The following is a 72089-nucleotide window of genomic DNA, read 5'->3' on the forward strand; positions in this document are numbered from 1 at the left end:
CATCATGTAGCTATGGCCTCTAAAAAATAACGTTATGCTATACAAAGTTGTCAGTTGATAGCAAAAGAAGACAATTTTAAGTCTTTAAAGACATGTTCCTAAACAGAAGGAATAAGCAAAACTGTGGTGTGGAAACCCTAAGCCGACCCAAAGGGGAGCAGGGGGCTCTCAGAGCTGCCGTACCGTGTTCTGGTGGGCACTGATCTTTTAGAAGAACAAAAATTCCCATGTTAATTGCTAAGCTGCTTTTAAGGGCTGCCTGCTTTCTCCAGAACATGCTTTTCTCTCCTGCAAGCACTGTTCAACCTGACCAAATCAGGGAGCTGTGTGTAGACCACATATACCAAAAAAAAAAAAAGAAAGACAGTCCATGCCTTCAGTGTAATTATATGGTACAAATAATGGAGTTTTTGTTAACTCCCAGCTCTTTTTAAAAGCCTATCAAATATCAGAGAGGGTATAATTCTGTAATTGCATCTATGAACCTGCGTAACATTTAGACAATGAGTTCCAAAGGTCAAGGTACATAATACATATCCAATATATTTCTCTGATGAGGCTAGAAGTTTAATATGATGTAAAAAGAAACTAAGAACAACATATGTTTTTCTTTAAGAGATATTATCTTTTTTAGCTATTACCAAATGCCAAAATATTATTTATTTTGAAACAATCTTGTATTAATTGCTTGTTTATAGTTTTACTTATTGCAACTACAGAAGGATTTGATTCAACATATGCTTGGTTTAACTTTTAGTCAATAAATAGGTGGTTCAAAAATCTCATTGATGTTTTGTTATTGATACCAAGATCAAACCTCAGTTGATACTATCAAACACAGGTTGCTTGGTCATATCAAGAAACAACTTCTTTAATGTTGGAGATCCCAGGGCTCAATCCTTAGTTCTCTATCAATGATTTTTCTAGTCTCTTGGCTTTAAATCCCATCTCCAATGACTCTCAAATTTACATCTTCAACGCAGCCCTTACACCTGGACTTAGGACTGGTATATCCAATTGCCTACTTGAAATCTCCACTTGGAAGTCTAATAGCCATCTCAAGGGCAACAGCTCCCAAAACTTAGCTCCTGATTTTATCCCACCAAACCTGCATTGCCCACAACCTTCCCCATCCACTTGATGGCAACTCCATCCTTCCAGTGGCCCGAACAAAAAATTTGTCAGTCATATTTTACTCCTTTCTTTCATTCACCACGTCCAGTATGCCAGGAAATCATATCAGTTCTACCTTCAAAAGATATCCAGAATCCAACCTTTTCTTACCTTCTCTGCTATTACCACCATGGTCCAAGCCACTAAAATCTCTTTCCTGGATTATTTCAGTAGGCTTTCAACTGGTTTCCCTGTTTCCACTTTTGAACCCCCTTCCTAAGTCTATTTTCACCACCACCGTCAAAGGGATCCTTTCAAATATGTCAGATCATGTCACTCATCTGCTCTTCTCACTCTAAATAAAATACAAAGTTCTGACATGGGTTGCAAGTCTCTAAGTGATGAGGCCTCTAACCTCCTCTCTGACTAACTCTGTCTCTTTGATGGTCTTCAAACAGGCCTGGCAAACTCTCTCATTCAGGCTTTGGTACTGCTCTGTCTTCTGCCAAAAATGCTCTTGCCCAGCACCCCTAGATGGCTGACTCCCTCAACTCCTTCAAGCCTCTGCTTAAATGTTGCCTTCTCAGTGAAGCCTACCCTAACCAACCTGTTTAAGATTGCAACCCACAACACCTCTCCTCACACCCCTGTTGCCCTTTACTCTGCTCCATTTTCTCTTTTATCACCTCCTATACTAATACTTTACACTTTGATTATTTATTATGTTTATTATTATTTTCCATCTTACTCAGACAGACTGTAAGGCCCATGAGGACAGAGAGCTTGCTCTGTTTTGTTCACTGCTGGATCCAAAAACCTAGAACAGTGCTCAGCATATTAAATATTTGTTGAATGAATGCCCTGTCATTCTTTTTGTTTTTCAGTGAGGAAGATTGGCTCTGAGCTAATATATGTTGCCAATCTTCCTCTTTTTTTCCTCCTCAAAGCCCGAGTACACAGTTGTATATCCTAGTTGTATGTCCTCCTAGTTCCTCTATGTGGGATGCTGCCATAGCATAGCTTGATGAACAGTGTATAGGTCTCTGCCCAAGGTCCAAGCCAACAAACCCTGGGCCGCCAAAGCGGAGCACACAAACTTAACCGCTACACCACCAGGCCAGCACCTGCAATGTCATTCTTAATTCCTTTGTCCACGAAGTATCAGTAGGGTTTCATCATAAGAGAAATGAATCATCAAAGAGACCACCTATGCTGACTGCAAAACAATGACGATATGCGATAATAATACATAATTAATAATGAGATATAGTAATAATAAAGTCAACCAAATGAATTTTGAATTTTAAAACTCCAACGATTTTATTTAATGAATGTTTGTCAGAAAAAATTTGTCTTAAACTCAGAAAAGGGCTGAAGAGGTGAGTGTTCTTTCAGTGCAAACCTTGGCTTGGCTTTATACTGCCTGGGTTATCTTCCAACACTATAAGGGCAGAGGTTAACATGAAGGTGTTTTGTTTGGTAAGTATGCAAATAACTTCTGTCCAGTGGAACAGATGACCATAAAATTTATGATCCTATTGGACATTAACTAATCTTGTGTCTAACCCAGCAATCTATTAAATTTCCTGTAGGTAGCTAACTTCTGAAAGCTCTGTGGACGGATGTAACATCTTACTAGTTCCCTCATCAACTTATGTGATGAACACTCTTTGACGTGTTTTTATTCTGCACATCCACACTAGTCATGATGTAGCCTTTTTAAATTATATTTTAAAGTATTCAATGATCAGTTGTCTTTTTCAGTATTTGGGAATTACATTGAAATGTCTCAAGAGCTTGGAAAAGAGAGAAATCAGATAATCAGCTAGAACATAAAAGAAGAGTCTATCACATTCATTAACACAAAGATTCAGTGTGATAAAGTTGTCATTCTTCCTAAGTTTGTTTATAAATTTATCAGAATCCTAACAAAGCACCCTCAAGTTTTTTCTTGTTTTTGTTCATTTGTTGTTTGTCTGATTTCTGAAATAATTCTAAGTTCATTTGGAATAAAACAAACAATAGTCAGGAAACCAATGAAAGGGAGAGCTATGAGGATTAGTCTTACCAAATATTAAAACATATTGTAAAGCCTCAGTAATTTAAAAGATATGATACCAGTGCATGAATAAATAGCTGTAACAATGGGACTAATAGAAATACACGCAGATACATAAGGGAATTTAGCATAATTTAAAGTATAGCAAAAGTGACACCTCAATTCTGTGGGTAACAGATGGCTCATTAAATAAATGGAGTTGGGATAAATCTGGGGGGAATATTATGCTCAATTCATACTTCACACTTTAAACCAAATGGTTTCAAGACTTCACTGTAAAAGATGAAATCACATATGTACTAGAAGAAAATCTAGAATTCCTTTATATCCTCGAAGTAGGGAAGGCCTTTCTGCCTATGACTCAAAATCCAGAAGCCTGCCCAAAAATAAAGGGTAAACTTAAAACTCTTAAAAATAGGTGTATACTGTATGTGTATTTTCCTCCCACGTGTAAAACTCTATACACAAAGTAGAAAGACAACCAAGAACCTTGGAAAAGTGTTCACAACAGATAGCATAGATAAAAGGCTAATCACAACTGTGTTTATTTTAAACTCACATACATCAATAAGAAAAACACAAACAATCCAAAAGAAAAACAAGCAAAGTATCAGAACAGCCAGCTCACAGAAAAGGAAATGCAAATAACTCCTAAATATCTATCTTCAAACCTATTCTTTATAAAATAATAAATGCAAAATAAAACTACACCAAAAAAAACATTTTTTACTTATTATATTGGCAAAAATGCAGACATTTGATAGCACATTCAATTGGCAATGCTGTGGAGAAAGAGGCACCCTACACCTCAGGAGTGTTCATAAGGGTAACACTATTGCGGGTTTTCAGCTCCATGGAGGGCCATTGGACATCACCTGCCACAATTACTTGTCTACATCTGTTGACCCAGCAGTTCCTTTCTGAAATTTATCCTACAGATATATTTGCATATGTGCAAAATGATGTCTGGACAAGTTTAATCACAACAGCATTATTTAGAATAGAAACAGCTTAAATGTCCACCAGTGATGACTGATTAAAAGAATAAAAATCCTTGGTACAGCCATACAATAGAACTCTCGGCAACTGTTAAGAATTGGGGCACTCTGTGTGTACCAATATAGAAAGATCTCCAAGATTTAAATGAAAAAAGCAAGTGGAAAAAAGTGACAAAAACGGGCTGGCCTGATGTCCCAGCCGTTAAGGGCACACGTTCCACTTTGGCAGCCTGGGGATCGCTGGGTCGGATCCCGGGTGCAGGCACAGCACCACTTGGCACGCCATGCTGTGGTAGGTGTCCCACATATAAAGTAGAGGAAGATGGGCATGGACATTAGCTCAGGGCCAGTCTTCCTCAGCAAAAAGAGGAGTATTGGCAGCAGTTAGCTCAGGGCTAATCTTCCTCAAAAGAAAAAAGTCACAAAAGAAGTATAGGGGCTGGCCCCATGGCCGAGTGGTTAAGTTCGTGAGCTTCAAATCAGTGGCCCAGGGTTTTGCTGGTTTGAATCCCACCCGTGGACACGGCACCGCTCATCAGGCCATGCTGAGGTGGTGTCCCACATGCCACAGCCAGAAGGACCCACAACTAAGAGTATACAGCTATGTACTAGGGGCTCTGGGGAGAAAAAAGGAAAAAATAAAAATCTTTAAAAATATATATATATGTATATATATATATAATCATAACTTCTGTGTAAAAAGAAGGAAAAATAGGACTATCCTTATATTTATTTATATGTGCAAAAAGATACTTTGAAAGGATTCGTAAGAAACTAATAACAACGTCTAGCAGCCATTAATTGTGTCACTCAGACCCACCACTGCAGGGAGCATAATTGACTTATGGCCCTGGCTGAGCCAGTCTCTCCCACCATGTCTGTGCCACCGCCAACTTCTCACATGCTGCTCGCTGACAATGACACAGCAGGATTGGGGTACTAAGGCAAATCCATTCCAACAAGCCAGGGGACTCCTTTTACAAGAAACTCCCCATCAGCCTGGCCAATCTTTTTTAGAACTTGCACTGCAGTCTGAAACTCCTCTTTCCTTCTCTCTCCTTGCACAGATCTCAGACCAGTACATCTAATCCTATGTTGGTGTCTGCTTCTCAGTGGACCATAGCTACCTTTTGAGGGGTGGGAGATGAGGCAGATGTGGAGCCAGAATTATTATTTTTGAAGCATATAAACTTATTATATATTCAAAAATTAAATAACACTCTCTAGCAATTTTTTTCCTGTTTTATTGAGAAATAATTGGCATATATCACTGTATAAGTTTAAAGAATACAGCATAATGGTTTGATTTACATATATTGTGAAACGATTACCACAATAGTTTCAGCTGACACACATCTTCTTATACTGAAACTGGCAAACAGTTAGCCGTTGATGATTAAGTAGCTAATAACTAAAGTTTTTTTCCTTTTTGCAGTCACTGACTATAGCTTTTAGCTGTTGCCCCACCCTTTGTTAACTGTGCTGCTTAGGCAATATGCTCTCTGACTCCCACTAGGCTCCTAGAGATAACTTCCCCCGGAGCCTGGGTCACCATGGTAATGGGTATTTGAGCTGTTTTTCAGGAATTAGAATCCCTTGTCCACTTCAGGCCAGTTGAGACCACCAACCCATCAACTGGGCCCACGCAGACGTCCAATAGGTGACCTTTTGACGTCAAGAGGTGAAAAACTCCACCCTCAGATCATACTAACGCCACCATTTTGTGAGCATGCGTCCTATGAAGAGGCGTGGAGTCTGACTACGCTTGCGCAGATCGTCAATTACCTCACCTCTCCTCACCCCCAATCACCTCTCTCCACATTTCAGACCACCTTGCCCCCCAACCCATAAATATCCTTGAGTCCCCATCTCTGGGGAGGCAGATTTGAGACTCATTCTCCCATTTCCTCACTTGGCTGCCTTGTGATTGAACTCTCTCTCTGCTGCAATCTGGTCATCTCAGTGTTTGGCTTTCCAGGCAAAGGACAAAAATGAACCTGGTTCAGTAACAGTATAGATGCGATGAAAAGAAAAGAAAGAAGAAAAAAGGAAAAAGAATTTCTCCACGTGATGAGAACTTTTAGGATTTACTCTTTTAACAACTCCCCTATGTATCTAGCAATGTTTTTTGAATTGTTATTCTAGCATCTCTTGCAACAGAGTCATCTGTCCCGGGCCCCACCTCTGATCCACTGGACAGACATATCTGTTAGGGATCCAGGAATCTACATTTAAATGTTCCCAGGTTATACTGTAATAAATAGTTAAAGGACCAGAGGATTAAACTATAAGATGAGCATGAACCAGACCAAAATATAAACATAAAATGAACTGAAGGAACCAGAATGGTCATCATACTTTTAAACAAATTGAGGCAATTCATCCAAACAATGCACATTTGGATTGGAGCAGGGAGAAAAAAGTAGAAAGAAAGATCAAGCAGCCAACCACAGCTTTTTCAAGCTTCTTTCCAGGACAAAGAGAACAATACTCAAAGGACTTCAGATATTCTGATCCCACTGATAAAACCGACCCTCCCCTAAGGATGGCTCAGGATGTCTTCCTGTAGCTTCATTCCATTTATTCTGCCCACCAAGCAACTTTGTAATGATAATTTGGGTTCCCACAGAGGAATACCTATAGGAAGAGACTGATAATTTTTAAAGCAAAAAAGGACTTTATTATGTTCTATAAGAGTGTGAAAAACACTGTATTTGACAAATAATTTAATTCATTCAGATTATGCCATTCTTTTTACTTACTACCTGTTTCTAGAAATGCATGTATTTACTTCATTTTCATTCTCTAATTACCTGATCTGCGATGTTCCGATCAAAAATGAGCTCTAGAAAGTCCCTGCTTATAGCTTTATTGCCAACCTTTTTTTGCCAAAATAGTCAATAGAAAATCAGGTCTTGTTAACTAGAAATGCCAGGGACTTCTATTTCTATTAAAGAATGTAAGTCCATGTAGTTAACTGGAGTATTAGAACTATTGCTTTAAAAGTGTACACTATTTTTAATTATTTGGTATCCTTCCATGAGGTCACAGAAAGAATGGTAGGCACTATTTTAGAGGATCTCTTCTCATGGGATATTTTAAATCAAATGACTAGTGACAGTTTACTATATGGTCTTCATTCCGTGGGCTGGCCTTGGCTAGCCATTGCGTCTGCTTGCAAATAAACAATTAGGGCTCATTTTTCTAGTTGACCTTCCAGAATAACTAGTAAAGTCTAGCCACTCAGCTTTAACTTACAATTCCAACTTTATTGTATAACTTAAAAAATTGGTGTTGCAGTGTATTGCTCTTTGGTGCAACAAAAATGATCTTATTCAATGATTTCTTGGGTCATTACTCCAAATCTTCAGGGTATTTACCTGGCCTGGTTTCCTCTACAGGCAAGTGAAGACAAAAATGATGTGCTTTATTGTGTAAGTGAGTTTGGAAGGAGAGAAGGTGAGAGAAGAGAAAAGAAAAGATCTCAACCTACTTTAAGAATGCTTTTCATTCTGAATATTTGAAATGAAACCTGGGATGCAGAATAGAATTCCTATGAAAGTGCTGTTCTCATTATGTCTTCAGTTGGTATGCAAGCCTCAGCTGTGTTACTTTTATTGCCGTTTTCAGCAAGAATTCAGGAGAGAATGAAAGGATGGAAACTCAAACAGAATCACTAAACTGTAATACAAAGATAATGAACTCCAATGCAACAGGACTGCAAATTAGAAGGCTGGGGATTTGTTAGCCATAAAAAGAAAAAGAGCTTTACTTCCACACTTTTGAAGCATTCTATGGAAACCAGAAATCTCTAGCAATACAGTTAACCCAGTTACTGTCAGTGCAATTCTGCTTTCAGAAGAAAGCCAGGCTAACATTTTTAAACTGCAATTATATTTTATGAAAAGGGAAGATGGGAGAATGAGAGGAACACCAAAACTCCCAAAAGCATGACGGTGACAAACCAATCGGTAAACAGTTTAAGATCTTCATTCACCTCAGCTTTTGGAAATAAGCATTTCCAGCCCTTAGCACCCCCGATTTTCTCAGCCCGACAGGTACCTGGGTGATAGCAGCAGTTGCTGCCAAGGGCATTCATATGCTAAACCCAAACTTCTGCCTTCCAAACAGGAGAAAAAAGGAAGTAAAATGTGGACCACCCACCCAGTCAGGAAACAGTGTAATTTAAGTTTCTTTTATGCCCCTCTCTTCTTAGGTGACCCACCAGGAGTCAGGAGAGGATGGGTCACCTTGAGTTTGTCCGACGAGAGCTTCCCTACAAGAAATTTTAATCTTCCAAGGCACTAAATTAAGACCAAGATTCTTCTGAGTTATGGATGTTGGGGTGCAATGGCGATTGGTTACAAGGGGAGCATCCCAAGGAATAACAAGTAAACCAAATTCTGCAATGGCCTTTCAAAGCTGCAAAAGCCAAATCAGGGGTCACCTTAAATATTCCAAGTGATTTTTTTTTCGTTCCCAAAGACTTTTCCTGAAGAAAAAAGAAAAGCCTCAAAATCCATGAAATGATCTTAACACATACTCCAGCTAAGATTTTAAACTTGATCAAATACAGTTAATGAAGAAAACTATTTTATATTTATTTTATTACCATACAAGTCTTTTGAGAAGATTATTTATGAAACCTCTTTTTTCATTGTTTTTTGTTTTAACCCAGCAAGCTAAATATGTTCCATTTATTTTTAAATGAAGTGAAAATTAGCCAGGTGTGTTAGATAAGCTTTCTATACACAGGTCTAAATATTGACAAAGGGAAACGTGTCACTGGAAAAATCATCAGTCTGATAATTATCATGTTAGCATGTTAAGTGGAAAAAGACGTGAAACTTCCAAATGTGTCAATACAGATTATTTCATTTCCACCAGCTATTGGCTATACTGTGAATATCAGTTCTTCAAAGTACACTGAGCAAGGAGTTCAGCTATGAGTAAATTCTGGCAATATGAAAATTCTCTCTTCTCATCACTAGATGATTAAAGTAACCAGGTAGGATAATAATGTGAATTGGATACACACCTGCAACAAAATGAATTTAGACCTTTATTTTACACTATGCACAAAAATTAACTCAACATAGATCATAGACATAATGGTAAGAGCTAAAGTTATACAATTTCTAGAAGAAATTGTAGGAGAAAACCTTGGATTAGGGAAAGATTTCTTAGATACAATACAAAAAACATGATACATAAAAGAAAAAAAATGATAGATTGGACTTCATCAAAATTAAAAACTTTTGCTTTCAAAATCACCAACAAGAAAATGAAGATAAATTATAGACTGGGAAAAAGTATATGCAGATCATGTGTTTGAAAAAAGACTTGTACCCAGGATGTATAAAGAACTTTTATAACTCAATAATAAGAAGCAAAATACCAATTAAAAGTAGCCAAAAGACTTGAATAAACATTTACCAAAGAAAATATACAAATGGCTAATAAGCAACAAAAAAGAACTCCAAAACATTGTGAATATTATTTGTCATTGGGGAAATACAAACTAAAACCACAGTGAAATACCATATCCATGCGTTAAAAATGACTCTAATAACAAAAAGAGTGAAAATACTAGATATTGGCAAGAATATTGAGAAATTGGAACCTTCATACATTGCTGGTAAGAATGTGAAATGGTATAGCCATTTGGAAAACAGTTCGGCAGTTTCTTAAAAGGTTAAGCCGGGAGTTACAATGTGACCTAGCAATGTCACTCTTAGGTATATACTCAAAAGAAACGAAAGCGTATGTCCACACAAAAATTTATACACAAATGTTCATAGCAGCATTATTCATAGTAACCCAAAGCTGGAAGCAATGCAAACTTCCGTTAACTAGTAAATGGTAAAACCAAATGTGGTACGTATATTTGTACAATGAAACACTATTGAGCAATGAAAAGGAATGAACTTCTGATACATACTAAAATTTGGATGAACCTCCAAAACAGTATTCTAAGTGAAAGAAGCCAAACACAAAAGACTACACATTATATGGTTCGATTCATATGAAATTTCCAGAAAAGGCAAATATACAGAGAACAGATAAATGGCTGCCTGAGGCTGGGAAGGAGGGTAGGGACTGACTACAAATGAGATTGAGGAAGTTTTGAGGAGATAAGAAAAATATTCTAGAACTGAGTCACAATAAAATTTACCCCAAATTCTATAAATCTGCTGAAAATTATTGAATTGCACCCTTACAATGGGTGAATTTTATGGCATGTAAATTATATCTCAATGAAGCTACTTTTAAAAGAATTCTGTTTAAAACACACACACACATGAAATCAGCTACATAAATTATGTACCATAAATTCTGTTCTATTTATCCTGCAACAATGTCAAAATCACACATTTCATCATGATTGAAAACAGATATGGAGAAAATTAAGAATATTTGGTTATAAATCAACCAATGGTGGCACCTTAATTAATACCATTGATACCCAGTTACTTTTCTGTTTAACTCCTTATACAAGCCTGCTTATTCTTGTCCATACCTAAACAACTTTCATCACTTGGTAGAAAATTTTCTTGCTTTAAATATTTTAGCCATGACCAATTAAGCTTTCTTTCCTTCTAATTATGATTATTTGGAAAGAATATCTAAAAGAAAATCTCTTTCTCAATGAGAAACTCCCCAGAGCAATGTTCCACAGCCTTTGTACCTTTGCGCCTTGCTCTTTGTTCTTTCTTGCACCCTTCTCCTTCCTCTTTTACCTGGTTCAGAATTTCTGAGACATACAGGAAGAATCAATAACGTCCCCAAGCTTGGGAGACAACTGTGCTTTAGCAGTTTTCTTTCTGCTGTACCACACTACCACTGTGAAGAGTAGAGACCAAATGCAGTGAAATTTATAAGTGACATCGAAAAATTTAATCCCATAAAATACGTTTTGCATTATTGTGAGATCAGTGAAATGACCAGGAGTGGCTCCCGCCTGCCCAGACAACCAGAAGTTTCTAGAAATCTGGCTGTGTATTCCAAATCCACCCAAGTTCTAGCTGTATTCTGTCACCAACTGGTTGTGGTTTGCTGCTCTACTTTAAATTTCAGTAGACACAATTTTGAGCTCTGTGGCTAGCTGGTAACGACAGGAGAGTGGCAGTGATTCAAGGAATATCCTGATCAATTGGCCCATTTCATCAGCCTGACCTAAAGAGACTAGGAAGAAAGTATAGCGAGCATGTAGCCATCTACCTTTTGTCTCCACTTCCCAAGAAGAACTGCCTAGATATCTCCACCCAGTCTCACCCTTCCCACCTCACATCCCTCCTGCCTCCTCAGAAGATAAGAGTTTGGCCCACTCAACTTGAAAATGGGGGCTACGGGGAGGACAGAAGACAATCGCCAATTGTGTTATATCTAAATTCACATTATCATGGAGTATGTTATTGCAGAGTTTTACTAGAGCTAGTAATCACAAGAGAATTTTGAATTCAGTGTAGAAAAGTTACAGTATTTCTCATTCAAAGTTAGCCAAAAAGTGTGCTTCTAGTGGTGGTCATTGTGGTTGACTTAGCAAGACGATGTGTTTAAGTCAATCATGGTAACCCATTTCTCATTTCAGTTACTGATTTGGAATAGGCCCATGATCCATTCCAGCTGTTGAGATATGAGAGAAGTGGAGTGGGAGCTTCTGGAAAAGCATTACTCATACCTAAAAAAGAGTCTCAAAAAAGAGTTCCTCAGGGGCTGGCCCCGTGGCCGAGTGGTTAAGTTCACGCGCTCCGCTGCAGGCGGCCCAGTGTTTCGTTGGTTCGAATCCTGGGCAAGGACATGGCACTGCTCCTCAAACCACGCTGAGTCAGCGTCCCACATGCCACAACTAGAAGGACCCACAATGAAGAATATGCAACTATGTACTGGGGGGCTTTGGGAGAAAAAGGAAAAAATAAAATCTTTAAAAAAAAAAAAAAAAGAGTTCCTCACTATCCCCTGGTGGTTATTAGGTCTGGATAGGAAGCTTGGAATTGGAGAAGCCATTGTGTGAATATAAAGGGAACGAGTAAAAGAGATTCTTTCCTAGATCAAACTTTAGCCAGGCTCTTCTGAGCCCTCTGCTGAACTGGGCCAAACCTTGGCCTTCCATCTCCATCCTTGTAGAGAGCAGTTTCAGCAAGAATTCTGCTAAGTTAGTTTAGCCAGAATCCTTTCCCCTGAGTATCTCATCGCCCTACCTCATCTCCCAGATAATATTTGATCACTTTAGCCTGCCTTCATCAAGAATCCTGTTAGGTCAGTTAAGCAAAGAGTTTCTCTAACCTCTTAGTAATTTTCCACTGACTCCTCCCCCTAACCCTGCTCCTTGGCTGTAAATCTCTACTTTTCCTTATTGTATTTAAAATTGAGTCCAGTTCAATACTGAGGTCTCTTTTCCCCTATTGCAATAGTTCCTGATTAAAACCTGCTTTTACTGCTTTAGCTGCTGTCCAGCTCTGCTTTTCTCTGCCACTAGCCTCCTCAAGAAGCCAGTGGTGAGGAGCAGAGCAGGGAGATAAAAAGGACTTGGGTCCTCAATGACCTTTGTGGCTGCTGATCATAAAATAACCTGATAGAGTCGGGGGGGAGGGGGGGGTTGTTTTTGTTCGTTTCGGTTTTCTTGTTGTTGTTGTTGGTTCGGTTTGATTTAATTTTTGTAACTTCCTCCTTGCACAGAATACACGCAATGGGATTCTGTGATTATCGAAACTGGCATTCCTTCCTAGACCATGATCGTTTTTATAGGTTTGCTTATATGGGAGAAATCTCATTTCAAAAGAAGGTGGTAAAACGGAAGAGGAATAGGAAGAAGTGGCTCAGGAAGAAGGATGACTTTTTACTTAATCATACGGCATCCTTTTTCCTCCACTTTGTTCAAGAATCAGACCTATTTCATCAGATGCTCTGAAATCTAGAGAAAAAAAAAAAACAAAGAAATAATAAACTTTCCTGTAGACTTAGGAGTCCCAGACCCCAGGTTGAGGCTTGTGCAGTTTCACATTACCTGGCCAACCACACCCAGGGATCTCTGTGGGAAATTGCCGTTGATCTTGGTTCAGCAGGGTGCCCAAGAAGAGTCCCCTCCCACCCATTAGAACAGCACAGCGTCCTTGAAGGATATGTTAAATGCCTTGTCTTTGTAGAACATTTTAACTTGCTACAGTACTTTCAAATCCATTAGCTAATTGCAATCTTCAAAACAGTGCACTAAGGTAGACATTACCCCCATTTGACAAATGACAGGTGCAAAGTGCAGGGAGAAGGTGAAAACATTTGCTTAAAATAACCCAACTGACTACAGTATGAATAGTCCATAGCCTGAGATTGCTTGCTCAGAAAAGCAAATCTTCTCTGACCCTGTGGTAAATAGGCTCTGCTCAGGACTTTCCAAGGGCCAGAAGGGCCACACCCTCTCTGAGTGACGCTGAGTATACTCAGTATACACTGAATGCTCACCTACCTACCATTAGCCTCTGCTGCAGCCAGTTCCTGTTTCAGCCTCATCACTCTCTATTTCTCCAACCTCTTTTGCTTTCGTCCACTCGCCATGACCAAATGATGCAGAAACTCTATGTGAGAAATGTTCAACAGAGAAGCCAGAAAGGTACCTCCTGGGAAAAGTGAGGAGAAACAGTGGACCACAGAGATCAGCTACAATTGGAGAAGATGCATCTTTTGCATTAATCAAATCAGAAAAGTGCTAACGACTAACTTTATTCAATTTTTAAATAGAGTCCAAAATAAGAGCAAACTGTCAGCAACAGAACAATCCCAAAATGGAGTTGTTTATGCTAAGCCCCACATCACCAAACCCAGACTTAATTAGTTTTGGCTCTCCCGGAAGTGGAATCTTAAACCGGTCAACCAGGAATCACCTGATCAGCGTTAGTTCGGTCATCTGCTTGATAGACCCCTGCCATCCACTAAAGGAAAGTAACCAACCCACCTTTTTCTTAATGTAACTTCCTTGTTCATTCTCCCTTCTGCCTATAAAAGTCATTCATTTTGTACAGCTCTTCGACGCTCTTTTCTTTGTTCTAGAAGGGATGCTGCCCAATTCATGAATCATTGAATAAAGCCTATAAGATCTTTAAAATTTACTCAGTTGAATTTTTTTTTAAAGATTTTATTTTTCTCCCCAAAGCCCCCTGGTACACAGTTGTAAATTTTCAGTTGGGGGTCCTTCTAGTTGTGGCATGTGGGATGCCCCCTCGGCATGGCTTGATGAGCGGTGCTATGTCCACACCCAGGATCCAAACTGGCAAAACCCTGGGCAGCCTAAGCAGAGCGCAAGAACTTAACCACTCGGCCAGGGGGCCGGCCGCTGAATTTTGCTTTTTAACAAAACCCTTATGAAAGGAAGATGCACTGTTCTCCTCTACTACTGTACTCACTTATGTGACAATAAGTTTGGTTTCCACACCAAGTAATTCTCCAGTTCTCTGCAGACACCAACTACGTGCCTACAGTTCAATTCAGTTCTGACACTATCACCTGGAGTTAGCATCTCATCCTGTAAGAACCCAGTCCCACAAAGTTGCTCCCACTTCAGACACCAGTCACGAGTCCCAGGTTGCCACCTGTACTTTGGACTGGCTGGCTATAAATTGGGGTTCCACAACACCCTCCCTGGGTTTGATCATTTGCTGGAAAGGCTCACAGAACTCGGGAAAACTTTACTTACTAGATTACCAGTTTTTTATAAAAATACCACTCAGGAACAGTCAGATGGAAGAGATACACAGGGCAAGGCATGTGGGAAGGGGCACAGAGCTTCCACGCCCTCTCCAGGCACGCCACCCTCCCAACACCTCCATGTGTTCATCAGTCCAGAAATTCTCCAAACCCCACACTTTAGGGACTCGTATGGAAGCTTCGTCACATAGGCATGATCAATTATTAACTCAATCTCTAGCCCCTTTCCCTTCCCTGGAGGATGGAAGATGGGGCTGAAAGTTTCAAGCTTCTGATCATGGCTTGATCTTTCTGGTGACCAGCCCCCACCCAGCAGCTATCTAGGAGCCCACCAAGGGTCACCCATTAGAATGATAGACCCTCCTGACATCCAGGAAACTTTAAGAGATTTGGGAGCTCTGTGTTCGGTACTGGGGTCAAAGACCAAATATTAGAACAAAAGACGCTCCTTGTACCTTTATTGCTTAGGAAGTTACAAAGGTTTTAGGAGCTCTGCTCAGGAGCCAGGGATGAAGGCCAAAATACGTATTTTTTATTACATCACAGTTATCATACCTTAACATCACACATTTACAAAGGAGCCAATTGTAGCCCTGCAAAAACAACTAATGAAAGAAAAGAGAAATTGGTCTCTACTTTCGAGAAAGTTTTAAAATGAAGATCAAAGGACTAAATAGTCAATTTCAAAATATTTGTTGTTAAATTTAACCTTTTTAAAGGAAGAGTTCAAACTATTAAGTCCAAGTGCCAGAAAAAAAATTTGAAGTGATTGCCACTATTCTAAATCTATTCTTTCTTTGATTACCGTTATAGTACGTAGTCTTTTAAAATACTTTTTTTCCAAGAGCTTCACTGAGCCAAAAAGAATAAAATTTGTAGTACAGAGCTTATTTTCCCCCTTTTTGTTTAACATAAGCCACAATTAATCTGTTCATTCCCAGACTTACTGGAGGCAGGTATTTTTATATTTAAGAGTATCTTAATAATGTTTTATTATAATCACTCCTAAAAGAAATATTTCTTTTCATATTCAATTACATAAAGGTTTATAACTGATTTGCCCTGACCTTTTCATTAGATATTTTGTAATATGTTAGAAAGAGGGGTTGGCCGGGGAATTACCTTTGGAAATGAAAAGGCAGGGGCAGAACCAGTAAAAACTCTCAGCACAGACTTTGAAGAGGAAGCTTTAGAAAGAGACGTAGGAAATGAAGATTTTAAAAAACTCACAGTGGGCAGAGAGTACCATTTGCAAGTTACTAGAAAGCTAACTAAGCAATTTCTGTTACAATAGTTTTTCTACTTCTATAAGACTCCTGCCAAAGTGGGTAGAATCTTATGAGCACTGTAAAAGTTTTATTTACATGTATGTATTGTAGGAAATAAAAAAGTAAAATGCATAATCACTGCTGTTTAGTACCCTTCTTTACAAAGACTTTTCTTGAACATATTTCAGATGTCAAGTATTTTTCTGTCATGATGTTAAGTAATAAGAATGTATGAACTCAAATCTTAAAATTCTATATTTGTTATTTTCAAAAAGCATATTTGGAGTTTCTAATGATGACGTAGGTATTTGAAGCAAATAGAGACAGTGCACACAACATACAGCCAAAGAAAAGAATGAAAATCTTTTAAAAATTATAATCAATATCTTTAAAAAAACAAGAGAAGATTGTGCATCCATGAAATAAGAATAAGAAGCCATGAAAAGGGGAAAATCAAAAGATTGCTTAGAAATTAAGCCAAATTTTAAATTTTTAGTAGTGGGATAGGAAAATAAAATTGGGTAGATCTCCCAGAAGGTATTCCAGGGGGAACAGAGAAAACCAAGGGGAGGAAAGACTTGAAGATGTAACACAAGAAACTTTCCAGAACTGAAGAACATGAATCTCTAGAGAAAAGGGGCCATAGAATGAATGGAGAAGGACTCTCACCAAGATCCATCACTGTGAAATTTCAAAACACCAGGATAAAGAAAATATTATTCAGTGGCAATATGAATGTTAGACAATAGTGTAGCAAGGCCTTTTTAATTCTGAGAGAAAATTATTTTGAACTAAAACTTGTATACACAATCTATCAATCAAATGTAAGATCAAATTAAAGCCAATTCAAACATGCAAAAATTTAACATTTTTGCCTCCTATACACTGTTTTCTAGGAAGCTACTGCAAGATATCCTTCAGCAACATGAGAGAGAAAGAGGAAGACATGGATTTCAGAAAGCAAAGACGGTAAAACATGAGAACAATGAAGGGAAATCCATGTTGACAGCTATGCCACAGCCTAGAAAGCAACTAGTCCAAATGGAAACAAGAGGAAAGATGGCTTCAAGGAGGGACATCTCAAGGCAGGAGCTTGACTGTCCTAGTGTTTACAATTGTGTTTCAATACCTTGTTTTATAACTGGTAAGTGTAAGTGTAAAAGAGATAATGAAGAATACATAGAAAATTAGAAAATTTTAAAGGAGACAATTAACTCAATGGAAAAGGAAAAGTTGCACCAGAAGGGAATCTGCTTGTTTCTGTAGTCAACAATAATTTTGTAAGATCGTGATTTCATAAATTCAATTAGTGAGTTGACTAAGTACTATATAGTTCCCGGAGAGTATGTGGTAGAAGAAAAGAGACATTGGAGAGTATAAAAGAGTTAAAACCTCCATGACCACTGTAAGAAATCAGTAGACAATATCAAAATTTGAAAAACTGAGATTGGCAGGAGGTGGGAGAGGGTCAGAGATCAATAATGTTGCCACAAGACTTTGAGCTGACTTCCGGGGCATTGGTGGGTGGGTTAATATATTACCATAATAAAAACATAATTTAATTTTCTAAAAAGTGACTGAACCATGGAAGTACTCCAGTGTGGTGGTACAATGGGAGGCAAGAAACCGAGGTCTGATCCCAGCCCTGCCAACTCCGAAAGATTGTGGCCACGTCTCTTTACTTCAGTTTCCTTATTTGAGGCCAGGGCTCCAAGAATTTCTCTCAATTTTATGGTTACATGCTCAAATCTGCCCATCTTCAGTGAGTCTATTTCTTACGTTTCCCTTACAATGATTCTTTGGCTAATCAGAAAAAAATCTCAAAGGAAGAGCTTCTTTTCCAGGATCTTAAATTGCCAGAAATAAACACATTTTTCTCTGACCCAGAGACTTTACGAGCAAGAGGACTACGAGAAATGAAGCATCACCAGGTAGTAAAAGGAATGCAGTGCTCTGACAAGCTCTTAATTGACTCACTAAGTTATGGAGATTTTAGGCAACAATTTACCCTGTTCTTAAATTTTAAAAGTAGTTGCCATAGCAACTCCTAGACACAGCATATGGTATGTCTGGTACCTCCAAGATAGCAGAGCACATTCTTGATGAATTTTCCTTACAATATGCTGTGAACTTTTGTACTTTTTAGTGTTTCAGTGGGCAGTGTTATAAGGTGCTAGTATTCATGGATATTATCTATATATTTTGAAGCATTTTTTATTTGCAAAAAAGAACTTTTAATGCTTCCCATATCCCTTAATATCTTTTTTCATAAAAACATAATAACTACAAACTATGCAGTAGAAAAATAAGAAAATGACCAGGTAATCTTAAAAGAGTAAGTGTAAATAAAGAACAAATCATGTGGAAAATGTCCTGCTCACTTATAGGGAGAGGAAGGAAAATTGAAACTAGATACTCTTTTTCCACTCATCAAATTGGAGGAATGGGAGAAGTTTGAATTGGTACTGCCATTCGGGTAGGTAATTTGGAATTATAAATTCAAAGCCTTTAAGAAGTTCTGGCCATTTGACCTAGGAATTTCACTGCTACAGGTCTATCCTAAAGACTTATATTTTTAAATATGCAAAGATTTCTGTAGAAGAACTATTTATAATAGGTAAAAATTAGAAATAATCTTAACACACAATACGAGGAGATTTAAAATTAAAAATTATGTAAGCATTCTCCTCTGATTGGGCATTTAGAGTTGACACAATGTTTTTCTATTATAAATTTGACTACTATAACTTATGACATATTTTTATTATAAATTATGGCACTTTTTATAAATTATGGTTCATAAATTATAGCTCATATGCGTGTATATGTACTATACATACATATGCTAATACAAAACAGATTTTTTTTATTGCGGTAACAATGGTTTATAACTTACAGATTTCAGGTGTACATCATTATGTTTTGATTTCTGTAGAAACTGCATTGTGTTCACCACTGAAAGTCTAGCTGCCATTTATCATGTTACAAATGTGTCCCTTTACCCCTTTTGCCCTCCCCCCACCTTCTTCCCCTCTGGTAACCACCAATCTATTCTCCTTATCTATGTGTTTGTTAGTTGTTCTTGTTTTGTCTTTCACATATGAGTGAAATCATTCAGTAATTCATCTGACTTCATTTAACTTATTTCACTATTATTTCATTATTCATCTGACTTATTTCACTTACCATAATACCCTCAAGGTCCATCCACATTGTTGTAAGTGGCAAGGTTTCATCTTTTTTATGGGTGAGTAGTATTCCATTGTGTTTATCACATCTTCTTTCTCTGTTCATCTGTTGATGGGCATTTAGGTTGCATCCAAGTCTTGGCTACTATGAATAACTCTGCAGTGAATACAGAGGTGCATATATCTTTTTGAATTCATGTTTTTGTGTTCTTTGGATAAATACCCAGAAGTGGAATATCTGGATCATATGGTAATTCTATTTTTAATTTTGTAAGGAATCTCTGTATTGTTTTCCTTCGTGGCTGCACTAGTTTGCATTCCCACCAGTAGTGTATGAGGGTTCCCTTTTCTCCACATCCTATCCAACACCTGTTATTTCTTGTCTTTTTGATAATAGCCATTTGGACAGGTGTAAGGTGATATCTCATTTTGGTTTTGATTTGCATTTCCCTAAGACTCATGTCAAAGCATACTGCCTGGGGCTGGCCCGTGGCCAAGTGGTGGAGTTCGTGCACTCCACTTAGGTGGCCCAGGGTTTCTCTGGTTTGGATCCTGACTGTGGACCTAGCACCACTCACCAAGCTGTGCTGAGGGGGCATCCCACATGCCACACCTAGAAGGACCCACAACTAAAATATACAACTACGTACAGGGGGTCTTTGGGAAGAAGAAGGAAAAATTTTAAAAAATAATAATTAAAAAAATCTTTAAAAAACAAAGCATACTGCCTATGTTTTCTTCTAGGAGTTTTATAGTTTCAGGCCTTGCGTTCAAGTCTTTAATCCATTTTCAGTTATTTGTGCATGGTGTAAGACAGTGGTCTACTTTCATTCTTTTGCATGTGGCTGTCCAGTTTTCCCAACACCATTTATTGACGAGATTTTCCTTTCTCCATTGTATCTTCTTGGCTCATTTGTCAAAAATTAGCTGTCCATAAATGAGTCAGTTTATTTCTAGGCTCTCAGTTGTGTTCCATTGATCTGTGCATCTGTTTTTCTGCCAGTACCATGCTGTTTTGATAACTTGATTTTGATTATTTTTATTTTGATTACTTGATTTTTGATCATTTGATTTTTATTTGAAATCATGGAGTGTGATGCCTCCAGCTTTCTTCTTTTTTCTCAAGATTGCTTTGGCTATTCAGGGTCTTTTATTGTTACATATAGATTTTAGGATTCTTTGTTCTATTTCTGTGAAAAATGTCATCAGGACATTGATAGGGATTGCATTGAATCTGTAGATTGCTTTAGATAGTATTAACTATGCTAATTCTTCCAATCCATGAGCATGAAATATCTTTCCATTTCTTTGTGTCTTCTTTGATTTCTTTCAACAGTGTTTTATACTTTCCAGTGTACAGGTCTTTTACCTCCTTGGTTAAATTTATTCCTAGGTGTTTTATTCTTTTTGTTGCAATAGTAAATGGGATTGTATTCTTGATTTCTCTGTCTGCTGTTTCGTTGTGAGTGTATAGAAATGCAACTGATTTTTGTATGTTGATTTTGTACCCTGCAACTTTATTCATTTATTATTTCTTATAGTTTTTTGGTGGATTCTTTAGGGTTTTCTATATATAAAATCATGTCATCTGCAAAAAGTAATATTTTAACTTCTTCCCTTCCTATTTGGAGCCCTTTTATTTCTTTTCCTTGCCTAATGGCTCTGCCTAGGTATTCCAATACTACGTTGAATAAGAGTAGCAAAAGTGGGCATCCTTGTCCTATTCCTGTTCCTGGAAGAACAGCTTTCAATTTTTTACCATTGAGTATGATGTTAGCTGTGGGTTTGTCATATATAGCTTTTATTATGTTAAAGTACTTTTCTTCAATACTCTTTTTATTCAGAGTTTTTATCATAAATGGACACTGATTCTTGTCAAATGCTTTCTCTGCATCTATTGAGATGAGCATGTGATTTTTATTCTTCATTTTTTTAATGTGGTGTATCATGTTGATTGATTTGTGGATATTGAACCATCCTGGCATCCCTGGGATAAATCCAACTTGATCATGGTGTATGAGCTTTTTAATGTATTGATGCTATATTTGCTAATATTTTGTTGAGGATTTTTGCATCTATGTTCATCAGCGATATTAGCCCATGAAATGATATTTTCTTTTTTTGTGTTGTCTTTTTCTGTTTTTGGAAGTGGGGTAATGTTGGCTTTGTAAAATGAGTTAGGAAGCATCCCCTCCTCTTCAATTTTTTGGAAGATTGAGAAGGATATCCTTGAGAAGGATAAGTATTAAATCTTCTTTGAATGCTTTGTTGGATTCACTGGGGAAGCCATCTGGTCCTGGATTTTTGTTTTTTGGGAGGTTTTGATTACTATTTTGATCTCCTTATTAGTGATCAGTCTATTCTGATTCTCTATTTCTTTTTGACTCAGTTTTGGAAGGTTGTATAATTCTAAGAATTTATTGATTTCTTCTAGGTTATCCAATTTGTTGATGTATAGTTTTTCATAGTATTCTCTTATAGTCCTTTGTATTCTGTGGTATTTGTTGTAATTTGTCTTATTTCTGGGTCTTTTTATTTGAGCCTTCTCTCATTTTTCTTAGTGAGTCTAGCTAAGTGTTTGTCAACTTTGTTTATCTTTTCAAAGAACCAGCACTTAGTTTTATTGACTTTCTGTCTTTTTAGTCTCTATTTCAATTATTTCTGCTCTGATTTCCTTCCATCTACTGACTTTGAGCTTCATTTGTTCTTCTTTTTCTAGTTCTTTTAGGTGTAGAGTTAGATTGTTTATTTGAGGTTTTTTCTTGTTTGTTGAGGTAGGCCTGTATTGCTATAAACCTCCCTCTTAGTACTGCTCTTGCTGCATTCCATAGATTTTGGTATGTTGCATTTTCATCTTCATTTGTCTCTAGATATGTTTTGATTTCTCCTTTCTTCATTGATCCAATAGTTGTTCAGTAACATAGTGTTTAGTTTCCACATAATTGTGACTTTTCCAGCTTTCTTCTTGTAGTTGATCTCTAGTTTCATAGCATTGTGGTCAGAAAAGATGCTTGATATGATTTTGGTCTTCTTAAATTTATTGAAACTTGTTTTGTTTCCCAACATATGCTCTATCTTTGAGAATGTTCCACATGCACTTGAGAAGGATGAATATTCCACTGCTTTGGGATGGAATGTTCTCTATATATCTATAAAGTCCATCTAGTCTAGTGTTTCATTGAAGGCCAGTGTTTCCTTGTTGACTCTCTGGATGATCCATTCATTGATGTAAGTGAAGTATTAAAGACCCCTACTATTATTGTGTTGCTGCCAATTTCTCTCTCTAGGTCTATTAATAGGTGCTTTATATCCTTCAGTGTTATGTTATGTGCATATGTATTAATAAATATTACATCCTCTTGGTGGATTGTCCCCTTTATCATTATATAATGTCCATCTTTGTTTCTTGTTATCTTTTTTGGCTTGAAATCTATTTTGTCTAAGTATAGCTGCACCTGCTTTCTTTTGGTTGCCATTGGCTTGGAGTATGATCTTCCATTCCTTCACTTTGAGCCTATATTTATCTTCAGAGCTGAGACGGGTCTCTTGGGGGAAGCATATTGTTGGGTCTTGGTTTTTAATCTATCTAGCCACTCTGTGTCTTTTGATTGGTGAATTCAATCCATTTGCATTTGCAGTGATTATTGATATATGAGAGCTTAATTCTGCCATTTTATCTTTTGTTTTCTAGTTGTTCTATATTTCCATTGTTTCTTTTTCTTTGTATTTCTGCCTGTCATTTCAGTTTGGTGGTCTTCTGTGATGTGTTTCTCAGTTTTCTCTTCTTTTATTTTTTGTGACTCTGCTTTGAATTTTGGTTTTGTGGTTACCATGAGGTTTGTATAAAAGATCTCATAGATGAGATAGTCCTTTTTCTGCTAATAGCATCTTATCTCCATTTGCCTATGTAGGTTCCATTCTTTTTCTCTTCCCCTTGTGTGTTTTTGTTGTCAAAAATTATCCCTTTTTGTAGTATGAGTTTGTTACCAAATTGAAGTGGTTATAGTTATTTTTAATGCTTTCTTTCCCTTTAGCCTTTATGTTATAATTAAGTGTTTACTAACCGGTTCTGGTATAGAGTTGCAATTTTCTGATTCTATCTGTCTATTTATCACTTTGCTGAAAGCTTTGTAGACCTTTGCCTCTTTGTTTCAGGTAGGCGAGCTCTTTCAAGATTTCCTGTAAGGTAGGTCTAGTGGCGATGAACTCCCTCAGTTTTGTTGGTCTGGAAAAGCCTTTATTTCTCCTTCATATTTGAAAGATAACTTTGCTGGATAGAGTATTTTTGGCTGACAGTTTTTATCTTTCAACATTTTGAATATATCATTGCACTTTTTTCTGGACTGTAGAGTTCTGGCTGAGAAATCGGCTGATAGCCTAATTGGGGTTCCTTTGAAGGTTATTGTTTTCTTCTCTCTGACCACCTTTAATATTCTTTCTTTGTTATTGACTTTTGACAGTTTCAATATAATGTGCCTTGGAGAAATTCTTTATGCATTGAGATAATTAGGTGTTCTATTAGCTTCATGTACTTGTATATCCAGTTTCTTCCCCAGGTTTGGAAAGTTCTCAGCTATTATTTCTTTAAATAAACTCTGCTCTCTTCTTCTCTTCTCTTTCTTGGATACCCATTATCCTTATGTTGCTTTTGGTAATTGAGTCAGTTATTTCTTGTAGAACCTCTCCATTTTATAAAAAATCTTAGTTCTCTCTCCTCTTCCACCTGAATTGTTTCTAGATTTCTATCTTTGAGCTTGCTAGTTCTCTCTTCCATATGGTCTACTCTATTTCTAATGCTTTCTACTTTTTATTCTCATCTCATTTATTGTGCTCTTCAGCTCCAGAATTTCTGTTTGCTTCTTTTTTGGAATTTCAATCTCTTTGTTGAAGTATTCCTTCTGTTCATTAATTTTATCCCTGAGCTCAGGTCTGCACCCGGGATCCAAACCCATGAACCCAGGTCACCAAAGTGGAGAGCGCAGAACTTTAACCACTCAGCCACAGGGCCAGCCCCCTGTCATTTTCTTTTTGTGATTTTTGTGTTGCTGTAGTTTTTCATGGTGCTCAATAAGTTGTTCCTCTGCCAGGGCATTTGTAAGAGCAAACATCTTTCTTATTCATGTAAGGCTTTGTATACTTTGATTCTGAACTGCTTCTGATTATATTTGAAAGCCTGCACTTTCCACCCTCCACTGCCTCTGCCAGAGGTGTGGTCAGTGCCCTCAGTGTGCTGCTTGTGCCTCTGAGATTGCTGGTGCCTTGCTACTTATGATGTTGCTGGATTTTCAGGTGTCACCACTGAGGTCACCAGGCTGGCGAGCACATCTGCTGCTTCCACAGCCACCTGAGTTGCAAGTTCCCACTCTGCAGTGGGGAGAGGGGGAGAGTGAGGGGAGAGCAGGGGTCACAGGCCCCTCTGCCACATCTGGGTTTGTTGGCTCTGTAGGTGCCACTGCTATAGCGGCAGAGGCTGAAGTTGCAGCCACTGCTGTAGCTGGGGCAGACTGGGTCATGGGCTCTGTTGTCACTATTACCTGGCTCTCCACAGCCTTGAAGGCTTCTGCTGCACAAGCTGCCTGCACTGCTGCCTCTGGGTTTCCTGGGGGTGCTGGCATCACTGTTGCCAAGGGCACAGGATTCACATGTGTCACTACCACTGCTGGGTGGGCCAGGGTCATAGGTGACACCACCATTGCCACAGAAGGAGGGTTACCTGGGTCACAAGCACTGACAGGGTTTCTGAAGCCTCTGGTCTTAGACACCAGTGCAGTTCCTAGAACCTCAGGTAACAGGCACTGCCTCCACTGCCAGTGGCCCTGGATCCCATATGCAGTCCCCGCTGCTGGAAAGGCTGGTGTTGGAGGCACCACCACTGGGGGAGAAGGAGGGGGCTGGATCACAGACACTGCAGTGGTTCTTAGAGCCTCAAATCATGGGCACCACCCACCACTGCTGGGAGAAGGAAAAGGGCTGAGTCACAAGTGCTGCTGTGGTTCCTGCAGCCTCTGGTCTCAGGCGCAGCACAATTCCTGGAACCCCGGGGGTACCAGAGTCTTGGATGCAGCCCTACTGCTGAGAGGGCCAGGATCAAAGGCACTGCAACTGAGGGAGTGGGAGGAGGCTGGGTCACATGTATTGTTGCAGTTCCTGGAGCCTGTGGTCACCAGCCCACACCAGTTTCTGGCATCTCCAGGAGTCTGGGCTGCCTGGCTTCCTGGGGCCTCTGTTCATGGGCATTACTGCAGCTCCTGGGGCCTCTGGTCACAGGAACAGCCACAGTTCCTGGAGCCTCTGGTCTCGGGAGCTGCTGCCACTGCCTCCTTGGTTCCACCACCTCCAGGATGTCCAGTTCACCTACCTTTAGATGTATAGATGTATGGATCTCTCAGGCGTTCTGGTGTGCTATGCAGAGAATCCTTTGTTGGTCTGTAGATGTCCTACTGGTTGTAACTTAGAGGGGAGAGACAAAGGGAACAACTCATTCTGCTATGATGCTGATGTCACTCAAAAATCAGATTTTTAAAGAATACTGACAAAATGAAAAAATCAATTTACACTGTATTTGTAATGTAATATGTGTATGCAATCATAGAAAAAAGCACAGAAGGATACATCCTCCCAAAAATAACATGGCTGTGGTGGTACCCTAAACTGACCTCCATTGGGTCATACCCGTCTATGATCCCCTATCTTTGAGTGCAGACAGAACTGATGACTTGCTTCTAACCAATAGAATATGGCAGTGGTGCTGGATGCAATGTCACTCTCCTGATTATATTACATTATTTAAGACTCCATTTTAGCAGACTGGAGAGAGAAAGATTATCCTGCTGGCTTTGAAAATTCAAGCTGCCATGTGGCAAGAACTGTGGGCAGCTTTTAGGAACTATAGGCAGTCTCTAGGGCTTGAAGGAAGCCTCTAGCCAACAGTCAGTAAGAAGACAGGGCCCTCAGTCATAGAGCTGCAGAGAAGTGCTTTCTGCCAACAACCTGATAGAGCCTGGAAGCAGATTTTTCCCTAGATGAGCTTTCAGATGAGAACACAGCCCAGTTAGTACCTTGACTGCAGCCTGGTGAGACCCTGAAGCAGAGAACCCAACTATGGTGTGCCAGGACTTCCAAACCACAGAAACTGTGAGATAATAAATGTGTGTTGTTGTTTTAAGCTGCTACACTTGTGATAATTTATTATGTAGCATAGAAAACTAATACAGTGACTATCTCTAGAAAGTTGCTTTTTTTATTATAAATTTTCCTTTCTTATTTGTACTTTGCTAAATTTTCTAAAACGTTATAATAAGAATTTCATTGCTTTTAAAATCAAAAGATGTTATTTTCAACAAATCATCTGGAAGCAAAAAATAAGTATGCTCTGCAATTTTTTAACTGAATTTGGCAAAAGAACATTTTTTAAAGTGTACAATGAAAATATAGCACCAAGATTACCCCAGATTTCTATTTTTTAAATGATCTTAACAGAATATTTTATTTAAATCATGTTAACATAGACCGTTTCTGAAATTTTAAGCTTTCTATATTTAATAATGCCTGCTGGGAGAAAAAAAAGAAATCATACTTTTAAATTTCACTTTCCAATTTTGATCATGATTTAAAATGGAAAAAGTTATGTTGATTGTGGCTAAATGTTCTCATTTTTGTAGGCCATTATGCACTTTAAATTCTCTGTTGGCATTTTAATTTCATTTTACAAAATAAATCCCAACTGACAACAGAATAAAGCAAATTCTAAGTCAACTAAGCAAAAAAGTGTCACTGCAAACAGAAAGAACTTTGCAAACTGTAGCAACATTTCATATGGCTCCTGAACCTAAATTTCCAAAGTTTTAACATGGAAAAAAAAAAAGTGTGTGTGTGTGTTGGGGGTGAGTATTGACAAATGAAACCATCCCCACAACTTACTGTCTACAACGTGACGTTACTATGCAACTGTGTGCATTAACATAAATTTACTATTGTAGGAAGCTCTTGACCAAGAAGATGAAAATTGCAGTAACTAAGCTTATTTCAGGAACTCCAAAATTCCATTTATCTGTCCACTAGACTGTTCAATTACCGTCATTAGAATAAACACCTCCTTCTCAAGACAATGGACAGCTCAATTAAGCTCCTCAAATGACTGTTTACTCTTCGAGATTTGTTTTTGAAACCCCTACCTTGCTGTATTTACTAATTTGAAACTAGTACATCATGAATTTTGCCCAATCCTAGTCAAGCATTAAAAATCTATCTTAAATCAAACCAGTAAAACTTCATAAATATGCCACTGTTACTCTCTCCTCTCAGAGATGTTGCTAAGAATCTGTCAAGGTAATGATGTCTCAAATTGCAGTAAGTAATAAATTGGCTTTGCTTGATCAACAGGCTAATTTGATGGTATTTCAGGGAGCCGGTATTCAACAGTCCTGGAGGTTCCATCAAGACACAGTAGACATCTGCTCTCCACAGTGACTTAACCCTCCACAAGGAAACAGCGCTCCTCAAAGGCTCCTTGAGCCTCTTCCTCTAAAGTCTCCATGACAAGAGTGTTGCTCTAAGTCCGCATTGGGTTTAAGCTTCAATTGTTTTTAATTTCCCCAAATGGTGAGTTGATTTTGACCCTTTGGAATATGAAATCCTTTTTAGGAATTCTCTGATTATCGCATAAGACTTGCGAAACTTTTCTCCTTAGTAGAAATCTGACTAATTACGAACAATAATTACTATTTATCTTTGTCTGTCCTTATCCTTTTTTTGCTGTGCATCTGTGAGAGAAAGTTCATATGGAAAAGAAAGGGCATAGGTCCGTGATAAGACTATTCACTGAGCCAACGTGGGAGTGGAACATGTCAGAAGATTTGTTTTCCTCAGATAATTATCTTTTGGACAAACTCTGCTCTTGGTCAACTATCAAAACATCATGTGAACTTTCTTCAGTCTTGAATTGTCCCTGAGATTCTAGTTCTGGGAAAATATTCCTTTCAAAACCTTTCCGTTCACTGGAAACCATATACAAGTTGAGTTTTCAGTTGGTGTAAAGGAAAATCTCAGCTTTTCCCACCTTTTTGTGTAGAGAAAAAAACAGTTCTTCCCTACTGAGTGTTTCTTTCCTATGTGTCTTCTTTACTAGCCACACAGAACACTTCACTTCTTTTTATTTTATTTATTTATTTATTTATTTTGAGGAAGATTAGCCCTGAGCTAACATCTGCCACCAATCCTCCTCTTCTTGCTGAGGAAGCCTGGCCCTGAGCTAACATCCGTGCCCATCTTCCTCTACTTTGTATGCAGGACGCCTACCACAGCATGACGTGCCAAGTGGTTCCAGGGGTCTGCCCCCGGGATCTGAACCAGTGAACCCCGGGCCGCCAAAGCGGACTGTGCGCACTTAACCGCTGAGCCACTGGGCCGGCCCAACACTTCACTTCTGATACTTTGGGTCACCAAATGTGTGGAGGTTTTTCCCTACACCAAGCAATTCTCTGCAACACCAGCTGGATATCCTACAGTTTAACTCGATTCTGACACTGTCTACCCAGAGATAGCATCAGATCCCACAGATCAAAGGTTCACTTCCATAAGGCGACCCCCAACACACACTTCAGACACCAGTCTCAAGACCAGGTTATCACCTGTGCTTCTGACCAACTGGCTATATATTGGAGGTTCTAAAGACCCCCTGGGTTTAGTTAATTTCCTAGAGTGGCTCACAAAATCCAGGGAAACACTTAAGTTTACCAGTTTATTAAAGGATATGAAAAAGGATACAGATGAACAGCCAGATGAAGAGGTAGAAATGGTGAGGTCTGGGAGGGTCCCAAGTGCAGGAGCTTCTGTCTCCATGGAGTTGGGGTGTGTCACCCTCCTGGTGTGGATGTGTTCACCAACCTGAAAGCTCTCTGAACCCCATACTTGCAGTCTAATGAGAAATTTTCACGTATTGAGGTATATGGGTATATCAAACCTGATTTGGCCTGAACTAAAGCCTGACTTATGACCTGTCAAACATGCGTTGTACATCTGCTTTAACCATTAAAGATAGGGATGCATTAAACATTACCTCAAAGAAAAAGAATGCACACTTTGAAGATAAGAATGCATACTTCCTTTCTTAGAACGCCAGTATCAGTACTCCTGAAGGTAAATTTCCTTTCCCAGACATCAAGGTCATGTTCACCTGCTAATCTGTAACTAAATGTCTCTTTGAAATGTTGATGAATCTGTATCGTGGGCATACTTGATGTATTTTCTTTGTTCTAAAAATGTATAAAACTATGCTGAAAACCACAGTTCTCCAAAATGCTTTCTTCCTTTGTGGAGGCTGCCTTCCTGGGCTAGTAGTCCTCAGCTTGACTCAAGTAAAACCTACCTTGGGCCAGCCCCAGTAGCCTAGTGGTTAAGTCCAACATGCTCTGCTTCGGCAGCGTGGGTTCAGTTCCCAGGCATGGGTCTACATCACTCTGTTAGTGGCCATGCTGTGCTGGTGGCCTAAAAATTGAGAAAAATTGTCATAGATGTGAGCTCAGGGCGAATCTCCCTCAGCAAAACAAACAAATAAGCAGAAAAACTCACTTTACTTCTCTTATGTATAGAATGGTTATTGGTTATTTGCTTCAGCAGGATTTTATGGAGGCTTCATGACGTAGACATGACTGATCACTAACTCTATTTTCAGCCCTTCTCCCTTCTCAAGAGAATGAGGGGCAGGGCTGAGAATATCAAGCTTCTACTCATGGTTTTGTCTTTCTGGTGGCCAGCCCTCATCCAGGAGCCATCCAGAAGCCCTCCCAAAGTCTCCTCATTAAAACAAAAGACACTCCTATCACCCAGGAAGTTACAAGGGTTTCAGGAACTCTGTGTTAGGAACAGAGGTCAAAGACCAATATTAGAAGAGCAAGAAATGCTCCTAGTCTTCTTATCTCTTAGGAAATTACAAGGGTTTCAGGAGCTCTGTACCAGAAACTGGGGGAAAAGACCAATACATATTTTCTGTTATCGCACAGTTGGAAATGCCCTGTGCATTAGACTGGGGATCTAATTCACAAAGTACATAAGAGCAATTTTGGCTGTTCCAAGATTCTCATGGATTTGTCTCAATCTAAATATCTGTCCTCACCTACTCCGGGTTGGACTCTTCTTTCACACATGTATTTATGTCTCATCTCAAATTCTCCTACTTATTTTTCCAAGTAATATCATTTCACCAATATAGAATTTACAGTGGCCACTCTGGTGAGCTTTAGATATGAACAAAATTGTTCATTTGAAGGGCATCACAGAACAAAAGGAACAAAATACCAAAGTGCCAATGGTCTGCATGTTTTTATTGGCATGTGGAAGTGTGCCAAGGGAGCTCAAATTCCAAAATTGCTTTATTAAGAGATTCCTCAGCCAAGGCAAAAGAAAAATTTGAAAAACTTAAAACTAGCTCTCTTCAAGACACCCAAAGTCTCAACCTGAAGCGAATGACTTTTAACCTACTGTAGTTCCCCACCCTATGCTCCTGCATATCAGTCTGTCTCTATCTTCCCTTCCTTTCTGGCCAGCCAGCAACACCCAAAGCTCAGTTATCTCTTAAAATTAAACTTCCTTCAGAACAGGAAAGCCCCTCATGGTTGATTATATGTTTTGGTACCATTTGAAATTCAGAACCATTGTCGAAGACTTCCCAAAGCTAGACAAGATGGAGAGAAATTTGCAGAGGAATTTAGTGTAATTTCAGGAACGTAAACAGATAGGATTGAGAGATTCTGTTTAAATTCTTTTTGTCTCCCACTTCCTGTATATCTTTGGGGGGAAAAAAAAGAAAGCCTTGTTCACATCTGTCTGAAAAGAAAAGACTCTAGAATCTGATAAATAAATGAAAAGAAATAGGATATATGAAGAAGCCATTTGGTTTAAAACTAATTTGGCCTGACCTTGTTTTTCCAAAAGGGCCTGATGTGGCCTGTTGAACATGCATTGTACACCTGCTTTAAATACTTACTATATCCCAAAGACAAGAATGGTGCCTTTAAAGATAGGGATGTGGCTTCCCCCATATCACCATTTCTTTTCAGATAGGCGTCTCTCCCTAAACTAAGGATTAATTACTGACCTGCTGTGCTCACCTTGTGACCACTTACCTGTGACCACCCACTTGCTGTGTTGACCGATCTGCTGTGCCAGCAAAGCAATCTCATGACTGTTGTAAAAGGGACACTCCTATCGTATGTAATGTATGTTCTTTGTTCCAAGATGGTATATAACCACTCTGTACACCCCATCTCTTTGGTGTCCTTCCTTCCTTAGGAAAGGAAAGCCCGAGCTAGTCCTGAGATCTGGCTCATAATAAACTCACCCCAATTTTGATTTATGGATTGATTATGGATTATTTGCATGGACAAATCTAAACTATTATTGTTTACCATGTTTTCTATATTGAAAGCATATAGCTTTTATAAGAAAGGAAAACTTTGTTTTTAGAAGAGAATCAGGATTTCTTCTCCTCCGTTGGAAAAGAGAGAGACCATTTAGTTGTAACAGTCCATTGATCACAGATTTTGTCTAAACCTGCTGCTACTACGAATCAATGCTAAGTGAGCAAGAGGTAATGTGTCCCCCATGCCCATGTTTGATTTCTACAATTACATTCATCCAAACCAATATTCACACATTGCGATACACTGATGTAAGGAAACCTTTGCCTTTTTGTTTTATGTTTTGAATTGAACTCTCAGTGTGTGCTCCACTCTGAATAAATGATCCATTGCAAAACCACACAACACCTTTATACATAACTTCCTTTAAAGTGTGATTTGAAATGATTGTAATTGTTATCAGTGGAAAATGCCGGTAGGATTGCCCAAGGAAAGTCTAGAGAGATATGTAACAAATAAATCAGGAGTCTTGTGTAGGAAAAACAGTAGGTCTAATGATGCTAAAATTTAATACACATAAAAACCTGACTCTATTCAGGACTCTTTCTTTAAAAACATTCTGATTCCCATACAAATAATTTGGATGATGGTAAACAAAGCAACATTGAACTCCTAATCTTCTCTTTCCACCCTCCAATCTGGGCCTCTTTCAGGGTTCCCTACTTTAGTGACTGACATCACCGTCTGTGACTCCTCCTTCCACCCCCATATCCAATCCATCCCCAAGTCCTGTGGGTTTGCCTCCTGGATAGCTCTCAAATCTGTCCATCACTGTCTGCCTCCACTGCCTTCATTCTACACCAAGCTGTTAGCGTCTCTGGCCTGGAATATTGCAATAATCTTCTTGTCTCCTGAGTTGTCCCCTTCAACCCATTCTCCAAACTGCAACCAGAGAGGATTTTTGCTAATTCAAATCTGATATGACACATCTTCCCATATCTTGCTGTCAAAAAATAAAAAGATATTTATGCTAAAAAATTAAAAGCTAAATATTTCTTTGCTAGACAAGGAAACACCTACAAGTAAAGACATCAACTGGGGGGAGGGAGGGTGCAGGGGGATGTGGAATCGGGGGTACTGGAAAGGAAGAGCTCACGGTGTTCACACTAATTAAGCTTTGAGAACTGACACTCTTGTTTGGATAAAATGAGTCTATAAGGTCTTTACATATTGGTTAAAACAAGTGAGTCCCGGTCATTGTTCATTAAGCAGGAAAGAGTCTTCAGTTAGACCCAATAAGTGTCTGATATCCTAGGAGGGGGTCCCTCAAGCTCATGATCCTTTATCAGCTTCACCCAATTCAAACAGCGGTGATGAAACACAACAGTCGGGTTTAATATATGCCATGCAAGTATTGCTATTTGAGGAAAATTTTCCTTTGATGTTATTCCTTCATTCCCACTCCCAATATTGCAGGCTTCCCATTATTCTATGATCTGATCCATTTTAATACTCCAGCCCAACCATGGTCCTCTTTAAGCCCCGCCCAGATGGGCCCCAGTCTTCTCCTCTCATCAAATACCTTGTACTCCCTCTTACTGCACTGATAAATACTGCTCCCATCATCCCGCTACCCCTTTAGCTTAGTTAAATTGGTGTTCTGCAGATCTCGGCTCAACTGGTATTTCCTTCCAGAAGTTTTCCCTGGCTCTCCAGTGCCGGTAAGATTCTTTCATTATACACCTGCCAACAAAAGTTTTCTTTGTTATTCAGGACGTTTATCTCAGTTTACTTGATTCATAGGTTTAGTTAATTAATATCTGTCTCCTCTCGTTGACTAAAAGCTACCTGAAAACATAGACTGTATTTCCTTTTGTTCACCATAGACCCACTAGCATCTTCTCATATGCCAAACAGAATTGGTGCTCAAAAAATTGGTGCTTATTATTTCTTGAATGAATGAATTGATGGAGGGGTGATTGAAGCTCTCTTCACCAATTGGAGTTTGGGACTATAAACTAACAGAATTAAGGGAAATTTTACGAAAGTCTTAGCTCATTCTGTTTTTCATAATTATTTCCTAAAATGAACTGAGAAGTACTGTGTTACATCATTTCCCAGTAATGGGAGTTAAACTAATACGGATCCCACGTTTAAACAAAAATCCAAGATTCTCACCATTAGCATTAGTACAGTGCTGATCTACTTATTCTGTTTTACTTTTTGTGAACTGTGCTATATTGTGAAACCTAAAAATCAATGCTGAAAAACTAAATTATATGCCTACATTTATGGAAATTATATAATTGTTCACATGGTGGATTATTACAGAATATTACCACTTCATTAGTTACAATAAACTTCTTTTCCAAAGACTTATATAAAACACACATGGAATTACTTCATTTTTAGTTTTTCCCCCCACAGTATAAATCATTTTTCTCTGCCTAAGATGTCACTATCTCTCCAGCAGGTTAATCCCAGGAGGTTTAGCAACTGCAATTACTACATTTAAATTTTCCACATATCTGTCAAGACTTAAAAGAATTCTGTGGTGTCAGTTTAAATATAAATATATATAATTCCAGTTAATCATCACTTAAGGCAGTTTTGAAAACCACATTACTTACTGCTGCAAATGTCAGTGTTATATTGTATATGTTGTGCAGTTTGCAACTCTCTCTGTTGATTTATTGGTTAAGAAAATGTCCATACTGATTCTGCCAGGCATAAGTGTTCGCTTATACAGAAAATGCTTAGTTTCTCACTCAGGTAAACGTGTCAAGATCATTTCATCTAATCGTTGAAGAGAAAAGAACACCAGAAATATCACTTTGTGCTTTACGTAGAGCTCAAAGTGAGGTTGGAAATCTCATATAAATAGAGTATTTCAAGAAAATGCTAGCAAAACATATTACAAGCTTTTCATTTGTTTCCTCTGCATCTAAAGGAAACCTTTATATTTACCAGTGACCATACTAACGGTCAATAGCTTTCATTCTTCTTTTACCTTTTAATGTAAGTACAGATTTTGTGCATTTTGTAATTTCATCTTATACACAGCTTCAACAACCCTGCAATGAAAATCAAGCATTTTGATGGTATAGTAACTGCTGCTACATAATTTTACACGGGGATGGGTCATAGGGTTGTGATATTTACCTTTAAGTTAGATTTGTTCGTGTGTCTGTATTTATTTATCCTTCTTGAATAACCCTTACAGTGAAGATAAAAGTGTAATTATTTTTACAACAATGAAAGATTCAGGGTGCCAGAACCTAATATCCTAGTGCCCAGCAACCATAACTAGCATCAGTGAATAGCACTTCGAGGCTTTTAATCTCCATGACAACCTACCTTGCGTTCTCCCATAAACTACCACTTTGCACGCATACAAACATGTTCTTTATGCACACGGTCTACGTTAATAAATATCACCTGCACTGAACACCAAAAAAAACTTCCTTTTAAACAACTCTGAGTTTTCCCTATAAAACTAATTAATTGAACTGAGAAAGAGCTTAATTTATATCTTTACATCTATAGCACACCTACGCAATAAGCCACCAAAAGACTTTCGGAAATAGATGTTGAAACTGATACCTTCTTCACGTGAAACGCCGCGGAGACACTCCCCCGAAACCCTCTTGGCTGTTCCATCGGTAACACTTTCTTGTGGTGAGTGGATAATGTCACTCTAGACCAGCCGTTGCTGATGTTCAACCGGGGGAGAAATACGCTGCTACAGGCTTGGGATTTCTGTTTATTCTCTCACTTGTTAAAGACAATTCTCTAATTTTTAGGTAAGACTGACAGGTTTGTTGATGTTCTGGTGCTCGACATCAACTTTGGGACACAACTTTTGTTCATTTTGCGCTTTATTAGTCTTTTCATGATCAAGAAGAGATCAGGAAGAACTGGAAGAGAGAACCTGAAACCCCCCCACGTTACTTAAAGGTGCAGGGGGGGAGATAAAGGAGTATCGAAAGGGAGATCTGAGAGTCTCTGTTGATTTGGTTTATCTGCATCTCATTTTGTGACAGGAGCAGAGCTAGTTTATTGCACAGAACCTTACTTTTTTTTTAAGTTGTCAGTCTAAGGTGGCTTCTGTATAGACCAGAAGAGCATCAAAAAGGAAAGATCTTGGAAATTAGAGAAGCTGATACTCACAATGTGCAGGCCATTGAAAGTTCTGACCAAGATAGATCACAATTTACTTTTCAGATGGTGCTTTGCTTTCTAACAAAAATTGTTTCTTCTGTCGTGTCTCTGGTTCCTTTTTTTTGTTTTGTTTTACTTTTTTTTTCTTTTTTTTTTTTTTTTTGAGGAAGATTAGCCCTCAGCTAACGACTGCCAATCCTCCTCTTTTTGCTGAGGAAGACTGGCCCTGAGCTAACATGCGTGCCCATCTTCCTCTACTTTATATGTGGGACGCCCACCACAGCATGGCTTTTGCCAAGCAGTGCCACCTCTGCACCTGGGATGCAAACTAGCAAACCCCAGGCCGCAAAGAAGCAGAACGTGTGAACTTAACTGCTGTGCCACCAGGCAGGCCCCTGTGGTTCCTTTTTAAAATAGTTTCTTTACTCTCTTGCCTAAGTACTCAGCAGACTAAGATGATGTTAATTACTGTACAGATCACATAAAACTTTTGGTAGATTTGAAAAACATATTTTGGACATAGTAAGCCCACTCTAAAAAAAAAAAACTAAAAAAATACAGTATAGTCTTAGCCTCCCTAGACTAAAATAATGTGGAAGCAAAGCCTACCCGTGACTCCTTCTGTCTAGATAATTTCAAATAGGTTGTGCTCATCACAGCCACAAGACACGCATTTTGCCTTTGCAGTAGTTCCCTCCTTATCCACAGTTTTGCTTTCTCTGGTTTCAGTTACCCTTAGTCAACTTTGGTCCAAAAATATTGACTGGAAAATTCCAGAAATAAACAATTTGTAAGTTTTAAATTGCACACTGTTCTGAGTAGGACGATGGGATCTCATGCCATCCCACCCAGGGTGTGACCCTGCTTTTGTCCAGCAGATCCACACTGTACACGCTACCCACCCATCAGTCACTCAGTAGCCATCTCAGTCATCAGATCGACTGTCACGATGTCGCAGTGCTTGTTTTCAAGTCACCCTTACTGTACTTAATCATGACCCCCAAAGTGCAAGAGAAGTGATGCTGGCAATTCAGATATGCCAAAGGGAAGTGGTAAAGTGCTTCCTTTAAGTGAAAAGGTGAAAGTTCTCAATTTAATAGGAAAAGAAAAGAAGACGTGCTGAGGTTGCTAAGGTCTACGGTAACTTTCCTTACAGTATATTATTATAATTGTTCTATGTTATTATTACTTATTGTTGTTAATCTCTTACTGTGCCTAATTCATAAATTAAACTTTATCGTAGGTATGTACGTATAGGAAAAAACAGTATATATAGGTTTTGGTACTATCTCGGGGGGTTTGGAACATATTCCCCTTGGATAAAGAGGGACTACCGTACCTGCTCAGGAAGGTGTGTCTATTTTGCTATCTTCTCTATCACAATGGCACTATTTTCAAGATCCTGAGGTTAGCTCTACTCATTATGTCAAAGAACCAGTACAGAATCAGAAAAGCAATTATACAGATACTCTAACAAACTCTAACAAACATCTTGTTAAAATAAGTCGATTCATTGTTTGCTTTGAATTTTACAAAACAACCAATTTCAGAAACATTTTTTATTATACGGTATAACTGGATGGTTTTTCCTAAATTGATTGGTTATTTAGCGTATAAAAATACTTTCAAGGGGCCAGCTCAGTGGCGTAAAGGTTAAGTTCTGGCGTTCTACTTCCACAGCCTGGGGTTTGCCTGTTCGGATCCTGGGCATGGATTTACACACCACTCATCAAGCCATGCTGTGGCAGCATCCTGCATACAAAACAGAGGCAGACTGGCATAGATCTTAGCTCAGCAACAGTCTTCCTCAAGCAAAAAGAGGAAGATTGGCAACAGATGTTAGCTCAGGGCCAATCTTTCTCATACACACAAAAAACACTTTCAAGTATAGGAATTATTACATGACAATGGTAGACAACCAGGCGAACTTTTTTCAGGGTTCTGAGAGCTTAGGCAAATAGGCATCCTTTATAACATGTCCTGTATCTAGTGTTGTTGGAATTTGTGTACATCTCTAAGAATGGCAGCTTTTTTGTTTACATGACAGTTTCTCCAACTAGTGTTTGACCTCCTTGAAGTCAGCACTGTGCGTCTCCCTAATGTTCTCTAATTTCCAAAACAGTGAGCACCACATAAAAAATACCTCACAAATGTCTGTTTAATCTAACCAACTTAAATTTCAAGTAAAATCACTTTCAAGCACAACATTCTAATCATTAGGTTCTAGCACATTTCTTGCTTGGTATTGGGTTAGAAGTCTTCTCCATTTAGAAGATTTAAAATTGGTCCACTTAAGCAATTTCCAATTGCTTTGATTAGTACATTAAAGCTGAGTATCAACATTTCTATTTTTGTGTCTTTAAATATTGCTGTGAATAGTAATAATGCATCCACACCAGTAGTCTTTTTTCCTGACACTACCGTGGTGAGAAAAGCACTACAGTAAGACCCAGTAACTCTGATTGGGACAAAAATAGCATTTCTCCCACTATTTTTAAGTGAATATAATTCTTACAAAGATGCATCCACCAAAATAGCTTTTTATAGGCACAGAAGTCTAACGGAAACCATGAAAATACCATGTAATTCCCCTTCTGCTTTCAGGAAAAATAAAACCAAAACCCAAAAAAGCAGAGTTCTACTATCTGAAAAGTCATCAAAGAAGTAGCCTTTAGGTGATTAATTTTGTCACACATTCTAGTGGTTCACAACGCTTATATATAACCCAAATTGCAAATACAGCTAAAATGCAAACAACTTTTCTGGTTTAACGCTCAGTAAAGCTAGTAAGATTTCTTATGTAAGGAATAAAATAATTCTCAGGCTTTTTGAGGCTTTGTTTACCGAGAGCTAAAGAGTTGAGAGCTGCAATTCCTCTTCTCAGCCCAGAATTCGCTACCCAACCAACCAGCAGTTTAATGTCTCCATTTCCGATTACCAGTGAGCCATTTATCAAGGTCGCTTGTGGTTGGGTTTTACCAAAATGAGTGCTGTATAAAGGCAGGCTGCCCCAACTCTTGTGTTTCTGCTTGTGTTTCTAGTTGTTGGATATAGAGCCAACTGACTACTCTTTCATCTCATCTAGAGATACTGGTTGCCTGTGGTGGCCTGGTAAGCAGACTCTAAAACTAAAGCCCTGATTTCTGATGTTGCCAGTTTTCATGGTATAAATGCTCCCACCATGGCTGATTTCAAGTCACCAACATGAGATCCCTGAACAGGAAGTTGGGAAGAAAGTCACGTAATCTGATGCAATAAGAACCCGTTCCAGCACCCCACACCTGGCTGGTGACTATGTTTTAGGCATTATTTTCTGATTATGAAGGTAATTATCATATAAAATTGGAAATGATTAATAGTAAAAAGAAGTGAAGAAAATAGCCTAGAATTCTAAAAGCCAGAGATAGTCATTGTTAATATGATATATGGTACTAGTGCCTCCCACAAGTAACCCTTATGTGGAATTCTAGAATATCTGGGTCTATTTCAATATATCTTTCTGGAAACCATAGAAATTTCAATGTATATTCATACTGGAGTCACTCCTAATGGTAATATCAGGGGAAAAAAGGATTTGGAACTCAAAAGGAAAATTAAAGAAATTGGCTAAGAATTAGTAGAGGTTTCAGCCATGAATTCTTAGATAGCTGAAGCTGGAGGAACGTAAACTCAGAAATTACAACTGTCCTCCTGCATCAGTTAGCTCAAGGGAACTGGGGATGGAGGAGGAGCTGAAGCATGTGCTTTGGCAAGATATCATTAAGCCAAACATTGGATAACTTTGTACATTAAGGAGGAGCTTTGAAAAATATGAGCCCAGCTAGGCTGAGTCAATTAAATAATGATCGCCCAAAGATTTTTCCATCTCAAACATCCAAATAACTACCCATCTCTGGTACCAAAAACATGACTCTAGAAGTGGGAGCTGACGATTCTGAGTCATACTATCACAAAGGCATTCAGCACAGAAAAATGTAATGCTTTTTATTATGCATGTTATCTGCAACATAGCAGAACAAATTCACAAGTATTTTGTGAAAGAATGTAGAAGGAAGGAGATCTTAAAGAGTAAGGATGGTAATAACAATATTACAAATTCAAGATATGTAAAATGGCATTGATAGTCTCCATAGAGAGAGAGAGAGAGTACTGTTTTTATTTTTTTTCAATGAACTTCAAAAACATTTACAAAGCATTCTTTTTTTGGGCGGGGGGGGGGGGTGGGGGTGGGGGGGCGGCCCTGGAAGATTAGCCCTGAGCTAACTGCTGCCAATCCTCCTCTTTTTGCTGAGGAAGCCTGGCCCTGAGCTAACATCCGTGCCCATCTTCCTCTATTTTATATGTGGGACGCCTACCACAGCATGGTGTGCCAAGCACTGCCATGTCCGCACCCAGGATCCAAACTGATGAACCCCAGGCCACCAAAGCGAAACGTGCAAACTTAACCGCTGCACCACTGAGCCAGCCCCTACAAAGGATTCTATAGTCACTTATACTTGAGTTTCACTATCCATAGCTCTAAACTATAGAGATTTTCAAAAACTTAATTTTTTTAATTTTTATAATTGAACATTGCTTTTACATGTTTGCCTTAAAATATACTCTTTCTCTTCACTGATATGCTTTTATTAGTGAAATGATTCATTCATTGTATAGCATATTTCTACGTTTACATAGCCTGATCCTAGCCCACTTTTGTAAATAAACATTTTTGTTCAAGTAAACATGCAGATAGAGAAGAGTACACAAATCATAAGGATCCAATTCCATAAATTACCACAAAATAAACACATCCATATAAACAGTAGCCAGATCAAGAAATAAGAATTTTATTCAGCATTTTAAAGGTCCCCTTGTGCTTTCATCCAGCCACTGTTCCCACTCTCCTTCTCAAAGATAATCACCTTGCTGACAACAAATATCATAAATTAGTCTTGCTTTTTTGAACTTTATATAAATGAAACCATTCAATGTGCATTTTTTTATGTGACTGGCTTTTCATTCAACATTTTTTGTGAGGGGCATCCATACTGTTGCACATAACAGCATTTTCATTGCTGTATAGTATTCCATTGAACACCATTTCTATCACTATTTTTATCCAATATACATTTTATGTTTATTAATAGTCTGGGATATATTTTTTTCATCCTTCCCTTGCAATTTATTTGTCTCTTTTTTTTTAAGTATATCTCTTGAAGACAGCATATAATTGGATCTTGCTTTTTTTTAACCAGTCTGATAATCTCTGCTTTTTAATCAAAATATTTAGCTCAATAATGATATTTAATGGTAGACATAAATCCAATCATATTTAGCATAATTATTTATATGTTTGGATTTAGATCTACCACTTTGCTATTTCTTTTCCAGCTATAATTCTTTATTTGTAGTGGTTGATCTCGAAATACATGCCTTTAACTTATTATATTCTATTTACAGTCAGTATTATACTATTTCATGTAAAATATGGGACTCTTGCAACAGGATGCTTCTAGTTACCCCTCATCTTTTGTGCTATTGATTTTATAAAAAAACAGCAATACAGAAAATAATATTAGAATTTTTGCTTTTATTAACATCTTTTTAAAAAAGAAAAAATGTATAGCCTTTTGTATTTACTCAAATATTTATCATTTCTAATGCTTTTCATCTGTTCAAGTGCATACAAGTTACAACTTTGTCATTTCCCTTCACCCTAAAGAACTTCCTTTAACATTTCTTATAGTGCAGTCTTGTGGTATCTAATGTTCTCAGTTTTCATCTTCAAATGTCTTTATTTCACCTTCACTTTTTTTTACTCTTTTTTTTTTAAAGATTGGCACCTGAGCATACTAACATCTGTTGCCAATCTTTCTGTTTTCCTTCTTCACCCCGAAGGCCCCCAGTACAGAGTTGTATATTCTAGTTCTAGGTTCTTCAGGTTGTGCTCTGTGGACACCAGCTCAGCATGGCCGGATGAGCAGTGCTAGGTCCACACCCAAGATCCAAACCCGTGAAATCCTGGGCAGTGGAAGCAGAGCACGTGAACTTAACCACTCGATCTCGGGGCTGGCCCCTATTTCACCTTCATTTTTGATGGATAGTTTCTCTAGTTTTTATAATTCTTGGCTGAGTTTTTTTTCTTCTTCTTCTTCATTCAGTGCCTTTAAGATGTTATTCCATTGTCAACTGACCTCAATTGTTACAGATCAGAAGACGGTAGAATAAGAAGGCTTATTATTGTTTCCCTGTATATGATATATTGTTTTTCTTTGGCTGCATTCAAGATTGTCTCTTTACCTTTGGATTTTATCAGCTTGACTATGATATGCCTTGGTTTGATTTTCTTTGTAGTGATTCTTTTTGGGGTTTGTCGTTTATTGGATCTGCAAGTTTGTGTTTTTCTACATTTTGTAAGTTTTCAACCATTATGTCTTCCAAGTGGGGTTTTTTTCTGCCTCATTTTCTCTCCTCACCTTCTGGAGCTTCGATTACACATGTATTAGAACTCTTGATATTGTCCCCCTTGTCTCTGAGACTCTATTCGTTTTCCTTTTATCTTTTTTCCCCTGTCCTTCAAATTAATAACTTCTATAGCTCAAGTCTCAAGTTCATCTACTCTTTTTTCTGCCATCTCTAATCTGCTTTTAATATCATCCAGTGAATTTTTCATTTTAGTTCATGTATGTTTCAGTTTTATAATTTTTATTTAGTTTTTTTTATTTCTATTTCTCCGCTAAAATTTCCCACTTGTTAATTCATTATATTTTCCTTTAAATTTGAATGTATTTATAATAGCAGCTTTAAAATCTTTATTTTTAATTGCAGTATCTGAATCATTATGAGACTAGAGTTTAATAACTCTTTTTCTCCTGACTATAGATCACATTTTCCAGTATCTTTACCTATCTAGTGTTTTTTTGTCATATACTGGACATTATGAAAGCTATATTGTAAAGACTCTAGATTCAGCTATATTTCTCTGAAGAGTATTGATTTTTGTTCTGACAGGTAGTTAACTTGGCTAGACTTAAAATCCAAACCGTGTCTCCCCTATAGTGGGCAGCAGCTGGACTCTCAGCCCAAGTCTTTCATCTTCCAGCTGCTGCTTTTCCAACAGGCCCTCTGAGGTCTCTCTGGAGCATGTACACTTCAGCAGTCAATCAAGGGTTTGGATGGAATTTATACACAGATTCCGAGATTCACTCTCTCTGCAGTTCCTTCTCTTTCAGGATTTTCCCCCTGAATTTTCAAGCTTCTCTACCAGCCTAGAACTCTCTCTTCTTTTACTTCAAGTCAGTAAGATTGCAAATTCCTGTTACCCAGAGCCTGGTGCAGATTGGGATGAACCCTCAGGCAAAAAAATGCGTACTCACAAATATGACTGGTTGAAGTTCTATCTTTTAAGGGCAGACTCCCTCCAGTATCTGAGTGCTTTGCTGTTCTCCAGTACATTTTTTTTTCTTAAAAGATTGGCACCTGAGCTAACAACTGTTGCCAATCTTTTTTTTCCTAATCTCCCAAATCCCCCTGGTACATAGTTGTATCTCTTAGTTGCAAGTCCTTCTAGTTGTGGCATGTGGAACGCTGCCTCAACGTGGCCTAATGAGCGGTGCCATGTTCGCACCCAGGATCTGAATCTGCAAAACCCTGGGCCACTGCAGCAGAGCACATGAACCTAACCACTCAGCCACGGGGCCGGCCCGTCCAGTACTTTCAAATAGTTGGAGGAGTTTAAATATATTTTGTTCATATACATTACAATTGTTGTCTGCCAGAAGACCATGCTAGCTAAATTACTTGGCCATTTCTAAAAACCTAAATCAAATATATGCTTTCGTATTGTTTTTTTTCAATTGATATTGTATTATCTGGCTTTTTGCATGGATATTTACTGTGTGATATGCTTTATATGTTCTGATAGGTGGACTCATTACATCTGTTGATCATCTGGATTCAGAGCCTTTAATTTGACCTTCACATAAGAAACGTGAAGACTCCCGAATCCTAACATTCTTATGTGCAGTCGCTCCAGTCTGTAAAACCTGGTGAAGCATTATTAGAAGACAAAAAATCGGTCAAGCTATGCTACAAAGCCAAATTGAGTCCTTTAATGAATTCAACTTTTAACAATATAATTTAGTTTAAATAATAGTATATTTATAGTCACAATCAATTTAAAAAACATTTTCTCGTTTTTCTCCTTTAAAATATTTTGTTTCATTCCTGTGATAAAAAGAATTGATTTTTGTTCTTCTACTACGTAAATTTGTGGAGAAGTGTGGTGTTTTTCTGTTTTGCTTTTACAGCCCTCAGCAAATTTTGGCATAAGAGCAGTCAGTGGTGTTTCACAGTCTCTGTGGCAAATAGTTCACTTTTCCACAGGTCACACGAAAGTTTATTCAAGGAAGATTCAGCTTAACTTGATTCATTCATTTATTCAGCAAATGTTTCCTAAGAGCTTATTATATGTAAGGCACTGTGTGAGGTCCAAGGGATGCTAGAATAAATAAGACACCATCCGGATCCTCCAAAGGCCCATAACCTATTAGGAAAGATAGAGAAGTAACTAAAAAGGACAACAAATTAAAACGAGTGCTACTGGTGATACGTATAAAAAGAAATGATCATTCACAGGAAGGATTTAACTCTGCTTAGAGGGATCTAGAAAGTCTACTTAAGGACCAACAGTTGTGCATGAACTTGAAAGATGACTGTGTTTGCCAGAAGCAAGAACTTGAGGAAGAGCGTTGCAGATCCAGGGCATTGCGCGTACTTTATCATGACAGAATACAGTAAGCAAGAGAAGAAACGGCAGAAGATGATACTAGAAAAGTAGGCAGGAGCCAAAAAATTAGCGGCCTTGTGAGTTATACTTGTTATACAAGTGTCTGAATGTTAGTCTGTGAATTATGGGAAGTTGGTGCAAGATTTTAACCAAGAGTAACGATCAGGTTTGAGTTTTTGAAACATCACTCTGGCTGCAGAGTGAAGAATGGATTATATCAGAGTTGGCAAACTTTGTCTATAAAGGACCAGATAGTAAATATTTGGGGCTTTGCGGGCCATGCAATCTCTGTCACAACTTGTGAGCTCTGCTGTTATAACACGAAAACGTCCATAGACAAGAGGTAGTGAATAGGCATGGCTGTGCTCCAATAAAACTTTATTTTCAAAAAGCAGGCAACAGGCTGGATTTGGCCCATGAGTTCTATAGTTAACCAACCCCTGGGTTAGATGATTTGTCCCAAAGCAACAAGATGAGTTAGGAAGTGATTGGAATAATTCAAGTAAGTGATAATGAGAGTTTGAATTGGAGCAGTGGACGTGAAATTGCAGAGGAGACAATTTCAGAAACATTAAGAAGGTAGAAACAGCAGGAGTTGGTGACCAATTGGATTCTGTGACTGAGAGGCAGAAATTTGGGAGGATCCAAAGTTTACAGTTTACGTAACTGGAGAGATCATGTTGCCACCAGTAAAAATGGAAAATATAGAGGATCAGGAGGTCAGTGACGCAAAGATTTCACCAGGTCATGAATTGCAATTTTTTTTTTCAATTGTTGCAACACGTTAAGTATTTTTAATCACAAAGTATGTACATTTTTAATAGAAAATTGTACTTTTTCACTTACTCTGTAAAATAGGTTTGTTATGGGAAATTAAATCTGCTCACTTAAGTTCTAAATGAACTAACTCACCAGTCCTGTATTACTTAGGTTCCCTTGATAAACAGAAAACTTTAGGCTCTCTTAGTCTAGCTTTTTTCTTGCAGACTGCTTGTAATAAACAATACTTCTAGCAGTTTCAAATCTACTAAACACAGTGTGAAAACACTTTGTCCCTTGTTTAAACAGAATGCTGAGTTGATGGACCATAAATCTCACCCAATCTAATTCCTAAGTTCCTATATCACACACTTGATCTCTAACACTTTAGTATGAATGAGTATCAGATCATATGAGAGGGGAGCACGTATGGTGTAAAAACACAGAGGATGAAACTCAGAAAGAAATAAAGCCCCAGAAAATTAACCATTACGCTGTGTATCTTACTAATAGTGATGGTAATTTACGGAAGTCTGTTGTCAGGAACTATTTATAAAACCAGTTGGTATTTTATCCATCCTCTCTTCTTCTCTTGGCTTTCTTTTTCCTGTCCTTCGCTAATTCCTTTCTTTTCTTTTCTCTCCTCTGCCTTATCTGTCTTCTCCTTTTCAAATTTCACTATCCCTACTTTCATCTTTCCCTCACCTTCTTTATTTCTAGTCCAATTTTTAGCTCCCCTTTTTCATCCAAATATATGTTGTTGTGAACCATCATAATTGTTTCAAGTTAACTTTCATCAACCAAGAATTTCCTTTTAAATTGGAGAAAGACAGAGAGAGAGAATTGTTTTCTGTGTTTTTAACCTAAAGCATGCTAGATCGATATAATGGGAACACACAAAAGAATGCTAGTTTAACTCATTTTATGAGCAGTAGCTCAGGGATAGATCCAGGTTTTGTGGTGCCTAACGCTAAATAGTACAAAATTAAGTATGGAAGAAGATATTTATTTTTAACAAGAGCAATCAAAACAAATAGAAAATTTTTAAAATCTTACAAATGCCGTATGTACTTCAAATACCAGAAAAATAATGTAATATTTTTGTGAATTAACTACCTGACACACCTCTATGACACTTTTCCCCCACGTCTCTTGGCTTCATGTTCTTTGAGTCCTTCTTCATAAGGCAATGGTTTTACAGTGTTCTCTAGAAAGAATAGTAGCACTGCTACAAGTTTGTGCCCTATAAACAGGAACATGAAATAAGTCCTATTTCATTCAATTCCTATTACTAAAGAAAAAATGAGAGGAATGTTTGTAGTTGTCTCTGCTCTATTATCAAATATATTCCTGACAGGAGAAAAATTCCATTTTGGTTAGAGTCAGAGAGAAGCAAATCCTGCACTTTTCCATATGTTAGTCCTAGTGGATACATTTCCAGCGTATTTCTTCTCCACTACCCACATGTCACTGGTGGGTAGCCGCCATGGCAATCCCAAGCAGAAGAGGAACACTGCAGGCTTAGAGAAAGGACATTGAAGGACTCTGAACAGAGCCTGCTCATCTAACATTTCAAAGAAAATTGATAGCAAGACATTGTCCTGCCCCGATGTTTCACTGAGAATAGTTTTTATCAGGAGCAACGCTCCACTGAGAATCTAGTAACCTTCTCACAAAGCAAACCATTTTCATTCTAAGCAAGGTTTTATTTTTTCAATGGTGTTTTGATGTCAGCAAAATTATGGAAAAACAATTAGTCCCCAGGAATTCCAGGTAACAGGTTTGCCTATTTGCTGCCTTTCCTTTGAAAAGCCTGCTATCAGGTACCAATTAGCAATTGGTGCACACCAAACTCTAAGTGACTGAGAAAAGCATTTCTCAAACTGTCTTACTTGGGACACTAGTTTCTGGCAACGTTAATAGGTGTTATAGGAAATGCTGCATACTCTCTCTTCTGTGACAGTCAAAAAGACATATTTGTGGGCCGGCCCTGAGGCCCAGTGGTTTCAGTTCGCTTACTCTGCTTCTGCGGCCCAGGGTTTTGCTGGTTCAGATCCTGGGCGCGGACCTGGCACCACTCATCAGGTCCTGCTGAGGCAGCATCCCACATAGCACAACTAAAAGGACCTACAACTAGAATATATGACTATGTACTGGGGGCTTTGGGGAGAAAGAAAAAAAAAAGAATAAGATTGGCAACAGATGCTAGCTCAGGTGCCAATCTTTAAAACAAAAAAAAGACATATTTGTATGTTAAAGGCTGTGAATTTTGCATAAATAAACCTATTTCACACTATTTAACCAAGTGTTCCCAAATTTATATAACTTTGGAATCCTCTGTGGGGGAGGGGTGAGGGGATGGTTTTTGCTGGGGGTTTTTTTCAGTGGAACTGCTATAGAACTAGCAGTGTTCCATGGACCATGGTTTGGAAAATGACCTCTCCCAAGGAAATTAAAACCAAAGCTAGGGGCTGACCCCATGGCTGAGTGGTTAAGTTCTCACGCTCCACTTCGGCAGCCCAGGGTTTCGCCAGTTCAGATCCTGGGTGTGGACATGGCCCCACTCATCAAGCCACGCTGAGGCGGCATCCCACATGCCACAACTAGAAGGACCCACAACTGAAAATATACAGCTACGTACAGGGGACTTTGGGAAAAAAGGAAAAAAATAAAATCTTTAAAAAAAAAAACAAAACACACCAAGGCTAACAAACAAAACTCTCGAGGCCTGCAATTTTAGGCATATAGAGACAGAGGTCTCCTCAAAGCTGCCCAAATCATATCAGGTAGGCAGTCCTTTGTCATCCCGCCGTATAAAGATCCTGACCAAGCCTATTGCCGTGTCATTAATGCTGAAAGGGTATGTCCCATAATTCTGCCCACCTGATTTCCCAGGCCCCAGAAATGCCTGTTTCCACGTGGCACAGTAAAGCTAAAGCAGGGGCGCATTTTGAGCCACAGGCAAAATATCCTAAGTTCAAGTACTTATTGAATTTTACTTGCCAGTTTTCATGGCATGTGTGATATTTTTAGCTGACTAGCAATAGTCATTAAATCCAAGAATTGTACACATCTTATATGAGAAACACACTAGTATATCAACAAACACTCTCTCCTTGACCAGACTTTAGTCAGCCTCCTTGAACCCTCCTCTCAACTAGGCCTTGAACTTTGGACTTCCCTGTCTATCTTTATATCACCCAATTTTAGCAATAACCCATTGTCAGTTTAGCTAGAATCCCCACCCTCAATATCTGATCACCCTCAATATCTAATCAAATTCCTCATCTCCGACCCTCTCCCAGGTGATGTCTGATCACCCTGGCCTCCCTTCAGCAAGAATCCTGTCAAGTTGGTTTACCCAGAATCCTCCCTTCCCCTTGATAATTCCTCTTAGTAATTTTCCATCCACTGACCCCTACCCTGCTCCTATAAATCCCACTTGCCCATGCTGTATTGAGAATTGAGCCAGGTTCTATAGAGAGGTCTCCTTTCCCGTATTGCAATAGTTCCTGAATAAAGTCTTGTTTTCACTGCTTTAAATACTGTCCAGCTCTGGTTTTTGTTTAACAATATGCAAGCTTACGGTCGTTAATTTGCAGCAGAAAGTAATGAACACGTGCATCATCTTAGGGAGGCCTTACTGAAAGTGCCTGAGTATACTGAAAAATTAGACTGACAGCTTTGAAACTCAAAGTCCTCTATTTATCTGTAAAGCATAGATATGCTTGCCACCAGCAATGCTATACTTCCCTTCTGAGCAAACCTCTGTCTGCCCCTCTAGAGAGTGAGAAGAGGGGTCAGATTCCAGGTCCCTGCAATTCTTGGCTCCTCTGCTCAGACTGCCAATTAGAGCATTTTGTGATACGGACATCTGTCCACTGGACTGAGACCAGCTCATTTCACAAAGCAGTTGTCAAGTGGTAGCCACTTTCTGTGACAACTTGTGTTGGATTCAAACCCATGCCCTTGGAGGTTCCATGGCTTCTTCTCCTATCACTAAATCCTTTAAATGCCCAGAACTTAGGCATATTAATTTTCAAAGCTAACTAATTATAAAATCAAAAATTATGGAAATTTTACTGATACTTGCATTTATTGTAGAAAAATGATCCCCCAGGCACATTTTTATTCTTGGAAATCTTGGCATTTTTCAAGTCATTTTGAAAGAAATTTATATATTTAACATTGTTTCACTGAGTGCTTTTTGAGCACCTACTTCCTGTTAGGCAGTGTGAAAATGCTATGTTTCCATTATTTTTTTTCCTGAACATATCTGTTGAATAGCTGAGAAATTCGTTTTCTCTTCACCATAATTGGTTGTCCTTTTTTTTTTTAGTTCAGTATAGTGGAAGGTAAGAGAAGCAAAAAGTTTTATGAGTGGAAAGGTAATGTTTGAAGTTACATTAGTTTGAATGTAGTTTAGTTTCTCAACTACGTATAATTACTTTGAAGGAGGAAAATCGGAAGAATAGCTTTATTGTTATATTTTTGCCAGTGGGTGTGTGAAGTGATTTAACTTACAGGTAATGATTATGTAATTGTATTGATACAGGGCATGCAGCCTACCAAGCTGCGTGAATCATCCGGAGTGACAAGAGGAGGTGTAAAAATTCTGCCTGCGTCTTTTCTGTTTCATATCTCTGCCTTGACAAAGGAGAGAAGTCTTTCTCATAAATTGGGGAGGGCGGTGGTAAGTGAGCCATCAAGGCTCCAAGATCACAGATATAAACGCATCAAGACAATGTGTCAATTCCTTGTGGGATAATTTAAAAATTACTTGGGTGGTGGTAAAACGACCCAGCCCAAATGATGACTGTGCTGTAAGAGAGACAATGCAAATGGCTGTCAGACGCTACCTACCGCTCAGAAATGAAGTTCTAAACTTTAGCAAACTAAACTAAGATACGAATCAACTGAGCTGAACTCTTTCACGTTGTTTGTCCCTATTTCAGCTCTTAGGACACATTTGTTGCATAAACCAAACCACTTATTTGGACAGAAAGAAGCAATATGAAATATAAAGGTCTAATCGTAGCACTGTGTCCTTAAGTAATTAAAATTTCTATTTTTGCCACCATTGGCCCCTGCAGCCTTAGCTGATAAAAAGTACAAAAATTTAGATCTGGAGAAAAATTGTGCCAAGGACAAAGCTTGACCAAAAGTAATTAGCTGAATTTAGATAAATTCTCAATCTGGCTTTCTTTAACTTGAATAGAAAAATCACACACTTCATTGAACATGAATAGATTTGAAAATGAACATTTGGGTTATATGTGAGGATATTTTCCCAAAATAATAGGCCCGAGATTTTTCGACGTGCTAAGTAGAAGCTCTTTGCTGACCCAAAGACTATATCAGCCTTCTGTTTTTACTCTCCAGTTCTATTTGCTGATTTTTGCTAATATTTATAATAACAGAAATAATAGGTGAGAGAAAGCAGGAGAATAACAGATCCATTGAAATCTTTACTCTTTGTCTTTTCGTGCTTCTTGTTCTTTTTCTTAGGGATAATTAGAGATAAATGGTATGGTATTATATTTGCTCAGATAGCAATACAAAAATGCCTATTGCCATCATTTTCAGTAATAGAGTTTCAAGCTATATTTTCCTCAAACTTGATCCTCATTATTCCAGTAATATTTAAGCTATTAATTTCTCCAGAGAGTGCTTTTTGAAAATGGTAAATTATAAGACAAATCCCAAAATTACATTTTCTTTAATTTACAGTATTGTTCAAGCTCTACTGTTAGCATAAATGAATAGTCTGAGCTGCAGTCTGAAATAAAGCCCTGAGCTTTAAACAGTTGGCTTGGAAACAGAAACATTAAGAATATGATTGAAATTTTTTACAGAAGATGAAATAACAGCATGCGCAAAAGCTCATTTATGATAATTCTAACATTTCTGCTAGAGTTATAGAAAAGTAACGTTTACTAAAAAAAGAAAGAAAGAAAGGTGAAGGTTTCACTTTCTAACCAATTGCAATGATATCAATTTTGCCCTTAGCGAAAAGTGATTTTCACAGTTATATAGATTTCATTTTTTTCTAAGTTGCAAGTTTACCCTTTTGAAGGAACACAAAGGGCTTTTCAAAACAAAAGTCAATTTGAAGCAGAAGTTGTCGTGTTTGATGTCTAAAATGCAGTCGTGTTATAAACACGCAACAATAGCAATAAATACAGTCAAACAGCCGGTTACCCTGGAAGACATTAAAGTCTATAAAGGTCTATAAACATCAGCACGTTTATCTTATCTTGTTATAAAAAGACATTAATTACGCTAATGTGCGATGAAATCATACGAAATTTCTCCCTGAGTCTAAAGGCATATTTTAAATTATTTATTTAGTCGGTTTCATTTCACACTAGTTGTATCTGCTTTACTTTTATTTTGCCCTTGTTAGGGATGGGAGTTTGAGAAGGGAAGATAGAAAATACTTTTTATAAAATTATGAAGACTAGTCTTCTTAAAGATATTGGTAATCTGATACGTTGCCACCAATAACCATCTATCTGAGGCCTAAGCAAGCATTTGTAATTTTTCAAATGGAAAACTTCAAATTCACTCAGGGACTAAGAAAATCACTTCCTCCATCTAGTGGTAACTGATTGTAATTCTTCCAAATTCTGAAATAACGTTTCAACTTTTTGAAAACATCATTTTGTTTTTACATCCATGTATGTGTCAGATAATTGTATTTAAGTGGGAAATTAAGCTAAATTTTGTTAGTTTTCTGAATGATTTTACTACAGTCTGAAGAAACATGGCATTACTATCTGCAGTGTTTCAACCTTGAGCCAAAATGAATAAAACATAGTCACTGTTGACAATCTAGTCAGGAAGACTTGACAAATATGTATTGAAAGGTGAATGAAAGAGAACACATTATTTATCAAATGAGCCATGAAGGCAGATACTACGAGAACAATGAGGAAGGTGTGGTTTTTGATGGTCGCTATTGATTGAAAAAGGCTTTGAGGAATGCATGGAATTGAAACAGTCTTTAAAGATACGGTAGGATAGGCAGGAGGAACAGTTACAAGAAGACTGGGAGACAAGAATGCACCTGGCGCTGGTATTTTTGGAAGACAATGGGTAAATCGGTTCCCTGCAAAATTGAGTCTGTGTGTGGTCGAGAGGGGTGGGGTAGGGTAGAAAGTAAAGTTAATGTAGATTTGTTGCAGAGGGTCTTGATGTCAAGATTAAAATGCTGGACTACATCTCATTAGGTTCAATCCCAGGAATTATGATGCGGCATCCATGGACCATACATGGTTCATAATGGGCTTTGGTATGTCCAATAATTTCTTGAAAAAGGGAAATTTTCCTGTGCATGAGCATATATGCATTTCTCTAAGGAGAATATTCATAATTGTCTTCAGACTCTTAACAAGGTTCATTGCTCTATGAATAGGCAAATATTAAAGGCTTTGAACAATAAACTTACGTATTGAGCTTTGGGAAGATTCTTCCGGCCTGGTATATAGGAGAGTTTGATGTGAGCAGAGAACTTACTATTCGTATTTGGGCTCGTGTATTTCTCCAGCACAAGCAATGTTGAGACGTCTGCTGCCCTGGGTACGTAGTACTTTGTTCCTTCCCTCTCTGGGTACTTAATACTGCTCATGAGATATCCTAAGTCTAGAATTAGCTCCATGATAATCTATAGACCCATGTAAGTGATCCCTTCAAAAAATATTCATAAGCATGTCTAAAATTTAGGTTTAGTGAGTGCATCTTTCTCAACACTGATGTCCATTCTGACTGCATTTGTATTTGGGATTCAGACTTCTTAATGATAGTAGTAATCATAAAAGTTTCCATTTGTTGAGGACTATATGCCAGGCATTAAACTAGGTACATTTGCTCAATGAATACTTATTGAGTGCTTACCATGTGCCAGGTAGATTGTTAGTAATTCTTATGTTAATCCGAGTTAGTTTTATTCTCCCAATTTTATAGATGAGGAAAGTGAAGTTTAAAGGAGTTGAGTAACATTCTCACAGTCACCTCGTTGATAGCTAGTACAGCTTTGACTCAACCGAGATCTCTCTGTTTCAATAAGATGTGCCAAAGGTGGAACTGAAAAAATATTTGGCCAGGATGCAAGATTTCTGAATGCCTGTATCTCGTCCTGCCATAGCCATACTTCTCCCTTCTTTTTCCTTCCCTCCGTGCAAACTGCCTTATTCTCCCTAGCCCCCTTGCAAGATGCCCAAGGGATATAGGCATAGAGGCCAAAGCCAGGTAAATGTGCCTTCTTTATTGCTACGAAGCTTTTGTCGAAAGCCCCAGAGGATAAGCTAAGCAGGAACCATTAGCCAAGTCCTTTTCATAGTTCGGTGTTTCTCAAACTCTTCCTAAGAAACTGTCTAAAAGACGTTAACTAGTATGCCATAACAAAGCATTCCACGACCAAAAATATCATGGAAATACTGCTTTGTATATTTCCCTCTTGGCATGTAAAAATTCACATTAACAGATTAAAAACTGAAAAGTCTTGCAGGAGAAGAAAGATTGGGTAAGCCTGTGCAAGACAGTTTTTCTTAAACTTGGTTGACCAAGAACTCTCTTAGAACAAAACTCCCACTTAAGCACTGCAGAACAGTGTCGAAGGTCTGGGAAACACCGGCTGTCGGGATGACAGGCTTACTCAGGCTACAGTGATAAAAATAGACCCCTCCAGTCTTCCATTGGAATTAATGTAGCTCCTTCAGCACCTACAGAATTGAAGTTTTCTGACCCCAAACATTTCATATGTTCACTTTTCCTAAATGCCAGAGGTGCAGCGTGGTGCTTAGAGAATGTGATTGTAAGCCTCACACTCACAAAAAATTACAAAACACGGTTAAATTCCAGAATAGATGCGATGGCTGCTTCAGCAATTTACAATGTAAGCATGAATTATTTGTTAAATATCATTTCCCAAACAAAACCAATGGAATCAGATCAGGAAAGAATAACATCTAGGCCCACATGATTCTTACCAGGCATAAACTAGAGCAAAGAAAACAAAAGAGAGGAAAAAGGAAAAAGCTTCTTGGTTTCAGCTTCACTACAGTGCTAGTCAAGCCATGCCAGTTGTCTCGAGACCTCATCTGTGAACTTATGTTTCACTTGGGTGAAAGAGCCTGTGAGGAGTTAATTGTGACCCTAGAATTCCATTTCCTGAGGGAAAGGGGGGAGCAGATGGGGAATCCATCATTTATGCACAGTGCCACACTGCATCTCTCAAAGAGTACTTGAAACACTCCTGTTTTCTTTCAAATTATAAAAATTGCATTTGGGGCACCTCCACTCATACAGTCTTTTCTGAAGCCCCATTCTCCACCTACCATCTATCTGGTACATTTAAAACCTCAAATTTTCTTTCTCCACCTCTCTTTGGTCCCTGCATTCCTGGCACCTGAGTCTGAATTGATAGTGGTCTCCCTCTGGGAAGCAACTTCCATGCTTGTTATGAGCAAACACCTCATTTATATAGGCAATCACACAGTCCTCATCTCCTGCACTTCCCTTTGGGTTTCTTCATCCTCAATAAGATCCCAGGATGTTGAGGCTGTGGCCTCTGCCTTCTCTGAAATTCCTCAGGCCAGTCCATCCATCTTCTTAACAGAGAAAGGCCCTTGTTCCCACATTTGCCCCAGGTGAAAGGAATGACTCAGCAGTTTTCTGGACTCGACCTGCTGGTGGTAATGCAGTTTAAGAGGGCTAATAATATATGATATCCATGTGCTCATAATACAATCTACCCCTGCATCCATGTTTCTAGCTGAAGTGCATACGAGAAGTCATCTGGAAAAAACAGATAGATTAAAAAAAAAAAAAAAAAACGGAAGAAAGAAACATAAGAAAACTTTCATGCTTTTAAACTTACTAGAGTGTTTGTCAAGATAGCCTGGAGGAGCAAACATCTTTGCGGTGAGAAACTCTAGAAGGACATTGTTAAGAGAGTATTCTTATTTATCGTTATTTGGTAATTGATTGGACAATGCTTTAATTCTCCTTTTGTAGAAAATACAAAAAGAGCTAGTGAGATTCTTAGCTTTAAAAGACGTAGTCTCCTACCTTCTATAATTGATTTTGATACTTATATATGTCCCACAATATTTGCTGCTAACACTACATAATGAGTGGTAAGCTCAAAGTTGTAATAAATTATGCATGACTTAGTCTCTTGGAGGGTCTATAAATACAGTGTGAAGTGTTCAGCTTGTTATTTGATGCAACATCTGAAATCAGATTGCTTTGATGCGAATGTTTATCTCAGTGTTATAATTGTGGCATGAATCCTTCTGGATTTATTTTGTTTGCAAAGAGCGTTTTATTAATTAGTTACACCAGTCTCAAGGGTATTAAGATTTTTTTAAAGACAACAGTGTCAAAACTTCTCCAAATATAAAATGATAACTCATTTTTAAAAAAAGAGTTTTATGAAGTGATTTAAAGAATATCATTTGGAAAGCATACATACTCCTGGGGGTATATTTTCCAAAGATCTGGGCATTGAAGAATTTACTAATTTTATTATTTATCACTTCTCATTTTCATCCCGTGTTCTATCTTTTGATAAAATCAGAGTGCAATGATCTTATCTTTGTTTTCAGTTGTTATGAACTAAAATATCCAAGAAATTTCGTCTTATTTTATGATAAAATTCTCTGTAATTTTTGCTTTTATTCTATTCATATGTATCATCAAATTATCAATTGTTATGAATCTTTGTATAGGACAATTTTGCCTCCATTTGTCCCCACGTAGGGGTATGACTTTCATTCTTGAAAGACATATGTTTCATGTGTTTTGTGATTTTTTATTGCAAACTCATGCTTATTGGAACTTTACGTATGAAATTTATTTGAGGACTGAATTTATGGTGAGTTTCTTCAGAAGGATTTGGATTTGCATCTAAAAAGTGCCTATAGCAACTACCAACCTAGAATCACTCTTTAAAAAGTTCTCACCTTTGATTTTAAGGGAGGAGGCACATGGATAGTAGGAATTCCCACTCCACAGCCCCTCTCTCAGTACCACTTGTGTCACTTCAGGTCTTCCAAAAATCAAATGCCCAAACAGGATTAGACATATAAGAAATTTGTTGGGAAAAAATGCCTGTGAACAATAAAGGAGGATGGGGCCGGCCCGGTGGCACAGCAGTTAAGTTCGCACATTCCGCTTCTCAGCGGCCTGGGGTTTGCAGTTCGGATCCCGGGTGCGGACATGGCACCGCTTGGCACGCCATGCTGTGGTAGGCATCCCAAATATAAAGTAGAGGAAGATGGGCACGATGTTAGCTCAGGGCCAGGCTTCCTCAGCAAAAAAGAGGAGGACTGGCAGTAGTTAGCTCAGGGCTAATCTTCCTCAAAAAAAATAAATAAATAAAAAAATAAAGGAGGAGAGAACAGGAGTAGATGAGAGCCTGCAGAACACAATGCAGGGAGCTTTTCAGACTATAGTGTCATTCTGAGAAAGCCTTGGCCAAGCCAATGGGATGTCCCTGAGCAAAGGGCGCCATTGTAGGAGTCCCATGTTGGGCAGAAATAGCTCAGCTCTGTACCTCTGCAATGTTCAGTCATTGACTGGGAATAGCCCTTAGGAAGTATGACCTCAGCATAAATGCCACAGTGGATCCAAAGGTACAGCAGAGGCTGTCAGTCAACTGAGCACCCAACAACAGATTCTCTTGAAGGGAGTTCTGAGGCACACCTCCATGGCCGCCACACATGTGCTGGGGAAAGTATTTTTCTTATTTCACCATGATAGTGTCTCCTGAATTAGAAAGAGAGAACAGCCATGCCACCTTCAGGAATTTCAGAGTTGTCATCTCAGCGTTGTCATGGGCACCCCATGAGGTCCCCATGAGGGATGTGGAAAATGAAGAAATGAAACAGAAAGAGGAGCTGTCTTCAAGAGTCAGTGCTCAACCAGGGGGCCAGTTCATGATATTGGTAGCAGCAGGGGAAGACAGAGAAAATGCTCCAGGACAGAAGAAGTAGGTGATTACCACCACTGGCTAGGACATGTGAGACAGCACAGAGGTATCGTTGGGCCAGGAAGAAACAATATGTGGCTGGATTTCCAGCTAGTTAGATGAGATCCAATTTTAAGCCTATTATTTGAATATTATTTTATGCCTCAGGTTATGGGCCTGAGGAAAACCAGGGCTACACACATAGCTCTAAATGGAAACCAGTCGTCTCCCTTTGATGTCCCACTCGAAGACCCAGTATACAATACATAGAACTGGAAAGATTATATCACACATTCACACAAAACAAAACATACTGAATATCTCCTGACCTCTACATTTTCCATCTCATTTGATGATATAGTCATCATCCAGTCACCCAGCTAGAAAACTAAGAGGTATCCTTCTCTCCTTCACTTTTACTCCCCATAACTTAATCAAGTTATTAACTCTTATCAATTCCACCGTGAAAATTATCTCTTTCATCTGCTCTCTCTTTCTCTTACTTTACTCTTCCAGTAGCTGGCCTGGCCTACCACAGTTCAATCTTTCCCCATCTCAATCCATTCTTATTGTTGCAAGACTTCTATCCCTTAAACACACCTCTAATTACAATATTTTCCTGTGTAAAAACATCATATAGTTCCATATTGCTTGTAGGATACATTCCAACATTCTTTAAAAAGAATAAAGATTTACAAACCAACATAAACCTCACTTTTCCAGGCTGACCACCCAACACTCTTCCTTCATTCATTTATTCAGCAAATATTTTTTGAGTGCCTATTCTGTGGCAGATCTATTTTAGCCACAGAGTCATCTGAACTTGCCGTTCTCTTAATCAACCATGGTCTTTTGTGCTTCTATGTCTTTGGACATGATATTTCTGATGCCCTTGACTTCACACTCTCAATCATTTGGGATCTAATTTAAATGCCACATTTTCTGTGAAGCTTTCCATGACCCCCTTATAGTACGCCTATCCCTCCTCTGTACTCCCTTAAATATTTGTATACAACTTAATGTAACACATTACAATAGATTATTCAACTACTTAACATTTACGCGGTGTCTACTACACTGCAGGAACAGTGCTAAGCACTAAGGATACGCGAGTAAGACTGGGGCTCTTCTGTTCATGTCCTCAGGATCTGTTTGTGTGTTTTTTCTTCATTAGACCATGAGCTCCTCAAGGACTTGCCTCTCTTGGTTCCTAAAATATGACAAGGATTCAGCTCTTTGTTGGGGAAACAAATTAGCAGGTCTGGTTCTGATGTTTTCTCTTTTTTTAACCTTGTGTTTCACATGCTTTTCTTCCAAAACTCTGTGTCCTCTTGAAACCAGACAGAGAAAGCTTGTCCTTTCAAGGCCCAGAGATATTACTAAGGCCATGCAGTCTGCCAACTCAGTTTGCCTCATAGTGTGGTTTGATGTTCTTCCTATCAAAAGGTGGCAACTAATTCTCTGCCTCCTGATTATGGGCCAGGCTTACAAACTTGCTTCTAATGAATAGAAGGCAGCAGAAGGGATGCTGCATGACTTCCAAGCCTAGGTTAGGAAAGGTGATATTGCTTCCACCTTGCTCACTCTTGGACCCCAGCCACCACTGGGAAGCTGGCTCTTAGAACTAAGCCACCATGCTGTGAGGAAGCCATGGAGCTACATGGAAAGACCACATGTAAGCATTCTGACCACAGCCACAGCCAAGGACCCAGCTGACAGACAGCATCAAATGCCAGATGTGAGTGACCCGCCTTCAGATGATTCCAGGCCTCTCAGATGATGGCAAGTGGAGCAGAGAAGATCTGAACTGACAAGCCCTGCCAAAATGACAGATTTGTGAGCAAAAAAAATGCCATTATTTTAATCCAATAGGTTTGAGGGATATTTATTAGGTAGCAATAGATAACTGGAACAACACTGAAATGAATTGCAACCCAAATGTTAAGAGCAGCTCCTCAGAAAAGCTGCCAAGTGGACACAAAGGCTGTTTCGCAGAGCTGCAAACTCAGAAAGTGCCAGAGTAGCATTGGTTTGGTTGCTTTTAAAATTCCCTCTTGGATTATATTATCAGCAGAGCACAAGATGCACAGAATGGTTCTAAAGCTTTTCTATGTCACGTTATTTATCTTTATAACAGGTGTCCCTGCTTCTTCTCTTGCACCCCATATACTCTATCCTAAACACAGCAGCCGAAATTATATGTTTCAAACATTAGTCAGATAATGTTCTTTTCCTGCCCCAAATGCTTCAGTAGCTTTCCATCTCACATAGGATAAATTCGGGTTACTGCAGCCGAAAGGTCTACGTAATCTGGCCCCCCAGCTACCTCATCTCCTCCAGCTCTGCCTCCTTTGCCCAGTTTTAATCCACTTGATACCCTTCCTATTCCCAGAACATGCCAAGCACATTTCTGTCTCAGGGTCTCATTCCTTCACCTTATTCATATCTCTCTTCAAGTGTTACTTTATCAGAGAGGACTTCAATGATCTCTCAATTTCAAATAAAACTTCCCCTCTCTCTATTACTTTGCTTTGTTATATTTTTCTTCACCACCCTTAGCATCATCTGACACTTTACATATGTGTTTGTTTACTTGTGTGTGTCTTCTTCCACTAGAATGTGAGCTTCATGAGAATAGAGACTTTGTTTACTGCTCTGTCCTCAGGGCTTAGAACAGTACATGGCACTCAATAATTATTGTTGGTTGTATGACTGAATTAATATTTTTAAAGAGGAGTGCCAAGGCATAAACATTTTAAACCATGTATTATTGGATTTTGTTCAGTCAAGATTCCGTTTATACTCATTCCGATTGTCACCAGAGTATTAGTAAATGATGTTAACCATATGACTTATGTTTCTGTTTACAGAAACACAAGGACTATTAAAGTGATTTTAATAGGAATCATTGACTGTGAATTGCATGTATGAGATGAAAACTATCACATACTTAAAAGATACAGCTTGAAAAAGCTGAGATGTAGAGAAATTAATTGGCCATATTTCAGAGGATATAATAGAAAATGCTTTTCCATTTATCTATCTGTCATAAATTTGTTCAAAGATATTTAAAACTTTATACTATAGTTAAAGGCTGAAGGGATACAAGTAACGGACAATTCCTGGAAACAACTTATAATGCTGTGGTCATTCTTGACTCCGTTTTACCCATTTCCAGAACTGTTCATCTCTTTGTATAGATCTAAATTTCCATCTGGTATCATGTTTGTGTTCTTTCTGTCTGAACAAGTTTCGTTAGCAGTTCTTATAGTAGAGGTCTGTAGGCGATAAAATTCAGAAAAAGTTTGGAAATATCTTTATTTCTCTTTCATTTTTGAAAAATATTTTCATGGGGTATAGAACAGTGGGTTGACAGTGATTTTTCTTTCAATATTTTAAAGATGTTGCTCCACTGACTTCTGGCTAGTGTGGTTTCTGTGGAGAAGTAAAAGGATAGATATAGATATATCATGCTCATAATAAACAAACAAACAAAAAATCCAAGTGGCTGTGTTAATATATTAATAGAAAATAGAGTAGACTTCAGAACAAGGATTACCAGAGACATAGACGGCCATTTCATAAAGGTAACGGGGTTGATCATAACGATGCCGTAATGATCCTAAACATATATGCACCTAATAATAGAGTTTCAAAATAAATGAAGGAAGAAATGACAGGACAGCAAGGAGGAAGAGACAAATTAACAATAACAGTCAGAGATTTCCTCCCCTAGTCCCAATATTTCATAGAAACTGTAGATAGAAAATTAATAAGGGTATAGAAGACTTCAACAGTATAATTAACTGACATGACCTAATTGAATTTATAAAAACACTACCAAAGAACAGCAAAATACATATTCTTTGCAAGTACATATGGAGCATTTACCAAGATAGACCGCCTTCTGGGCCATGATACAAACCTCAATAAACCTTTCTTAATTGAAGTATAGTTGATATACAATATTATATTATTTCAGATGTGCCACATAGTGATGTCTCAATAAATTTTAAATGATTCAAGTAATACAAAGCGTATTCTCTGACCACAATGGAATTTGATTAGAAATTAATAACAGAAAGATTTCCAGAAAATCCCCAAATACTTAGAAATTAAATGTCTTAATTCTAAATGACCCATAGTTAAAGGTTAAAACAAAAAATAAATTAGAAAAATATTTTCAACTGAATGAAAATGAAAACACAACATATCCAGTTTTGTGGGAAGCCATTAAAGCAGTTTATAGGGGACCAGCCTGGTAGCATAGTGGTTAGGTTTGCTCCACTTCACTCCACTTCAGCAGCCGAGGGTTCAAGGGTTTGGATCCCAGTCACAGACTTACACACCACTCATCAAGCCCTGCTGTGGCAGTGTCCCACACAGAGAATGGAGGAAGATTGGCATAGATGTTAGCTCAGCAACAATATACATCAAGCAAAAAGAGAAAGATTGACAACAGATGTTAGCTCAGGGCCAATATTCCTCACACACAAAAAATAATAATAATAATAAAAATAAATAAATAAAGCAGTACACAGGGAGAAGTTTATAAAACTAAACTGTAGTACAAAAGAAGAAATGTCTCAAACGAATGACCTCAGTTTCTACCTTAAAAAGACTAAAAAAGGCAATCAAGGAAACACAAAGTAAGCAGAAGAAAGGAAATAATAAAGAGCTAAAATTAATGAAATAATAAACTGAAAAACAATAGAAAAAATCAATGGTTTTGGTTCTTCAAAAATGGTTCTTTGAGAAGATCAATAAAATTGACAGACCTCTAGCAAGAGTGACAAAGAAAAAAGAAAGAAAACATTTATTACCAACATCAGGATTATCTTTAGGTGACATTACTAAAGATACTCCACATATGTAAGGAAATATTATGAACAACACTATGAAATAAATTTGACAATTTAGACAAATGGACAAATTCCTTGAAAAATACCACTACCAAAACTCATCCAAGAAGAAATAGATAGCCCAAAATAGCCCTATATTTGTTAAAGAAATTGAATTTGAGGTTGAAAATCTTACCAGAAACAAAACTTCGTGCACAACTAGCATCATTGGTGAATTCTATCAAAGATTTATAGAATAATTAATACTAATTTATAAAAATTCTTCCATAAAAAGAAGAGAAAGGAACATTCCAAAATCATTCTATAAGAAGCTAATATTACTCTGATACCAAAATCTAACAAAGACCTTACAAGAAAAGAAAACTATAAAACTATACTTCTCATGAACATACATGTAAAAAAGTCTAAATAAAATTTTAACAAATCAATTAAACAGTATATAAAAAGTATTATACATCATTACTAAGTAGGGATTTCCTAGGAATGCAAGGTTGGTTTAACATTAAAAAATAAATCAATCTAATTCAGTATATTAATAAACTAAAAAGAACACTACTCTATCATTTAAAGAGATCATGAAAAGTATTTGACAAAATCAAACATCCATTCCTTATTAAGAATAAAGGAGAACTTCCTTAATCTGATAAAAAGGTTCTAAAACAAAAAGTCATCTTATATCATACTTAATGGTGAAAGACTGAATTTTTTCCTCCTAAGTTCAAGAATAGGACACTTGCCATTTCTCTTCAACACGGTACTTGAAGTTTGAGCCAATGCATCAAGGCAATTAAAAGAAATCCCATCCCTACTGGAAATGAGGAATAAAAATTGTCTTTATTCACATAAATATGATCATCTATATAGGCGATCTGATGGAATATATACAAAAAGCTACTAGAACTAATAAGTGAGTGTATTAAAGTTGCAAGATACAAAACTGATATAAAAATAATCTCTCTACAGTACCAATAAACAATTGGAAATTAAAATGAAAACCATACCACCAAAAAATATGAAATACTAAAGGGAAGTTCTGAATAAAATATGTGCAAAAGTTGTACACTGAAAACCATAAGACATTCTGAGATATAGTGATGAAAACCTAAATATGTGAAGATAAATACAGTGTTCTGTGTTTGCAGTTGGAAGACTTAATTTTGCTAATATGTCTACTATTCCAAATTTGATCTATAGATTCAATGCAATCTCAACCAAAAGTTCAATGGAAGTTTTTGTAGATATTAACAAGATTGTTCTAAAATTCATATGGGAAATGAAAAGATCAAGAACAGCCAAAACAGCTTTGTGAAAGAAGAGCTAGGTTGGAGGACCAAAACTACCTGATTTCAAGAGTGGTTATAAAACTACAGTAATCAAGAAAGTATGGTATTGACATTGAGATAGACAAATAGATCGATGGAACAGAATATAGAGTCCAGAATTAAACCAAAATACCTATTGAAAACTGATTTTTGACAAAGGTGCAAAGGCAGTTCTGTGGAGAAAGGGTAGTCTTTTCAACAAATGGTACTGAAACAATTGCATATCCATATGCAAAAGAATGAAATTTACTCCCTATTTCTCATCCCATATAAAAACTAACTAAAAATGGACTTTGAAAAAAATGTAAAACCTGAAATCATAAAATTTCTAGAAGAAAATATAGAAAAAATATCTTAAAGACCTTGGCTTAGGCAAAGATTACTTTTATACAACACCAAAAGCACAATCTATAAAAAATTAACAAAGTGGACATCATCAAAATTTAAAATTCTGCTTTTCAAGAGACAGTTTTAAGAGAATTAAAAAGCAGACTACAGACTGGGAGAAAATATTTGAAAATTGTACCTCTGATAAATATCTTAAGTCCAGAATATATAAAGAACTCTCAAAACTCAGTAATAAGAAAATAAACAACTCAATAAAAATGGGTGAAAGATTTGAACATACGCTTCGTCAAAGAAAGTACATACATGGAAAGAGGTTCAACATCATTAGCTATTAGAGAAGTAAAATTTAAAACCGCAATGAAATGCCACTATACACTTATTAGAATGACTAAAATTTTAAAACTGGAACTTTCAATGCTACACACCTATTATAATAGCCAATATTAAAAAGGCTGATCATCCCAAGTGTTGGCAAAGATGTGGAAGAACTGGAGCCCTCTTGCATTGCTGATGGAATGTAAAATGGTACAACCATTTTGGAAAACGTAAAAAGTTAAACATACACCTATAATATGCTAGGTACTTATCCCAGAGAAATGAAATCTTATGTCCATATTTGTGACTTGCACATAAATGTTATAGCAGCTTTATTTGTAATAGCCAAAACCTGGACACAATGCAAATGCCTATCAGTGGGATAAACAAATTGTATATTCATACAGCAGAATACACAAAACAACATGGATGCATCTCCAAATAATTATGGTGAGTGAAAGAAACCATACAAAAAAGAGTACATACTCTGTGATTCCATTCTTATAAAATTCTAGAACATAGAAACAAATCTGTAGTGATAGGAAGCAGCTCGGTGGTCACCTTGAGATGGGGTAGGGCAGCGGAACAGGGAGGAACAGGAGGGAGAGATTACAAAAGGGTATGAGAGGAAACCTTTGGGAATAGTGGATATGTTCATGCTATTTTAATATCTTGATTGTGGTGATGGTTTCACAAGTGTATACATAATATGTGCAGGTTATTGCATGTCAATTATACCTCAAAAAAGCTGTTAAAAATGGATTTAACAAGACAAATAGTAACTTGGATTTTTTTTTTAAATTCCAGCTTTATTGAAACATAATTGAATATAATGCTTGGATATTATTTAGATAAATATTCTTTTAAAGAATTTTAAAGTGATTGAAGATGAAATTTATGAAATTAAAGTAAGAAAATGCACCTTATAAAATAAATATAGATATAAATGTTTATTATTACTTATTACATTTTTTATTTGTTATGGAATTTTTGATTTGTGTATTTTTTATTACATTGCCAGCCCATCAACAGAAAACCCAGTCATGAACATTAATAATTAAATTTTCATCTTTGATATTTTCCTTTCAGCCATACCAAAATCATAGCTTTATACATTTAAAAATTTGTGTTGCAATGAAGGTATATTTTTCAAGGCAGGAGGTTATAACATATTTTATTTAACAGTTATCCCACAATTATAGACATTTCAGATGACAGTATATTAGAAACCTTAGTACTGTGTGAGGTCAGGGGCCACAGCCTGTTTTAGTCACTCCTATTAGGTAGAATGAGACTGAGAGATGACAAGAGTCCAGGCCCCCAAACAGTATACTCTCATTATGCCATGGCTACACCTCTTTGCCAGACTCCCCAGGGATGTATATGCAGACAGGACAAGGCCAGACAAATGCATACTCTTTGTTACCCTGAGGCTTTTACTCCAAACTCAAAAGTCAACTGAGATGGGCATGACCCACTAAGGTCTTCTTTTGCCTAGGCTGGAAGCAGGCTGTGTGAATTGTGGTTCATAACAAGAAATGTGTACATATTTGGCCTTCGTCTGGTTCTGGCACGGAGTTCCTAAAACCCTTGAATTTCCTAAGTGATGACAGTGATAAAGTGTCTTGTGTTATGTTAATGAGGTGAATTTTGGACCCCACCTAAGGATGAGGACTGGTTGCCAGGAAAACCAACTATGTAATTGGAGGGTTCAAACTTTCAGTGCCACCTTCTGACCACCAGGATGGGGAGAAGAGCTGGAAGCTGAATCAATCACCAATGGCCAATGATTTAATCAACCATGCCTATGTAAGAAAGCCTCAATAAAAACCCAAAAGGGTGGGGTTCAGAGAGCTTCCAGGTTGGTGAACACCTGGAGATTCTGCAGGGAGTGGCACCTGGAGAAGGCATGGAAGCTCTGCTGCCTTTCCCATGCATGCATCTCTTCCATCTGGCTGTTCCTGAATTATGTCCTTTTACAATAAACTGATAATCTAGTGAGTAAACAGGTTTCCTGAGTCCTGTGAGATGCTCTAGCAAAATAATTGAACCTAAGGACGGGTCATTTATAGTCAATCAGAAGTACAGGTAGAGTCTGAAGTCCAAGGAGGGGTTTATTGGAACCCCCAATCTATACCTCGTCAGTAAAAGCACAGATGATAACCTGGGTTTGTGTCTGGCATCTGAAGTTTGGAGGGGAGAGGACAGTCTTGTGGAACTGAGCCCTTAACCTGTGGAATCTGATGCTATCTCCAGGTAGCTAGTGTCAGAATTGAGTTGAGTTGTAGGACACCCAACTGGTCTCCAAGAGTTGCTTGGTGGTGTGGGAGACCCCCCTAAACACACACACACACACAAAAGCACGTTGGAAGTGGGTCCAGAACATTTAGGCCTTGTTGGACATCCTTTCTGTCTCATCTTACATCCTTTTGGCTACCTTTTGTACAGTAGGGTAAAAATAAAGGAATTTTTTTCTGGCATATATTTGACTATAAATTCTTATGGAAGACCTAATATATTAGCTGTCTAGAAAAATCTGCTTGAAACAATTCATTTAAAATTAGGAGCCTGGAGAAACACCATGTGCAGTGTTTGGCTTCTAATCAGAATTCTTATTGGAATAAGCCTATTATTTCTTCTACAATGAAAATTTTTATTTACATCTTCTCTCTGCAAACAAAATGTTAGCAAGAGTTAGCAAGGGTTGATTGGAGGCAAGAGAAGGATAGCAGGAGGGAACCTGAATAAATACTGGCAAGGACTCCCCTCCTGCTGACTTCATTATTTTCAAAAGGCAAATGAGGAAGTATGAAATTTATTTAGTGGGATGTTTAATAGTTTTTAAAGGGGTTAGTTTCAGTGTTAAAACACTGACAAGGGCTATTGACATTAATTTACTTGAATAGATGGAAACATAGTGAAACTTTTATCCCAGGATTTTATAAACAATAAATTTCATGAATATTTATTGCAAAATCTACAAGATTATAATTCTTTACAGTGCATTGTTCACTAAAAACTTCATTGTCATAAAGTCGTAGCACAGTCAGAGTCTGGAATGCCTGACATAAATATTTACTAAATGAATTACAATCAGAGGAGGTTTCCCCACTATTCTGACTCCCTCTGATACCACCAGGGCTTTCCCTTCTATACTGCCGCACTCAGAGATGCTCTAGGAGGTAAAGGACCCCATCCTCTAACACAGGAAGGCACATACTAGTGTTCTGTTAATAAGAGAAATGTGTTCATACAGTGTATTAAATTGGATCCTCAAAGTCTCAAGGCAGAAGTAGATGTCCTGAGGAGGTAGCAAGGGGCCTTGGAAGAGGTCAGGTATATCTGCCTCTATTTTAGTCTCTTTGTTTTGCCACTAATTGCGTGCTTCTATCCTTTCAGGACCCTAATATTTTATTCTTAAGAGACTTGGCTGAAGTCTTAAAAATAGTAGAACTTGCATTGATTTCTGCTATAAAAATTTTAATTTTCCCCAAGATAATAAAGATAACACTGTCAACTAGAGAATAAGTTAGGAGGTTCAAAAAAGAAAGAAAAGCACAACGAAAAAATGGATAAGTCAGAGGATCATAAAATCTTAGTGTTGGAAGATGCTGTAAAATAGTGGTTCCCAGCCGCTGGTCAGTGGGCCAATGCGGGGAGTGAAAAAGTTCTCACCAACCTTTGGTTGACGAGAGAGATGGAAAGAAATAAAAGAAGGAGAATATAAAGAGGAGTCACTTTATTTACAAGGTTTCTGTTTGAGGTAATCAAAATGTCCTAAAACTGGATTGTGGTGACCTTTGAGCAAATCTATAAATACACTATCATTACTTGTACATGTAACATGGGTGAATTATAGCTCAGTGAAGATGTTTGTTAAAAGTTAAAATACAAAGAAACAAAGATGGACCCATAAATTCAAGAGTTTGCTGAGCACTGACAAAGTAGGGAAATACATTGTTCTGATGTCTGGAGAGATGAGTGGATATTGAAGCATTAATTTAGGGACTTGCCCTGGCTATTTCCTTTGTGGGAGCGCTCTTCCCATTCCTCCACCCACCCCCACCTCCATATTCGGGAAGCAGGTCCCTCTTTATCATTTGTATCTTGAGTTTAATATCACCTTTTCATAAAGATCTTCTCTGAAGGCTTAATCTAGAATAACAACGCATTCACTCTCTGTCACATACTATATTTTAGTTCTGACATTGCAGTTGTAACTATCTGATGTGTTTATGATTTAAAAAGATATCTATTTCTTTTAAAAATTGAAACCATAAACCCATAAATTACTGTCTACATAAATATGACTTTACTATTGTGCTGTCTTCACTAACAAAACTTTATTATTCCTCTGTCTTCATTGACATGACTTCTTTTTCCAGGAAACTCTTATCCAAGAAGATAAAAGTGATGAGCTATTTTTTTTAAGTAGCCTTATTGAGATATAATTTACATACCATAAAATTCACCCATGCGAGATCTACAATGCAATGGCAGTTGTTATATTTTTGGATTGTACAAAAATCACCACAATCTAATTTTAGAATATTTTGATCACTCCAGGAAAGAAACTTTGTGCCCATTAGCACTCAATCCCCATCCCCCTCCTCACAGCCCTAGGCAACCACTCATCACTTTCTGTTGTGAAAGATGACGTAAGAGGAGCCATATTGTAACAGAGTTGGAACAGCCATTTCAGGGGAATTGCCTTGCGTGTGATGTTTTCTTTATCTTCCAAACTGGACCAAACCACCAACATTTCAAGAAGTCAGTAAGGACAAGAATAGCCTGTGTAAGGACTGATAAAACTGGACTTTGCTGATGACCAAATCTCAAGCCAATCTGTGAAGCACAAACCGACCCTTACCTCATCTAGCACCAATAAACTCTTCTTTAATACAACTTACCTCATCTTCCTCCCTTTTTCCCATAAAAACTCAGAGTCCCTCTCCTATAATTGGAACACTATTTCGGTTTCTACCCGAATCTGCGCTTCTCAAATTGAAATTCTTTGATCCCCAAGAAACGCTTTGCCCCTTAAGCTGGTTTCTGTTTTTGTAGGTTGACACTGCCTCCATAGACTGGCCAATTCTGGACATTTCATATACATGAAATCATACAATATGTGATTTTTTGCATCTTATTTCTTTTACTGAATATTAAGTTTTTGAGACTCATCTATGTTGTAGCATGTATTAGCACTTCATTCCTTTTAGTTGCTAAATAGTATTCTCTGTGTAGATATACTAAATTTTGTTTATCCATTCATCAGTTAATGGACATGTGGATTGTTTCTACTTTTTGACTGTTATGAATAATACTGCTATGAACATTTGTATACAAGCCTCTGTGTAAGCATGTGTTCTCATTTCTCTTCTGGAGATTCCTAAGAGTAGAATTGTTGAGTCCTATAGTAACTCTGTGTTTAACTCTGTAAGAAACTGCCAAACTGTTTGGCAAAGAGGCTGCACCATTTTACATTCCCACCAGCACTGCGTGAGGGTTCTGATTTCTCTGCAACTTTGTAAACACTTGTTATTTTCTAGGTTTTTTTTGTTATCCCTATTCTAGGGGCTATATTTCTTGTGGTATATTTTGTGGTTTTGATTGGCATTTCCCTGCTGCCTAATGATATTGAGCATTCTTTCATGTGGTGATTGACCATTTGTGTATCTTCTCTGGAGAACTGTCAATTCAAATCTTTTGTCCTCTTTCAATGGGGTTATTTGTCGTCTTAGTGTTGAGCTTGAAGTTCTTAACATATTCTGGATACAAGTCTCTTATCAAATTATATGATTTGCAGATATTTTCTTTCAGAATGTGGGTTTGTCTTTTACTTTTCTTAGTGGTGTTCTTTGAAGTGCAAATGTTTTTAACAATGATGAAACAGTTTATCAAATTTTTATTTTATCATGTGTGGTTTGGTGTTGAATTTAAGAAATCATTACCTAACCCAGGGAATTTTATAAATTTCAATTTCTAATTGTTTATTGCTAGTATACAAAAATACAATTCACTTTTGTGTGTTGATCTTATATCCAAAAACCTTGTTAAACTCACGTATTAGCTCTAGTTGCTTGCTTGTAGATCCTTTCAGAATTTTACATAGACAATCATGTCATTGGCAAATAAAGTTTTACTTCTTCCTTTCCTATATAAATGCCTTTTATTTGTTTTCCTTTAAAGCCCCTGTTCTTAACAATAGTTTTTGTGCTTCTAGTCAGTTGTTGGTATGAATCCAACACCTGGCTGCAATTTACTCGTGAACTAACTAAGGCAAACAATCTTACTGACTCTTGGGTTTGTATATATTTTCCTTCAGGAGACACTCAGCTTTCCTTGGCACCAGTTTCTTGTAACAAATCGGCTTCTTGTAATTAATGTCTGGGTAACTGGACTCAATCATTAGATGAATATTTAGATGATAAACAACATAATAGGCCAGACAGCCATAAATCTAAAATCCTCTATCATATCATCTCTATGATAGAAATGGAATTTTTTATCTTTGCTGAAACAATAATTGGGGTGCTTCCATAGGAGCTAATTTCTGTAACCAATTTTTTACAGAAATAGAACTTCAGAGAACTCTAGGGAGCAGATAGTTTATATCTGGAGGCTGTGTCACTGCGACAGATTTTACAAATAAGACACACTATCTCTTTTTTGCTTTAGGTCTTTCTAAGCATCTCGGTACTACAAATAGCATTGTCTGTGCCAGATGATGAGTGATGCCAAAGTGTTACTACTCTATTTGACAACCCCTGTGGGTATTTTAGCAGAAAATAGATCATCAAGTGGCCTTCAATGACTGGCGTTGGATTTGTGGTACAAAAGCCTGCTGGCTACTACCTGAAAACTGGGCAGGGATTGTGCCTGGGTAAAATGATGCTAGACATCAGTCGAGATTCATTTTAGACATCCATGTCCCCTCTTGGAAAAAGAAAACTTTAGATAATTTAGTTAAATGGGCAGTAAAGCTGGAGCTTGACTTGAGATCCAAACCCTACCTACTCAATGGAAATTCTGGACTTCCTCCTTTTCTCCTCAATTTTCGTAAATATGTGCTTTACCTAAGGCCCACAAAGTTGGTAGCTTGTTAAATGCAATGGGTGAGAGAATAGCAGAAGTGTTAGACAATCCCGTCTGGGCTACTGAACTCCTCGCCTGGGAGGTTCATAAAATCAGACAGGCAGTGCTTCAGATTAGAGCCAAATAGATATGATATTGGCCTCTCAAGGGGAAACACATACTGTTTGAAGAGAAGAATGTTGTGCTTACATGCCTGCAGACATCTCTGGAATCTTTAGCATTCCTACACTGATCGAAGAAAGCAAACAAACAAATCTGTGGTATCTTCACATTGGGGATAAGATCTAGTCACTTGGTTTAATTTTGACACTCTTGATCCCTGATGAGAAGTGGACTTCGAACTCTGATCATGACCCTTCTCTTAGCTAAGTCTCTTCTCTTAGATAAATATCTGTGATACAGCGTTCATAGGTATTGTCTCCAGTGTGTTAAATGACGCTGCGTAGCCAGTGTGCCATCAAATGTCAGTAAATAATCCTACTAAAACAAAGCAAAAGCAATATTAATAACAACAGGGAACCCAAGTATTTATGGAGACTGAAAAACCAAACCACACCCGGAAACCTGATTCACAAACATGACACCTCAAATAGAGTGGAAGATGTGGACTGATATGCCCCCAGAGGTGAATGGTCTATCCTTTGGCTTAGACTGAAAATGACCACAATGGAGGAATATCGAGAACAGAAACCACCTACATGCACCCAGCTTACTGTCTACATTAATACGGCTTTATTATTCTGCTGTCTTCACTAATATAACAATTTTTCCATTGTCTTCTTCAACTTGATTTTACAACTCCA

At 37.9% G+C, this 72089-nt stretch overlaps 2 long non-coding RNA genes across 3 annotated transcripts; one reads left to right on the plus strand and one right to left on the minus strand.

Annotated features, from left to right (window-relative positions):
- Positions 1-26559: 26559 nt before the first annotated feature.
- Positions 26560-35344, minus strand: LOC138925147 (uncharacterized). Its single transcript, XR_011440969.1, has 4 exons — positions 35284-35344; positions 33263-33423; positions 29691-29809; positions 26560-29240 (listed from the first exon to the last, which is right to left on the minus strand). It is a non-coding gene; the product is annotated as an uncharacterized lncRNA (long non-coding RNA).
- LOC138925146 (uncharacterized) lies at positions 35012-44091 on the plus strand. Of its 2 annotated transcripts, none has more exons than XR_011440965.1 (2): positions 35012-35358; positions 43748-44091. It is a non-coding gene; the product is annotated as an uncharacterized lncRNA (long non-coding RNA). The 2 variants fall into 2 exon arrangements; XR_011440966.1 differs by having other exon boundaries at positions 35082-35483.
- The last annotated feature ends 27998 nt before the right edge of the window (positions 44092-72089 follow it).

The sequence above is a fragment of the Equus caballus genome, chromosome 1 (genome assembly GCF_041296265.1).
Source record: "Equus caballus isolate H_3958 breed thoroughbred chromosome 1, TB-T2T, whole genome shotgun sequence".
NCBI classification, from domain to species: Eukaryota; Metazoa; Chordata; class Mammalia; order Perissodactyla; family Equidae; genus Equus; species Equus caballus.